Here is a 51959-nt window from a genome sequence, read left to right as displayed (position 1 = left end):
TTGTAGCCACGGTCTGTTGCCCAGCAAAGAATTTTCTGCATCTGCGCTACTTACTGGTTATGGCGACACAGTTCACATTCATTGGCATAAGTGTTGCCATCTGTACCACAGACTGGAAAATAAATCCTTGGGCAGATTATTAGTCCATTACCAGTCGCCCGGAGGGTTTTGCTGCAATCCAACTGTAAAAAGAAAACAAACAACATTATATGTCTACACAACAGTTAACCTTCATATAACATCTCAAGGCTTTCATCCTTTGAAGTTTATAACCGATAGACAGGAGAAAAGAGGGTACCTTATGAATCTACTTGTCCTATTTATATTTTCTATTATTCTCAAGGAAAAAGCATGCAGAAGACTGAACCAAGGAAAAATTGTTGAATAAACTTCTCAAGTGTGGACTTGCCTAGGGCATCATTGTACAAAAGGCACCATATAAAAACTGAAACTTGGAATATATAGAATAGCCAGACGATTCTGTGGTGGAATCTAGACAAATATTTTATAAAACGTTTTGAAAAATATATTGAATTTGCCAATGTTCACCATCACCATCTAGTGTCACATTTCCATAATGTACTTTAAAAGACACTTAAAATGTTTTGTTGGCAGCTGTATAGCTGAGTCCTGTGTGTAAATAAAAGCACAGGCTTCCCAATTACCTGATGCTATGCTTTGTAGATCTAATGCTATTTGCTAGGTGTGGGGTTGTCTGTAGTGGTCAGCCACAAGGCAGGGTCAGCTGTACAAAACTTTCATCAGCTTTTCTGCAATTGGGCGTGGCCACCTGGATGACCAGTTCCACTCTTGAATGTCTTTCCTGTTCCAAAAGCAGTGTGAATGGTGAGCCAGAGCTGCAGAATTGTCCTCCTGACACCACTATCCCTGTAGTCCCTGGATGTGTAGGGGGAGGGGAATGGGCTTGGGGCAAGGTGGAGGTCCTTGCCCTGGGGAGAGCAATGGACCTGGATTTTCCTCCTGCCCTTCCACAACCTCAGCAATCACAAAAACGAAGCAAAATTCAAAGAGAAGGTCTCACATCCCACTGAAATGAGTGGTCATATCGCTGCTAATACCTGTGCTCTTCCACAGCTCTCCTTCACTATTTCCCACTTACACTTGAGGAACACAATTCAAATTCTTCTCCACCTGCCAACTTGCATTTACAACTTTATCTATATTACACAACCAACTGCAGAAAGCTGTAATACAGCGCTACTCACCGTGTTCTCCCAAATGTATTCATTCCCGAAGGTGCCTGAAAGGAGACCAAAAACACATGGATGCCATATCTGATCTCTCAAAAATTCAGAAAAAAATCTCTAAAGAGATTAAAAGCTGCACAACGGCTTCTCCTTTTTTAAAACTATGAATGTGTTGTAGAAGAACAAATTAATTATAAGACCTACTAGAACTATTTCAGATTACTCAGTTACTCAGTTGTATTAAACCTTTGCTGTATGAGACATTTTTACCGCTACTATGAATATCCAATTAATGCTTTAATGGGCCTAATAACAACTTTTTCAAAAGATTGTAAAGGGAGTATGATCAGCAGTTGGTTTGCTGAGCACTAACCATTTCATATAATTATAGATATGTGCCTCTAATCAGGTCTATAATATTTTTCCTGTTCTAGGGATGGGTGGATTTGTCCATGTTGCTTTCTCAGTGTGCCATTTTCCCAATCTTATGTTCGGTTTGTCTTTCAGTTTGCATTTTAAAAGTCCACCACATTTGAGTGTTAAACTGTCCTAAAATACACACTTTTACAAGCAATTTCCCCCAGCACGTTGCATTTTTGTAAGTTATTTTCAGTAATATTTGTATTATCATGCACAATCCCTCCCAGTAGAAACATTCTTGTGCACATTTTTCATACACAATTTGAAGGATAGCCGTGTTTCAGTTCAACTATCAAGAAGTGTGAATTAAGTAGGTGCACATCAAAATGCAAACCAAACCAAACTCTCTTCCATCCTTACTTGTGGCCATACCTAGGGGATCACAGAACAGGGTCCCAGTACTTTTTATGGATTTGTAGAAAATCCATAGCCATAGTTCCCTCATAGCAGAGGACTTGTTTTGAATGCCAGAGGTCCCCAGTTCAATTCATGGCATCTCCAGGCAGGAAAAGACTCTAGATTTAAACACACAAGAGGCATTGCCACACAAAGAGCATAGTACTGAGCTAGATGGACCAGCAGTATGACTGGATAAGGGAGCTTCCTAGCAAACGCAAGTAAGTGCTGCTTTTGTGAGGGAAATACATTTTTCAAGCACTCAAAATGCATAGTAACACAGGAAGCTGCCTTACGCTCAGGGCTGGCCCACCCATGAGGCGAGCTGAGGTAGCTGCCTTGGGTGCAGGAAGCCTAAGCGGTGGTGCTGCTGGTGGTGAAATGGCGGCAATATCCCACAGATATCTCATGAGATCTCATGGAGAGCATTGTGAGATTTCAGCAGCAGTTTTGAAACCACAATAGGGGAGGCTTTGGTGGGGATGGCACTGCGGCAGCAGGGCAGGGTGAAACCTTCCCACTTTGCCTTAGGTGGCAAAACCAGTCCACAGAGGGTCCATAGCCTGTCAACATTCTCCTCCTTAGGCTCATTGTTGCCCTTTGAAAACTCAGCAGGAAGGATCAGTGGACCAGACTTAGTTGGCTTTGGCTGTCATTGGCTCTTCCTCTGCCTACTGTTGGTCTTCCACCACACACCTTTGCCCCTTCTCCTCTGCAAGGCTAGACCACTGCAGCAAAACTAACCCATGCTCTTTCACACATGGCTATCCTGAAAAAGCAAACATGCACTTCAGGCATGTGGTTTCACTCATTGTTCTCTGGGTTTACCTGCCATTTCATCAATAGGACTACTTCAGTGAGTAGAAGCACCTGCCAGAGGCTTGCTAAAAAAAAAATACACTGAATTTGATATTTATGCTGATTGATTCTGGAAGCTGTTATGTTTTCTTTCACCAGTACAATACAGTAACTCTAAGGATACAGAAGCAGCCCAACCTGAAATACAAGGGAATTACACAGCATATACAATGATGGAAAAATGGAGAGGAAACATATCTGAACTAACCTGTCAGAGTGCCAATTCTCCAGTGCCAAACAAAACGATTCATTTCTGAACTCAATAAATAAAATAAAATTATTTATTTGTCATATCATGGTTAAACCTTTGTTCTTCCAAGAATCACATTGGAATGAAGGTACATTGCACAAAGCTTTATTTACAAGTATAAGGAAGAGTATAGATCATTTTTTTCTTTTCTTTTTTGGTGAGGAGAAATGAATGAAAAAATCATTCCTACCTACTTATTACATAGGAAGAAATTTAATTTCTCATTGCCTGAATCAGAAGGTACAGGGCTCAGAAGATATGGAACTGGATGTGAATTATTGAATATACAATAAGTAAATAATCAAAATAAAAAAATCCTTTCCAGTAGCACCTTAAAGACCAACTAAGTTAGTTCTTGGTATGAGCTTTCGTGTGCATGCACACTTCTTCAGATACACTGAAACAGAAGTTGCCAGATCCTTCTATATAGTGAGAAGGTGGGGAGGGGTATTACTCAGAAGGGTGGTGGGAATGGGAGATTGGCAGATAGCTGAGATGAGCCTGTTGACGACTCTTAACGACTGCAATAGGTCTTACAGGAAAGGGCAAGGGGTGAGAAGGTGAAAAATGGCTTAGTCATGTATAATGAGATAAGAATCCAATGTCTCTGTTCAGACCAGGTCTCTCCATGGTTTTGAGTTTGGTAATGAGTTGCAATTCAGCAGCTTCTCTTTCCAGTCTATTTCTGAAATTCCTTTGTAGTAAAACAGTTACTTTGAGATCTTGTTTAGAATGTCCTGGGAGATTGAAGCGTTCTCCTACTGGTTTCTCTGTTTTGTGATTCTTGATGTCAGATTTACGTCCGTTTATTCTTTGGCGTAAGGTTTGGCCTGTTTGTCCAATATAGAGAGCTGAAGGACACTGTTGGCATTTGATGGCATACACAATGTTAGACGATGAGCAATTAAATAGTCCCGAGATGGTATGTGTGATGTTGTTGGGGCCAGTAATGGTGTTGTCCGGGTGTATGTGGCAGCAAAGTTGGCATCTGGGTTTATTGCAGGCTCTGGTGCCAGTGTCCATGTTAAGTCTGGTTGTAGTATTATTGTGGGTTAGGAGTTGTTTAAGATTAGGTGGCTGTCTGTAGGCAATGAAAGGTCTTCCTCCCAGAGCTTGAGAAAGAGAACTGTCATTGTCCAGGAGAGGTTGTAGATCTCTGATGATGTGTTGTACTGTTTTAACTTGGGAGCTGTATGTGATGACTAGAGGTGTTCTGTTGTTTTCTTTTTTGGGTCTGTCTTGCAGCAAGTTCTCTCTGGGTATCAGTCTGGCTCTGTTGATCTGTTGTCTAACTTCATCTGCTGGGTATTTTAGTTCTAAAAAGGTTTGCTGTAGATCTCTTAGGTGAGAGTCTCTGTCTGTAGAACTGGAACAGATGCAGCTGTAACGTAGTGCCTGGCTATATACAATGGACTGTTTGGTATGTTATATACCTTCTCACTATATAGAAGGATCTGGCAACTTCTGTTTCAGTGTATCTGAAGAAGTGTGCATGTACACGAAAGCTCATACCAAGAACTAACTTAGTTGGTCTTTAAGGTGCTACTGGAAAGGATTTTTTTATTTTGACTATGGCAGACCAACACGGCTACCTATCTGTAACTGAAATAAGTAAATAATGATGGACTATTGTTGTAACACATGACTGCAGTGGAGAGGCTCTTGTGTGAACAAAGGCGAAAGGATTTATTCAACCCTTTTCTTTTACAAAGTCTTAAAAATTGATTTTTATTCCTTAAATCGTGTCATTCTTTGGAACTGAATTTTTAGAAGATGCTGTTTTTCAGCATACAACTGTCATTTGCCAATGCATTGTAAAAGGCTGAAAAGTCACATGGATGGGTTGATAGGAAATGATATTTTCAAAATATCAAGCTACTGTGCATTCTGAGGAACTTGAAGTGAATATTAATCTGTATCTGGATTACACGTATACTGCATAGGTATTTGGGGGGGGGTGAGTGTGTATCTTCCTTAGGCTTGTCTCCTTTAATACTATAATGAAGCAGGAGAAGAGTTAGTCTGAATGTTCTTTCAAAGATTCCCACTTCTTAACCCTGTGAATGCATAGTTTGGTCAGATGTTCACCCAAACATGACCCAGTATGAAATTCTGGTTCTCAGCTCAGCTGCTACCCTTGTGAATGGGTCTGCAAGACAGACAGATTGTATCCCTTTGTCCTCCCCTTGGCCAGGTGGGAGCAGGACAAGCTACGCCTGAGCTTTTTTTGGAGTCAAGCTGACAGGAAGAGGAGGCTGAGGGCATCTTCTGGTGCTGGGGGTTCTCCTAAAAAATTCCCTACAAGTGGAGAGCAGTGAATTTAGGAAACCTTTAGAGTTAACCTGTATCTTCTTTACCTATGCTCACTTTGCCAACACAATCTGCCAGCCCTGCATGGAAGCCCACCAGTGGCTCATTAAGATCCCTAGTTTAGCTGCTTGGCTGGGACTTCAGAAACAAGCAGCTTGTGAAGCCCAAGCCCACACAGTTAACAGGTAGTGTTCAGCTTGGTCGGGATCCCATGTATAAGCCTGTGCCCGTTGCTCTGTCCCAGCTTCTGCCAACCTAGCAGTTTGAAAGCATGCCAGGCCAAATAGATAAATATGTACAGTTGCGGCGGGAAAGTAAACAGCATTTCTGTGTGCTCTGCCTTCCATCATGGTATTCCGTTGTGCCAGAAGCAGTTTAGTCATGCTGGCCACATGACCTGGAAAGCTGTCTGTGGACAAACGCCAGCTCCCTCAACCTGAAGCAAAATGAGCTCCGCACACCATAGTCACCTTTGACTGGACTTAACTGTCTAGGAGTCCTCTACCTTTTTACCTTTACCTTTTTATAAGTCTGTGCCACACTCACTAAGGCCTAAAATGTTCCGCATTGCCTGTATGTGTTGAAAAGGCTAGAATTGGGAGGTCTAGTATGTAACAGAAAAGATGAATCCTATGATGGGATCACTGTGATCACCATGGGGAAAATTGGATTATATGGTACGTTTGGGGGTGAGAAGAGTCTGAGCCTGTAGCCTATCCAATGATTCCCTCCCCTCATTTTCAGGGGCTTTCAGGTGTCCTAGTTGAATAAATTCCATGAGTCCTTTCCTTAATTCATGTTGTTGACTTGATGGGGTTGCAAATCACCTTTCTTCATGAAGCTCAATATAATCAATTGTTATTAATCATAAGAACGGGATCATCTTGGGTCATCACTTCTGAACTCAGTGGTGGACTTTGGTCTTTAAAATTTCAGGCCAAAAATTGGCACCCCCACCCCACCTCTCGCCTTTCATTCTGCTCAATTCAGTACAATATAGTTGTGAACCTCTGCAGCGCCCTCTAGTGTCAGCATCCAGTGCAGTGGAACCACCTACACTGTCCCAAATCTGCCTCTAAATTAGGATGAAAAATCACAGACAACGGGAAATGGGTTCAGAAGATATGGAACTGGATGTGAATTAATGAATATACAATACGTAAATAACTATGGAATATTGTTTTAACATATGACCACAGCGGAGAGGCTCTTGTGTGAACAAAGACGAAAGGATTTATTTTTCAACATGTCGGAATCGTCGTTGACATTTATTGAAATTAATAATTGGAGAACCCCTTTTGAACTTTTTATGTGGAAGGGAAAATGAATGAATTGGAGATGTCTGGGTCTGAAGATTGGGAAAATATAACTTGGCAGAAGGAGGAGCAGCTGGATGTCACACTGGAGTAAATACTTTGAATGTTCTTTTTAAATGTAACTAACAGAGAATCGGATGTCGTTTTTTTACTTCTCTTTCTTTTTTCCATTCTTTTTTCCTTCCTTCTTTCACTCTTTTATTTTTAACTTCCTTTCTTCTCTTTCTTCTCTCTCTCCCTCTCCCCCCTTTCCCCTTTATTCTTTTTGTTTGATGTTCTCTACTCTAAGTCACTATTGGAATTATACACACATGAAGGTGAAGGCTGGTTGGTGAAGGCAGGGAAGGGCAGATTTTTACTGTTCAGCCTACCAATGCTTGCAATCCCGTTGAAATAACCGATATATCAAATATTGTATTAACAGTGTGATTCCCATTGATTTCTCTCTCTCTTTTTCAGTTGATTAACAAGAGGGGTGTTTTTTTTTGCACCATTGAGCGGGTTAGAAATAAAACTTCTGATATACTGAAAGATGCTTATCTGAGAAGAAACAAAGAACCAGAGAGAACACCACAAATACACCTACGTGGCAGAGGTAGTTATTCAACTGTAAATACAGCTCCAGACAGGCAAGCAGTTCCAGTTGGGTATTTACAGTGGTACCTCGGGTTAAGTACTTAATTCGTTCTGGAGGTCCGTTCTTAACGTGAAACTGTTCTTAACCTGAGGTACCACTTTAGCTAATGGGGCCTCCCGCTGCTGCCGCACGATTTCTGTTCTCATCCTGAAGCAAAGTTCTTAACTCGAGGTACTATTTCGGTTTGGTTTTTTTTATAAATATTTTATTAGGTTTCACAATGAAAAAACATACAAAAACAAAGAAAATACAAAGTCACAAAAAATACAATACAAAAAAGTAAACATTAAACACATCAAAAGAAAACCAATAAAAAAAAAGATAGAAAACACATATATTAACACACACAAAAATCCCTCTTTCTTAATTTCTCATCTTCAATTAACTTATTTTCCGGACTTCCTCACATCTCCCATTCTTGTATCCCTTTTTTAAAAATTAGTTCAGCAAATTCATATCCCATTAGTTTTTCTATTGTTATTCCAATCTTACATTTTACTTTGTTGCTAAGGCCCCTGCAATTCATTTCAATGTCTTTAACATTCGTAAATTTTACAATATTTCTGAAAAATAGATTTTGAATTTCTTCCATTCCTCCTCCACCGTCTCCTCTCCCTGGTCTCGGATTCTGCCAGTCATTTCCGCCATCTCCATATAGTCCATTAGTTGCATCTGCCAATCTTCCAAGGTGGGTAGATCTTGTGTCTTCCAATGCTTTGCAATGAGGATTCTTGCTGCTGCCGTAGCATACATGAAAAAAGTTCTATCCTTCTTTAACACCGATTGGTCCACTATGCCCAGGAGGAAGGCCTCTGGTTTCTTCAGGAAAGTATATTTAAATACCTTTTTCAGTTCATTATATATCAATTCCTCGAGGTACTATTTCTGGGTTAGCGGAGTCTGTAACCTGAAGCGTCTCTAACCCAAGGTATCACTGTATATGTGGATGTGCAGATCCATATCACAGGTCCTAATCTAAACATTCCTGTTGTTGCAAAGTAACCCACAGGTTGAAATTCTCTGTCAGCAAGAATGAAAAGGCATGAAAAAAAGGAGAAAAACACTTGAGCTGCTCCAATGGTTTTGCTGACCAGCTTCTGGTGTCAGTCTTTCTTGTAGAAGGTCTTGGAAGCAACAACTCTGCAAGCAAAACCTCCAAGTGGGGATGAGAGAGACATTCCATTCAGTTGGCATGTAATGGCAAGCAGGCCTGTTTCACGCTTTCCAAAGCAAGATGTGAACCAAACAACAGCCATCTTTTGAAATTCACACTTCTCTGAATTTTTCAGCTCGGTTCTCCTGCCAAGTAATGTGTATAAAAAGATCCATATTTTAGAGTAATGTACACATATAAATTCATATATTCGTGAAAGTAACAGTAAAAATGCATTATAGCTGGAGCAACTGCATGCAAAAAAATGGGCCTTTGGGGAGAAATTGACACTAAAATGCTGGTGAGATTTTGTGCAGATTTGTTTATTTCTTTATTTGCAAACGTATGGGAAATGTGGGAAACTGATCTTAAGAGTGGGAAAACGAAGGTGAGGGCGCTGATGCCCCCTGCCAAATCCCTCTGCCTGCTGGATGAAGTGACCATCCCTGCACACCAGTCATCCTGCATGTATTGGTACATATGTGCACCCTCTGCAAAATAACCATGCCTAGTACTAAGGGGATATTGGGGAAAAAACCTGCTCTTGCTTTTTAAATGCATTTATTTTCCTAGTTAAAATAAGTAACTTCAATGGAGCTCCAGTGTGAATCAGAAATGGGCAGAGTGGAATTAGGTGCAGAATGCCCACTGTAGCAGCAGCATTGACATAATTTTGATGCCATTTATTCTGACACCATCAACCACGGTATACTCCTGGACCAGCTCCAGGCAGTGGAGGACCTTGGAGTCCCAAATTTTGAGGCCCCCGCCTACCTTTCACCTTCCATTCTATATCCTAGTTGCAGCGACCCCTGAGGCACCCCAGAGACTCCCTGCCCAGTGCGACCAAACTGGTCACGCTCCTCTAAGTCTGCCTCTGCTCCAGGCAATGGGAATTGGGGGCACTGTATTACAGTGGTCCTGATCCTATCTTCAGGAAAAAGTCCTGAGAATAGCTTTGGGACACTGTTTGGGGGGGGGGGCATCTTGTGGCCACATTATGGAGTGCTTATTTCCAATGCTATTTAATATCTACATGATTCCATTGGGAGAGGTCAATAGGAGTTTCGGAGTGAGGTGCCATCAGTATGCTGACGACACTCAGTTCTACTTTGCCATAACATCTGAATCCAGAGAGGCTGTACAGTACCTGGGCCATTGCCTGGAAGCAGTGGTGAAATGGATGAATAAAATCAAGCTGAGCTTGAAACCTAGCAAGATGGATGCACTGTGGGTAAGTAGTCCCCGTGTCCAAGAAATTGGTCCATTGCCTATCCTGGATGAGGAACCAGGCAGAGTTCAAGGTGTTCCTATTAGCATATAAAGACCTTAACAACTTGGGACCAGTTTACCTACAAGATCGCCTAACCCCCAGAGTCAGCCCACCCAGATTGAAACAGACATCACCCCCTACTGGCACCTCGCTTGCCCCACCACTGCCAGAGAAGCAAACCCAGGCAACTTCATGATTGTAATGGTGGATTTGTCAGCCTCTTAGTGCTCTTCTGAGCAGTTAGATCTAACCTTTTTCCCATGCATATAAGGAAGTCTTTGTGGCCTTGATGACAAACTCTCCCAGTTTCAAGAAATATTTACATATGGAAATGGAATATTACAGAGCACTGCAGTGTCCTGTACCAGTTGCAACAGTTTCCTTTTAGTGCACAATTCAAGAAACATTTGGCAACCAGCCAGTTAGCAAATAGTACGTGAACAGCTTACTCACTAAAGCATAAGTCATAGCAAAGATAACAAATATTTTCAAAGTAAACCAATAAAAATGAATTAAACAACAGTAACATTCTCAGTTAACTTTATTGCAATGTATCACGTGGGTTTCTAGAGAAGGGTGATATCATTTCATTGCTGCTGAAGTAAATACAGCTCCATATCTGCTGGACCCACTGCCAGCCAACATGTACTGTTTTCCACTTCTGCCCATGGGCTCAAATGCACACACCATAACATATACATGCTCTGGACATGCCAAAAACTGGAGAAGGTTTTGAGAAGAAAAGCCCTGTTGGATCTGGCTGAGGGCCCAAGTCAAAGTTGAGCATCCAGAAGTGGCACATTGGGTGGGCCAGAGCTGTGGGGCTGCCCTCCTGCCACTGCAGCCACTGGAGCTTACCTGAAGTAAGCGTTATTCTGTTCAGATGCAAAGATTGTACAAAATACCTGACACTTTTAAAAAGAAGGCAATGCAACCAGCACTCTCCAATGCAACCATTGAGTCCCATTTACAATTGTGAGACTTCTATCCTTAGAAGTATCAAGGATTTGCCTTGCCACTGTGATCTCAATAGAATGAATATGCCACTTCAAGGAGAATGTCCAAGGAAAAATGGGGAATATATTGTTAGGGCAATACTCTGAGCATCAGAAGTGTGGTTTAATTAGAACATAATAATAGCATTGGTGGATCATGCCCATGTCTCTTCTGTCCCAGGATGCTGTTCTCACAGCTGACAACCAGATGCCTATGGGATGCCTGCAAGCAGGACCTGAGGGCAAAAACACTGGACCCACCTGCTGTTTTCCCAGTAACTTGTATTCAGAAGAAAATGGCCTCAAACAATGGAAATCCAAGATGCTCACGCCATACATTCATGGCTTGTTTTCTCCTATCACCAAATCTTGTTTTCTCTGTGCTTGTTTTCCACTTTGTGGTTTCCAAACAATTAAAGATAATAAGTGTATTTGACGTATATAACGTGTTTGTATTACTTTCTGGGGCAACAACACCTCTTTTATTTTATGGCTTATATGCTGAACAAGTAAGGCTCCTTTGTTTTCTTTGTACTAAAGCAATTGTCTATGATCAAAAGAATCCCAACATTTCTAAAACTGTTTTGTTTGTACCTCATTTATTGTGACCTGCAACAGCAATGTCATCATCACACCAGAAGCCGTATTTCTTAAGGAGCTGGTTGCCAAATGTTTATTGCATACACGTGGAATGTGCATTGAAAGGGAAACCATTAAAATTGGTACAAGACATTGCAGTCCTCTGTTATCACATTTGCATGTGTAAATATTTCTCAAAAATTGGGAGATTTCATCATCAAGGCTGCAGAAACTTCCATAAATACATGGAATACCAGACCTCATCCGTAACCAGTGGAATCTGAAAAGCATCTACTGCTTGGAAAAGCACTAAGAGGCCAAACCCACCAGCAAAATCATGAAGCCAAGCAGCTTTCTCCTCCTCACTCTGACGGTCTTCTTTTTGTACTAAGATAAGTCATATTTCATATTGCAAAATTTCTCTTTCTCGGAGAGGTGTAGGGACCAAACAGTCCATAGACTATTCATGTCTTCAGATGAGTGTAGGAAGGCTCCACCTGTGGTGGCCAAATCCAGTTAAAATCTCCCTGCAAACCACTGTGTTCGCTGTCTGAAAGCTTGCGGAAGGAGGGGACATTGTGGTCAAACATAGGGACACTGGGGGCAGGGACACACATCCCCCCAAAACACACACACTCTTGAGCCTTCCCACATTGTTTTGGACACTGAAACATGTCTGTTCTCAAGGTTCCTCCTATATGAAATTATACATGGCAGGAAGAGCCAAAATGAATGTCTTCCTATGTGAGATTTACTCTATCAAATAAAGATACTCTCCATCAGGGCTCTACACTACAAAAGGCGCCCACCACTATTCACACCATTGGAGCCTTTTTGAAAGCTGAGGCTCGAAACACTAATACCCCCTGAAGGTACCATGTACTCTCCTTTCTTCATAGTCCCCACGTGGCTCCTGTGACAAAGAAAGTGGACCTAGCCATGATTCTTAACATGCAAAGCACCACAGCCGGGCATTCAAGGGATATCAACAGAACTGGGTCCCAGTTATTTATGGACTAAACCAGTATATACAGTTATTTGTATTTAGTATAGTTAAGTGAACCATTTCCCATTGATTTGATTGTCTTCCTATCCATGCTCAGTGGCATTTAAAGGAAATTGTATATTGCCAAGGCAAATTATAGATGCATTTTTAGGATAACATAGGATGTACAAGATACAATGCATCTCACTTTTCAGTTCCTAGAAATAAATGTTATCAAATAGGCTATTATTCAACATATGGAATTTCTAAACAATTTTCACATTTTCTGTGTTTTGCATCTAGATGTTGTGTAAGCAACATGGGAAGCGGTAAGTGGGAAATCATTTATTCTTATGAAAGAACATGGAAGTAGTGTGGAGTTAAGATAAATGAATTTATGTTTCTTGTGGATTTTAAAATATTCTCTGTGTGTGTGTGTGTGTGTGTGTGTGTGTGTGTCAATTTTTAAAATAGAATTTAAAATAAGGCAACAAAAATACATCGACACAAATATAACATACAAGAGCTGGGTTTTTCGCATGATTACACATATCTAGTCCCACCCCTTTTTTTAAAAAAAAAGTGGGTAGTATTATTGTTTGTTCCAGTTGCTACCCACAATTTGTAAGAAAGTCTCAGCTTGTGTTCCGTAGTAGCCTACTGGGGTTATTCTGTTATTACTAGACAGACCGCCCAACCTTGCAGGCATATTATTTAGCCACTGTCTTATGAATCCAGGCACTCACTGTGTGTTTTTTAAAAGTATTTATTTGCAAAACAACCGTTAAATGTGTCTACCATGAAACCCCTGGAGCTGCCCACTCGCAATCTGGCAGGATTAATCCTCTCTGTAGGGACTACCATGTCTGCAAATTTTGTTTCGCAGTTTGAAAAATTTGTACCTGTTCTAACCGTGGAATATTTTAAACTTTAAATGAATGAATGAATTTATTAATACGGTCACAGACCAGCATCAACGCACACAATATCACAGATTATTTAAAAAAAAATCAGAAATACAGAGGACAATATGAATAGAACAAAAAAATAATTAATTATTAGTGTGCCCCCTGTAATCAACATTTAGGGGTTTGGTCATTATGGGATACCACTTGCTTCCTGTGATTAATTGCAGACGCACAGAATTTGGCTACATTTAATGTAGTCTTGGGATTCTTGTCCTCTAGCAGTAGTTTTAAACTATGGTGTTCCGATTCTTTCCTGGACTTTTGCAAAATAGGTGTAATAAAAGTCAAACGTATATCCTCATAAAGATGACAACGTAATAGTACATGTGAAGCAGTTTCAACTTCCAACGAGCCACAAGGGCCGACCCATGCTGTGTATGGTTTACCCTCAAATCTGCCCTGAAGTAAGGCAGAAGGGAGAACGTTGAATCTAGCGAGGGTAAAAGACCGTCTGTATTTGGGTACCTGAAGACCTGACAGATAGTTAGTTGGAGAGAAACCTCTCCCATGGTCCCTTATTGCTGGATGTTTGATCATTTCGCTCATGTGGCATTGTAATTCTACATCCCAGATACGCTGGCGAATTGTAGTCCTAGCTTTTTCGAAGCCTATCGCTATCAGGGTCTGCTGTGGGATCCCCAAGCCTTTAAGCTTTTCCAGCAGTGTAGCTTTCCATTTGGATTGGCAGGTATCTAATATGGTTAAAGGTGCCAGCCCAACCGGGAAGAAAATAAGCTTTAGCCAATAATGGATCTTCAATATCCATATCCGAGTACCGATAGGAATTTGCCCAACCTCCAAACGGACCGCTATGTTGGATATGCAAGAGGGGATCCCCAGCAAGCAGCGGAAAAACTTAGTTTGGAATGCCTCTAAGAGAGTAAGGTTTTTAAAGCTGCAGATCTGGGATCCATATAACAATTGTGATAGTATTTTGGCAGCAAAGACCTGGGAGGCTGCCATTATGTGTTGGGCCCCTTTCCCATAGAAGAATCTTATTAATGCTTTGGTAGATCTTTCTGCATTTGCAATAGTATTATTAATCTGAAAGCACCAGGAGCCCCTTTCCTGGAAGGTTACACCCAGGTATTTAAAGGTTGCTACCTGTTCTATTAAGTGATTGTCTATTCTCCATTTGTGCCTCCTCCTTTTTTTAGAGAACACCATGACTTTGGATTTGTTGTAGTTAATTGTTAGTTGTTCGATGCTGCAGTATTTGGTAAGAGATCTCAAAAGTTTTCTTAATCCAACACAAGAAAAGGAAATTAAAACTGTGTCATCTGCATATAAAAGGACCGGGAGGGGCGTACCGATGGGCATTATCTTTCTCCATATTTCCTACTAGCAAGTTGATATAGAAGTTAAATAAAGTAGACACAAGGACACACCCTTGCCTGACCCCCTTATGGATTTGGATTTCCTTGGATAGGTGGCCCTGTTGGTCACACCTTACCCGGATCCGTGTATTTTCATAAAGACTGTAGATGAGATACAGTAGACGTTTGTTTATATTTGCGGCACTTAGTTTTCCCCAAAGCCTGTCCCTCGGTATTAAATCAAAAGCAGATTTGAAATCTATAAAGGCCACGTATAGGGAACCTCCTTTTCTTGATGTATATTTCTCCGCAAGATGTTGGAGAACAAGGCCTTGGTCTAAGGTTGACCGATTTGCCCTAAAACCAGCCTGTGCTTCTGAAAGAATGTGGTCTTGTTCCAACCAGTCCACTAATTTGTCGCATAGGTAGGCAGCGTACAATTTGCTAATGATACTTAGGAGGCTGATTGGCCTGTAATTAGCCGGGTCTGATCGGCTCCCTTTCTTGAATAAAGGGATGATGATTGCTAATCCCCAGTCCTCAGGGATAGTGGCCGATTGATCTATGCTAGTAAATAGGGCAGCTAGCACAGGGGCCCACCATTCAACATTAGCCTTAAGGAGTTCCGGTGTAATGTTGTCTACGCCGGGTGCTTTTCCAGGTTTAAGGGATTGGATGAGCCTATTGATCTCTTCAGTTGCTACTGGGGGCCATTCGGTGCCAATATCACTCGGAGCTGGGGGCAGGGCCTGCAGATGTTGATTTGATGTATATAAAGATAGAAAGTAAGCCTCCCAAATCCCAACTGGTATAGTATAATCAATTTCAATCGGGGAGTCTTGCCAGCTTTTCGTGACTATTTTCCAAAAAGTGGCTGAGCCTTTCCTTCGAGAGGCCTCTAATAAACGTTGCCACTCCCCCCTTTGGGCCTGAAGCTTTTTCTTTTTAATCAGATCTTTATATTTACGTTTGGCTTTGAACCATTCCGCGGGAAGCAAGGGTAAATTCGCTGATTTGTTTGATTCCTGATCAAACCAGGGTTTGGATTTGTTGGGGAATAAAGGTTGGTGCGATGTCTTTTTTTGAATCAGGTGGGGTTGCAAAAGTGAGATCAGATCCAGGAACAAGATTATTCTAGATTCAGAACATGGTGAGTTTAAGAGATTATCTCTTCTCATGAGGAATATGTCCGAATATAGCCTTTCAGATGTTTCGGCATTCAGCTTTTCGGACCATCTAATACGTGAGTATCTCAACTCCATGTTGGAGGACCTGGGGTCTTCAAGTTTATCGTTGCAAAATAAGTCTTTTCTTGCATCCAGGAGAAGGCAGAGCGGTAAGTGATCACTATCAACCCTCTCCTCCACTTTGCACTCAAGGGCTCTATTTAGGAGATTAAATGATACCATAACATAGTCAATAGTGGAAGCTCCTGCCTTAGATATAAAAGTAAATTCCCCACAAGTCTCCCCATTCTTGTGCCCATTTAGTATGACCAGGTCCAGATTGTTAGAAAGACGCAATAGGCACAGACCTGCTTAATTACATCCCTTGTCTTTTGAGAATCTAGTGGGTATAAGGTGGTTTTCTTCCACGATGGGTGGCGAGTCGTGGAATTGTGCATATAGTGCTTCGTCAGACTGGCCAATTCTGGCATTAAGATCACCAGCCACTAGCACTGAAGCTGCAGGGGTTTGAGTCATCAAACCATCAATGTATGTTTCCAGCCCATGCCAGGTGTTTTTAATCAGCTGCTTGCCTCTTTGGGGGGGAAGATATACATTAATCAGTAGCAGGGTGAAGAATCTACTTTTCACTAGTAAGGCCATAGCCAGGTGTTTCAGTGTCTCTAACTTTACTAAGGACGCCCTCAACCTTGTAGATATTAAAATGCCTAGGCCACCCTTGACTCTCCCCCCTTTAGTGCTTGGGGATCCTGTGAGGGACATTGAGGAAAAGCCGTTAACTTCTAGGTCCCCTGTGAGCCATGTCTCCTGTGAAAATACTATGTTGTAGCCTAAATTTAAATTTAGCAAAGGATGGGTCAGCTGCCTTTTTTGCCATCCATGATAAAAAGCTAAGGTTGGCTTTACCAAGAACCACTCCTTGTCAATTATCTTCCAAGGTACTGTTGGAGTTTACCATTCTACGTGGCAGCCGACGATCATCTTTACATGGAGAACTGCCCAGGTGTTCTATGGTGTCAGATGATAAATATAGAGTACTCACATTGGTAGACACTGGGCCTTTGCTATACAAGGCCTCCTCCTGGGGGTATTCTACCTGGTTGTAGCCTAATTCCGCTTCATCTAAGTATCTCATTTTGGACAGGAAGCCTGGTGAGGTTTCCTTAGGCATGTTTTTCCTTATAGGGAGCGATGCATTGTTCTCCTTTGTAAGTTGAACTTTCTTGATGCAAAACTTTAAATGTGTTTTGCATGAAATCCCAGGCACTGATGAGCTATAATTTGACAGGTTTAAGCCCCCGCAATGGGGCCTTACCATGTCACCAAATCACATGCCCCAAGTGGGAACTTGGGATGAATAGAGAACAACATTATCACACAATTCCCTGCTTGCCAGGACAATAAATCAGCATTTCCCTGTGCTTTAATGCACACCTTAATATGTTGTTGTTTAGTCGTTTAGTCGTGTCCGACTCTTCGTGACCCCATGGACCAGAGCACGCCAGGCACTTCTGTCCTCCACTGCCTCCCGCAGTTTGATCAAACTCATGCTAGTAGCTTCAAGAACACCATCCAACCATCTCATTCTCTGTCATCCCCTTCTCCTTCTGCCCTCCATCTTTCCCAACATCAGGGTCTTTTCCAGGGAGTCTTCTCTTCTCATGAGGTGGCCAAAGTATTGGAGCCTCAGCTTCACGATCTGTCCTTCCAGTGAGCACTCAGGGCTGATTTCCTTCAGAATGGAGAGGTTTGATCTTCTTGCAGTCCATGGGACTCTCAAGAGTCTCCTCCAGCACCATAATTCAAAAGCATCAATTCTTCGGCGATCAGCCTTCTTTATGGTCCAGCTCTCACTTCCATACATCACTACTGGGAAAACCATGGCTTTTACTATACTATACTATACTATACTATACTATACTATACTATACTATACTATACTATACACCTTAATATAGCACTTGTTGAATTGTCATTTGCATTCCTCATCTTTGCCTCTTTCTTAGGCATGTCATAATCAGAAAGGTCTTGCAGTCCAAAGGTTAAGTGGGGAGGACCTTTAAAACTGTTGTGTCCTTCGTCTTCAGGAATATTGCAAAGGGCATCCAAACCCTGCATGCATCTTCGAGAAACGTCCCCACTGTGGTTCTGATGGCAAGACCAATGGCAACAAGTGTGACTTCTGCAATGCATATATGTGAGTATATCAAAGAATCATGCAGTCTAAAGGGACCCCAAGAGTCATGTATTCCAACCTCCTGGAATGCAGGAATCCTTTCTGCCCTGATACATCTTTGTTGGAAGTTAAAAAGTACTTGATTATATTTGCACTAAGCATGGTGAGATGTAAATAAAAGAACGGAAAAGAAAAAGAGAATCAGCACCCATGTAGAAGGGAAAGTCAAGCGGGGGGGGGACACCCCTCCCCTGGACAGTGCAGGAATCATTTTGCACAATGTGGTATTCTAACCCTTGGCCCTAATTTATGTGTTGCTTATGAGGCCCAAAGGAACATGGTGAGCAGAGCTAATCTGTAGGTAGCCCTGAATTTGAAGATGGGGTGGGTTGGGAGGGCTATTCACATGCACCACCCTCCTGAAAGTCTTGCTGCTGCTGCTGCTAAGAGTGATCCAGGGGGACGGGGAGGGGAAATGGGCTCTATCGCCATCCCACCAGGCCAGACTCAACGCAAAAGGTAGTAGGGTTGGCCCAGAAGAAATATAACAAAAGCCATCAGGGAATCAGGGGATAATAAGAACATTATTCTGAAGGTATCAAAGGCCTACACTAGGTGTTTCCTTAATGTGGATCTTGGAATTGCTCTAGGTAAATGTCTGAATATTTACCGCTAGAGAAGTTTGATACAGATGTACAGTGAAGGCTGGAGAAGGGGGATCTTCCACAAAGTGGTAGACCTGAAAAGGGCATTGGTCCCTCTTGCTCAATATTGGCTAGGCTGTCAGAATGCAGTTTTTCAGGGTCTCAGACAGGATCTGTCCTCAGCCCTTTCCCATCCCCAAGACTGTCAGCAATGATGGCATAAGCTTTCCCACCTATAGAGTATTTGTCTTTAAAGAGTTATAATGAAAGCTGCATCTTACGAATTCTCATATTTATTTACTTCTTTTTTTCTCATCAGCGAAAGTGGAAGAAAGCTGAAACTGAAATACTATGGAGAATGCAAAAAAGCTTAAGATGCACAAGACTATGAAACATCAAAAAAAGAAGTCCCATTTCTTTTTAAGCTCCACTCATTGCATCACTACAAAACAAATCCATTCTTCTCTTTGCTTATCCTCTGTGAGCCAGTGAATATCTCGCAACATCTTAATTTGGTTTATCAATAAATAAGCTCAGGAACATTATCAAACTCTCCATACATTTATTGGTGTATTATCTTTTCTTAAAATTATTATATGATTTGGACGAGAGATTGGTGTCGAAGTTTCTTACTAATAACGCACAATCAGGGAACTGAGTCAAACAATCAGTGGAATCTTCTCCCTTTTGAGTATGACATTTCTGAGTTCTGGCAATTGAGTTCTGCAGATTAAAAAAAACCCATCCCCCTGCTATGATACATTTCTTTTCTTTTCTATTGATTTTTAATAGGGGGGGGGGACAGAGAAATAAGAGAAAAGTACACATTGAAAATTCAGTTGCCATCATATGAATTGATATATGCCATTCAAGTGGGTACCCAGCTACAACATTGCGCCAGCAGAAGAATTAATGTTAATGCAATGGGATTTCTCTCCTCCTTGCTTTCCCCACCTTGGTGTCCCACTGTGTCGCCTATGTGGCTCTGCTGGATTTTGGAAATCCCTAGGCCAGGTTAGGCTATGCAGAGGAGGAGGAAGAGGAGGAGGAGGAGGAGGAGAAGGAGGAGAAGGAGAGAAGGGGAGACGGTTCTGCTGCCCAAGGGGAACATAAGAAGCAGCTGCTGGATCAGGCCAATGGCCCACCAGATCCATCATCCTGTTCTGCATATGCCCAGTTGCCAAGTTCATTCATCTCTGAGATGCAGCAGCCATCTTGTTTTTGTGAGAGAGAAAAGCAGAAGAGCTCCTCACTTTCACAGGTATTGTTCCACAAGGAAATCTCAACAGAGCAGAGAAAATAGTGTCCATCCTTCAGCCTTTTCCACTGGAAGGCAACTCAGCTGCTCATCAGAATATACGCTTATGGCAGGGAAAGGCAGGAAGTACCCACATGTTGTGCAAACATCTGATAAAGTGTCAGGCTTCTATCCTATTCCCTCTTCCTTGAAAGAGAATCCTTACTTCATAAGGCTTAATGCTTAGGATCAGGAGAAGTGCCTCTGAGGGGAAAAGTGGGACATAGCTCTGCCAAGATTTGGAAACCTCCAAACTCTCTGAACCCAAGGTCCAGACTTTCTCCTGCCAGCTTCTTGTTTCCAAAATTGGCCAAGATCTATCATGTAAAACACATACAAACATATAAGGGAAATTGGGCAGAGAACTGCTGGTCTGGTGAATGGAGAGGGGATGTTGGTGTGGACTATACATGGGTGGCTAATAAGCAAAGGCATAAGGGTTGGAGAGAGATGCTGTGGTGGTTAGGAAGGAGATGAGACAGAATTAATGCCTCACAATTGTAGGTGCGACTCCTTAGTTCTATAGTTTTGCTGAATGAAGGTTGCATCATCCTTCTTTTTAGAAGTATCAAGATCTTTCCAAATCACATATAATGAATATTGTTACCAAAGTCGAGTGCCTGCCCCTTTCTCTGCCAAGTGGTAGCAACACTTCTGTGGTTTTCAAATAGTTAAAGATAATCGGTGCGTTTGCCTTCTATAACATATTTGTATTGCTTTCTTGGACAACCTTTACAATACCTCTTTTATTTTATAGCTTACATGTTGAACCAGTAAGGCTCTATCCATGGGTTTTCCTGATAGCTACCTCTAAACTCCCCACCCCCGTAATATTTATATCTGAAATCAGTGTTGGCTAGGAGTACATGTAATAAATTATTTTTTGGCAAATACTATATGACATGCAATTTATCACTGGAGTCTTTTTTTCAGCCTTGTTTTGGCTTATTGTCAAGACAAGCTACTTTGCATGCAACTTCCTAAGCTACTGGTTACCACATACTCTTGCATGTCCCTTGTTTCTGCAGAGGAAGGGAACTGTTATGCATTGTACATCACATTGCTGCCTTCTGTAATGTCCTATTTCCACATGTAAATATTTATTGAGACTGGGAGATTTCATCATTGGTGCTACAATGATGTCTATATATTTAGGGACGGAGTCCAGACCTCACTGCAGCCAGAGAAATCTGAGAAGCATCTACTGCTTGGAAAAACACTAAGCGGCAGACAGAACTAAACTCACCAGCAGCATCATGAAGCCAGGCAGCTTTTTCCTCCTCACTCTGATGGTCTTCTTTTTGTACTCAGGTGAGTCATATTTCATATTGCAAAATTTCTCTTTCTCAGAGAGGTGTAGGGACCATACAATCGATGGACTATTCATGCCTTCAAATGAGTGTAGGAAGGCTCCACCTGTGGTGGCTAAATCCAGTTAAAATCTCCTTGCAAACCATGGTGTTCGCTGTCTGAAAGCGAAAGGAAGGAGGAGACATTGTGGTCAAACATAGGGACATGAAGGACAGGGACACACATCCCCCCAAAACACACACTTGTACCTTTCTCTCATTCTTTTGAACACTGAAACATGTCTGTCCTCCAAGTTCCTCCTATATGAAATTATACATGGCAGGAAGAGCCAGAATGAATGTCTTCCTATGTGAGATTTACTCTATCAAATAAAGATACTCTACATCAAGGCTCTACATTTCTCAAGGCACCCACCACTATTCACACAATAGGAGCCTTTTTGAAAATGGAGGCTTGAGATATTAATGCCCCCTGAAGCTACCATGTACCCTCCTTTCTTCATGGTCTCCATGTGGCTTTTGTGACATAAAAAGTGGACCTAGCCATGATTCTATATTTTTTTTTAAGATATTTTATTAGAGTTTTCCAAGTTATAACAAGAAAAGTGGGGAAAAAAGAAAATACAAAAAATAAAAACATACAAAATAAAAACAGTTAAAAACACATTAATTTTCATAACATATCTTCCATACACTTATTTTCCCAGACCTCCTCAAACCTCCCTTTTTTGTATTCCAGTTCAATTTGTCAGTTCAGCACATCCTTACCATCAAGTTTTTACCCTATTCTAATCTTTCATTACATTACCTTACTCTATTCTCCTCATTGTCCTATAAAAACCTTAACCTAAATCTTTTTTTTAGTAACTTCTCTTAACCATTATATTCTTTCCTAATCCCTTAAACTTTTATACCAGAGCCAAGCAATTTCATTTCATCCATCCATCTAGTATTCATCAATTATGTAGAATAATCCTAATAACAAAAAATAGGAAGGAAAAAAAGAAAATCTTCATCCAACGTCCCATCCCCCAGGTCCCGGGTTCGTCAGTCCATTTGTCCATTGAACTGGCACATTAACCTGGTGACCTAATATCCGAGGCTCTTAAATCTCTTCCACATCCCTTCCACTGTTTTTCTTCATATTTTCTTTTCACTCGTGTAATCTCCAATTTAATAATGCTTTTGCCTCCTTCCAACCAAAAGGTCCCTTTTCCACAGTCCAAACTGAGCTCCATGTAGTACTTAAAAGCATGTTTCAAAGCCCCTCCAGACTTTGGAATCCCCATATCTCCAAACCTCTCACAGTCCACTACCAGACTCGGAAAGTCCATATGTCCCTGCTCAGGGGGGTCCATCCAACCCCAATTTCCAGTTCGATCCAAACTTCTTCTTTCCGAGTCTGATTTTTTCGAAAGCCAGTTGCCAATTCCAAATATTCATGTTCCTGCAGGGCCGCAACCTCCGTCTGTGGCTCCATTTCTGACTCCCCAGGTTCAGCAGAATCCTCTTCTTTCTTCTGTTCTAACAAGGCACAATCTTGGTATAAATCCTGGGTAAACTCCATACCTTTTTCTACTGCCTGTCCAAGATTTCCCACAGTCTGCTTAAGGTTCCCAACCAAGTCAGTCATCAAATTCATTCCCTCATGAAATTCTTCCAGTAGAGCATTTGTTTTGAGAAAAGCGCACAACAACATTTCTGAGTACATTGTCCTTCAAGGTCACCATTCAATTCCCACAGGTTATACTGTAACGGCTGGAAAATCCCTAGTTACAGTTTCACTATCTCCCCCTAGAGGGAAAACTTCTGTTACAAATCCAGCCCCAAAGTTTCTTTTACTTTTAAATACTTTGTCAATCGTTGTTAGTTTAAAGTTACAAAAAGAAACAGTGGAATCGCAGCTTTTTTTCTTCTTTTAGCTATCTGTCAAACAGCTTCTGTCGTGGTCAATGAGCTTCAAACGTCAGTCCTGACACCCCGCTCCCTGGGTCAGGACGGCAGAAAATTACTTTATTTTAAACTTACTTCTGCAGGATAAAACAGTCCAAAGAAAGCACCCCCTTCTTCTCCTGCTGCCGAAGGGGGGGTTCAGCTATTTTAGATGATGAAATCCACTCCTTTAAAATAGTTTTCAAAACTCTAGTTTACTTTGTCTTTGCTTTGTTCAGACTACAAAAAAAGGAAGGTTGACTTCCTGTTAGACCTTCCCGTTTCAGTACCGAATTGTAGTGCCTTTTTGAGTCCAATTCCTTTCTTTTCCCAGTTCCTTAAATTGTGGTTCGATTTTCCCGAGTTTAGGTACTCACAGTGGTTGTTTTTAAAGTCCAAATTGTCCAAGAAGAAGGCAGCGCTCTCCGGCAACGGCTGTGCAGCTTCGCTCCACGGAAATAGCGGTAGACTCTCAGCACCACACCACTTCCTCCTCTTCGCTTTGGGGCCCGTTATTGAGCTCCTTTGTGGGTTGGGGGGGCACTAAGGGTGCCCGCCGAGTCCCAGGGTCACAGGCTTCATCCGCCTGTGATTTCTAAAGGGTCCCCGCTTCGCCGTAGCGGGAAAGACCCGTTTCGTGCGGAGCTTGTCCCTCAGTTTCAGAGGGAGTCCGCCATTGCCGGAGGTGCCACCCCGGAAGTCGACCTAGCCATGATTCTAAACACACAAAGCACCACAGCCAGGCATTCAAGGGAAATCAACAGAACTGGGTCCCAGTTAGATATGGACTAAACCAGTATATACAGTTATTTGTAATTATTATAGTTAACAGACTGAACCATTTCCCATTGATTTGCTTGTCTTCCTATCCATGCTCAGTGACATTTAAAGGAAATTGCATATTGCCAAGGCACTTTTAGGATAACATAGGATGTACAAGATACAGTGCATCCCACTTTTCGGTTACTAGAAATAAATGTTATCAAATGGACTATTATTCAACATATGGATTTGCTAAATCATTTTCACATTATCTATGTTTTGCATCTAGATGTTGTTGTGAAAGCAACATGGGAAGCGGTAAGTGGGAAATCATTTATTCTTATGATAGAACATGGAAGTAGCATGGAGTTAAGATAAGTGAATTTATATTTCTTGTGGAATTTTAAATTATTTTCTGTGTGTGTGTGTCAATTTTTAAAATAGAATTTATAATACAGGCAACAAAAACACATCAACACATATAAAACATACAAATGCTGGATTTCCCCCATGATTTCACATCTCTAGTCCCATCCCTTTTTTTAAAAAAAGCGGTGGAATTATTATTAGTTCCAGTTGCTACCCACAATTTGTAAGAATGTCTCACCTTGTGTTCTGTAGTAGCCTACTGGGGTTATTCTGTTATTACTAGACAGACCTCCCAACCTTGCAGGCATATTATTTAGCCACTGTCGTATGAATCCAGGCACACACTGTGTGTGTTTTTTTAAGCATTTATTTGCAAAAACAACTGTTAAATGTGTCTAGCATGAAACCCCTGGAGCTGCCCACTCATAATCTGGCAGGATTACCGTATTTTTCACCCTATAGGATGCAATTTTTCCCCTCCAAAAATGAAGGGGAAATCTGTGTGCGTCCTATGGGGCGAATGCAGGCTTTCACTGAAGCTTGGAGTTCCCACAGGGCTCCCTAGGCTGTGGATAGCAGCCTGCTGCACGGAGCGTGGGGAGCTCTGAAGCAGAGCGCCCCGCACTTCGGGCAGACATCAGGCAGCCCCACAAGCTCAGGGGACAGCGGGGAGGCGCAGCGCCGCCATCCCGCTGGTTCCCCACCTGGTTTGGATTCTCCGACCTGGTTTTGGGGGGGGAAATAAAGGGAATTTCCCCCCCTTTATTTCCCCCCAAAAAAACTAGGTGCGTCCTATGGGCCAGTGTGTCCTATGGGATGAAAAATACGGTAATCTTCCCTGAAGGGACTACCGTGTCTGCAAATTTTGTTTGGCAGTGTGAAAAACACTGTTCTAACACTGCAATATTTTAAACTTTAAAGGTGTCTTGTATGAAATCCCTGGCACCGACAATCTATAATTTGACAAGTTTAAGCACCCACAATGGGGCCTTACCATGTCACCGAATCACATGCCCCAAGAGGGAACTTGGGATGAATAGAGAACAACATTATCACCCATTCCCTGCTTGCCAGGACGATGAATCAGCATTTCCTGTGCTTGAATGCATAACTGAATATAACACTTGGTGTATTCCTCATCTTTGCCTCATTATTAGGCATGTCATAATCAGAAAGGCCTTGCAGTCCAAAGGTTAAGTGGGGAGGACCTCTAAAAGTGTTGTATCCTTCGTCTTCAGGAATATTGCAAAGGGCATCCAAACCCAGCATGCATCTTTGAGAAACGTCCCCACTGCGGTTCTGATGGCGAGACCTATGACAACCGGTGTGACTTCTGCAATGCATATATGTGAGTATATCAAAGAATCATGCAGTCTAAAGGGACCCCAAGAGTCATGTATTCCAACCTCCTGGAATGCAGGAATCCTTTCCCCCCTGATACATCTTTGTTGGAAGTTAAAAAGTACTTGATTATATTTTCACTAAGCATGGTGAGATGTAAATAAATGAAATAAAAAGAAATTGAGAATCAGCACCCATGTAGAAGGGAAAGTCAAGCGGGGGGGGACACACACCCCCGGGCAGTGCTGGAATCATTTTGCACAATGTGGGGTTCTAGCCCATGGCCCTGAGTTTTGTCTTGTTTATGAGGCCCAAAGGAATATGGTGAGCAGAGCTAATCTGTAGGTAGCCCTGAATTTGAAGATGGAGTGGCTTGGGAGGGCTATTCACATGCACCACCCTCCTGACACTCTTGCTGCTGCTGCTAAGAGTGATCCAGGGGGGTGGGGAGGGGAAATAGGCCCAAATGGGCTCCATCTGTTAGAATATTCCATTCCATCTTAAGAGGAACAGGCATGACTGTTGTGTGTCACATGCCTGTTTACACTCCAGCACAGCTCGCTGCGAACTTCCGTTTGTGTGTAGCTATCGCTTAAGCTGCTTGCTTTTGGACACGAAGGGGAGAAGACATGTTTTTCCTCTTGTCCTGATGTATGCTGAATAAACTGCTTGTAAATATTCTTTACAAAGCCTCTCCCTCCCGCTTCTGTTGTGCGTTTACTCTGCTGAGTTGCATGCCCAGTTTCTGAACTTCTGAAGCTCTGGGTCACAGATTCATGCTGCACAAAGGACTGGAGTTCGGCCGGCATGTTGGCCCGTGGGCTAGGGCCAGCTGGGTGCTTGCCAATAGTCCCTGATTCCTTAGGAGCATCCCAACACTATTGCCATCCCACAAGGCCAGACACAACGCAAAAGGTAGTAGGGTTGGCCCAGAAGAAAAATAACAAAAATCCTTATCATTGGGTTATAAGAACATTATTCTGAAGGTAACAAAGGCCTACACTAGGTGTTTCCTTAATGTGGATCTTGAAATTGCACTAGGTAAAAGTCTGAACATTTGCTGCTAGAGAGGTTTGACACAGATGTACGATAAAGGCGGGAGAAGGGGAATCTTCCCCAAAGTGGTAGACCTGAAAAGAGCATTAGTCCCTCGTGATCAATATTGGCTAGGCTGATAGGAAGCTGTTTTCCAGGGTCTCAGACAGGATTCTTCCTCAGCCCTTTCCCGTCCCCAAGACACATAGCAATGATGGCCTAAGCTTTCCCATCTATATAGTATTTCTCTTTAAGGAGTTATAATGAAAGCTGCATCTTACGAATTCTCCTATTTATTTACTTCTTTTTTCCTCATCAGCAAAAGTGGAAGAAAGCTGAAACTGAAATACTATGGAAAATGCAAAAAAGCTTAAGATGCACAAGACTATGAAACATCTACAAAAGAAGTCCCATTTCTCTTTAAGCTTCACTCATCACCACACAAAAAAAAATCCATTCTTCTCTTTGCTTATCCTCTGTGAGCCAGTGAATATCTCACAACATCTTGATTCGGTTTATCAATAAATAAGCTCAGCAACATTATCAAACTCTCCATACATTTATTTGTGTATTATCTATTCTTAAAAATATTATATGATTTGGGCAAGAGATAGGTCTTGAAGTTTGTTACTAATGACGCACTATCAGGGAACTGAGTCAAACAATCAGCAGAATCTTCTCCCTTTCGAGTATGACATTTCTGACTTCTGGCAATTGAGTTCAGCAGATTAAAAAACCCAAAAAACACACCTGTACACAGACAGGTGATTAGTTAGACACTGAGACTAGGACCCACCCCCTGTCATAATACCTTTCTTTTCTTTTGATTTTTAGTAAAAGAAAATAAAAAAGAGACAGAGAAATAAGAGAAAAGTACACATTGAAAATTCAGTTGCCATCATATGAATTGATATATGCCATTCAAGTGGGTACCCAGCTACATCATTGTGCCAGCAGAAGAATTAATGTTAATGCAATGGGATTTCTCTCCTCCTTGCTTTCCCCACCTGGGTGTCCCACAGTGTCGCCTATGTTGCTCTGCTGGATTTGGAAAATCTCTAGGGCAGGTTAGGCTATGCAAAGGAGAAGAGAGAAAGGGAGAGCGTTCTGCTGCACAAGGGGAATGTAAGAAGCAGCTGCTGGATCAGGCCAATGGGCCACCAGGTCCATTATCCTGTTCTGCATATGCCCAGTTGTCAAGTTCATTAGGACTTCTCTTAGAGGCAGCAGCCATCTTGTTTTTGTGAGAGAGAAAGGCAGAAGAGCTCCGCAATTTCACAGGTATTGTTCCACAAGGAAATCTCAACAGAGCAGAGAAAATAGTGTTCATCCTTCAGCCTTTTCCACTGGAAGGCAACTCAACTGCTCATCAGAGTATCTGCTTATGGCAGGGAATGGCAGGAAGTACCCCCATGTTGTGATAACATCTGATAAAGTGTCAGGCTTCAATCCTATTCACTCTTCCTTGAAAGAGAATCCTTACTTCATAAGGCTTAATGCTGAGTAAAAATACATAGGAACAGAGGAAGCTCCTTTGAACGACAAAGTGGGGAATGGCTCTGCCAAGATTTGGAACCCTCCAAACTCTCCAGACCCAAGGTCCAGACTTTCTCTTGCCAGCTTCTTGTTTCCAAATTTGGCCAAGATATGGGATCGTGCCCATGTCTCTTCTGTCCCAGCATCCTGTTCTCACAGCTGACAACCAGATACCTATGGGATGCCTGCAAGCAGGACCTGAGGGCAAAAGCACTGGACCCACCTTCTGTTCTCCCAGTAACTTGTATTCAGAAGAAAATGGCCTCAAACAATGGAAATCCAAGATTCTCACGCCATACATTCATGGCTTGTTTTCTCCTATCATCAAATCTTGTTTTCTCTGTGCTTGTTTTCCACTTCTGTGGTTTTAATCAATTAAAGATAATAAGTGTTTGACGTATATAATGTGTTTGTATTACTTTCTGGGACAACAATACCTCTTTTATTTTATGGCTTACATGCTGATCGAGTAAGGCTCCTTTGTTTTTCTTTACACTAAAACAATTGCCTATGATCAAAAGAATCCCAACATTTCTAAAACTGATTTGTTTGTACCTCATTTCTTGTGACCTGCAATGTCATCATCCCACTAGAAGGCCGTATTTCTTAAGGAACCAGTTGCCAAATGTTTATTGCATACACGTGGAATGTACATTGAAAGGGAAACCATTAAAATTGGTACAAGACATTGCAGTCTTGTGTAATCACATTTGCATGTGTTAATATTTCTCAAAAGTTGGGAGATTTCATCATCAAGGCTGCAGAAACTTCCATAAATACATGGAAGAGATACCAGACCTCATCCATAACCAGTGGAATCTGAAAAGCATCTATTGCTTGGAAAAGCACTAAGAGACCAACAGATCCAAACCCACCAGCAAAACCATGAAGCCAAGCAGCTTTCTCCTCCTCACTCTGATGGTCTTCTTTTTGTACTCAGGTGAGTAATATTTCATATTGCAAAATTTCTCTCTCTTGGAGAGGTGTAGGGACCAAACAGTCCATAGACTATTTGTGTCTTCAGATGAGTGTAAGAAGGCTTCACCTGTGTTGACTAAATCCAGTTAAAATCTCCCTGCAAACCATTGTGTTCGCTTTCTGAAAGTTTACGGAAGGAGGGGACATTGCTGTTAAGCATAGGGACACTGGAGGCAGGGACACACATCCCCCCAAAACACACACACACTTGAACCTTCCTACATTCTTTTGAACACTGAAACATGTCTGTTCTCAAGCTTCCTCCTATATGAAATCATACATGCTAGAAAGAACCAGAATGAATGTCTTGCTATGTGAGATTTACTCTATCAAATAAAGATACTCTCCACCAGGGCTCTACACTACAAAAGGCGCCCACCACAATAGGAGCCTTTTTGAAAGCTGAGGCTCGAAACACTAATGCCCCCTGAAGCTACCATGTACCCTCCGTTCTTCATGATCTCCACGTAGCTCTTCTGACATAAAAAGTGAACCTAGCCATGATTCTAAATACGCAAAGCACCACAGCCGGGCTTTCAAGGGAAATCTGCAGAACTGGGTCCCAGTTAGTTTATGGATTAAACCAGTATATACAGTTATTTGTATTTAGTGTAGTTAACGGACTGAACCATTTCCCATTGATTTGATTGTCTTCCTATCCATGCTCAGTGACATTTCAAGGAAATTGTATATTGCCAAGGCAAATTATAGATGCATTTTTAGGATAACATAGGATGTAAAAGATACAATGCATCTCACTTTTCAGTTCCTAGAAATTGTTGTTGTTTAGTCATTTAGTTGTGTCCGACTCTTCGTGACCCCATGGACCAGAGCACGCCAGGCACTTCTCTCTTCCACTGCCTCCCGCAGTTTAGTCAAACTCATGCTGGTAGCTTCGAGAACACTATCCAACCATCTTGTCCTCTGTCGTCCCCTTCTCCTTGTGCCCTCCATCTTTCCCAGCATCAGGGTCTTTTCCAGGGAGTCTTCTCTTCTCATGAGGTAGCCAAAGTATTGGAGCCTCAGCTTCGCGATCTGTCCTTCCAGTGAGCACTCAGGACTAATTTCCTTAAGAATGGATGCGTTTGATCTTCTTGCAGTCCATGGGACTCTCAAGAGTCTCCTCCAGCACCATAATCCAAAAGCATCAATTCTTTGGCAATCAGCCTTCTTTATGGTCCAACTCTCACTTCCATACATCACTACTGGGAAAACCATGGCTTTAACTATACGGACCTTTGTTGGCAAGGTGATGTCTCTGCTTTTTAAGATGCTGTCTAGGTTTACCATTGCCTTTCTTCCAAAGAGCAGGCGTCTTTTAATTTCGTGACTGCTGTCACCATCTGCAGTGATCATGGAGCCCAAGAAAGTAAAATCTCTCACTGCCTCCATTTCTTCCCCTTCTATTTGTCAGGAGGTGATGGGCCCAGTGGCCATGATCTTCGTTTTTTTGATGTTGAGCTTCAGACCATATTTTGCGCTCTCCTCTTTCACCCTCATTAAAAGGTTCTTTAATTCCTCCTCACTTTCTGCCATCAAGGTTGTGTCATCTGCATATCTGAGGTTGTTGATATTTCTTCCGGTGATCTTAATTCCGGCTTGGGATTCATCCAGCCCAGCCTTTCGCATGATGAATTCTACATATAAGTTAAATAAGCAGGGGGACAATATACAGCCTTGCCGTACTCCTTTCCCAATTTTGAACCAATCAGTTGTTCCGTATCCAGTTCTAACTGTAGCTTCTTGTCCCACATAGAGATTTCTCAGGAGACAGATGAGGTGATCAGGCACTCCCATTTCTTTAAGAACATGCCATAGTTTGCTGTGGTCGACACAGTCAAAGGCTTTTGCATAGTCAATGAAGCAGAAGTAGATGTCTTTCTGGAACTCTCTAGCTTTCTCCATAATCCAGCGCATGTTTGCGATTTGGTCTCTGGTTCCTCTGCCTCTTCGAAATCCAGCTTGCACTTCTGGGAGTTCACGGTCCATATACTGCTTGAGCCTTCATTGTAGAATTTTAAGCATAACCTTGCTAGCGTGTGAAATGAGTGCAATTGTGCGGTAGTTGGAGCATTCTTTGGCACTGCCCTTCTTTGGGATTGGGATGTAGACTGATCTTCTCCAGTCCTCTGGCCACTGCTGAGTTTTCCAAACTTGCTGGCATATTGAGTGTAGCACCTTAATAGCATCATCTTTTAAAATTTTTAATAGTTCAGCTGGAATACCATCACTTCCACTGGCCTTGTTATTTGCAGCGCTTTCTAAGGCCCATTTGACTTCACTCTCCAGGATGTCTGGCTCAAGGTCAGCAACCACACTACCTGGGGTGTACGAGCCATCCTTATCTTTCTGGTATAATTCCTCTGTGTATTCTTGCCACCTCTTCTTGATGTCTTCTGCTTCTGTTAGGTCCTTTCCACTTTTGTCTTTTATTATGGTAATCTTTGTACGAAATGTTCCTTTCATCTCTCCAATTTTCTTGAACAGATCTCTGGTTCTTCCCATTCTGTTGTTTTCCTCTATTTCTTTGCATTGCTCTTTTAAGAAGGCCTTCTTGTCTCTCCTTGCTATTTTTTTGAACTCTGCATTCAATTTCCTGTATCTTTCACTATCTCCCTCGCATTTTGCTTGCCTTCTCTCCACCGCTATTTGTAAGGCCTCGTTGGACAGCCACTTTGCTTTCTTGCATTTCCATTTCATTGGGATGGTTTTCGTTGCTGCCTCCTGTATAATGTTGCGAGTCTCTATCCATAGTTCTTCCAGCACTCTGTCCACCAAATCTAAATCCTTAAACCTGTTCCTCACTTCCACTGTGTATTCATAAGGGATTTGACTTAGATTGTATCTTACTGGCCCAGTGGTTTTTCCTACTTTCTTCAGTTTAAGCTTGAATTTTGCTATAAGAAGCTGATGATCTGAGCCACAGTCAGCTCCAGGTCTTATTTTTGCTGACTGTATAGAGCTTCTCCATCTTTGGCTGCAGAGAATATAATCAATCTGATTTCGATGCTGCCCATCTGGTGATGTCCATGTGTAGAGTCGTCTCTTGTGTTGTTGGAATGAGTGTTTGTGATGACCAGCTTGTTCTCTTGGCAGAACTCTATTAGCCTTTGCCCTGCTTCGTTTTGAACTCCAAGGCCAAACTTGCCACTTGTTCCTTTTATCTCTTGACTCCCTACTTTAGCATTCCAATCCCCTATAATGAGAAGAACATCCTTCTTTGGTGTAAATTCTATAAGGTGTTGTAAGTCTTCGTAGAATTGGTCATTTTCAGTTTCTTCAGCACCAGTGGTTGGTGCATAAACTTGGATTATTGTGATGTTAAAAGGTCTGCCTTGGATTCGTATCGAGATCATTCTATCATTTTTGAGATTGCATCCCAATACTGCTTTTGCCACTCTTTTGTTGACTATGAGGGCCACTTTTTTTCTTTTACGGGATTCTTGCCCACAGTAGTAGATATGATGGTCATCCAAACTGAATTCTCCCATTCCCGTCCATTTTAGTTCACTGATGCCAAGGATGTCAATATTTATTCTTGCCATCTCATTTTTGAACACATCCAACTTACCAAGGTTCATGGTTCTTACATTCCAGGTTCCTATGCAATATTTTTCTTTACAGCATTGGACTTTCCTTTTGCTTCCAGGCATATCCGCAACTGAGCGTCCTTTCAGCTTTGGCCCAGCTGCTTCATCAGCTCTGAATCTACTTGTACTTGCCCTCCGCTCTTCCTCAGTAGCATGTTGGACGCCTTCTGACCTGAGGGGCTCATCTTCCAGCGTCATAACTTTTATATGCCTTTTGTCTTTGTCCATGGAGTTTTCTTGGCAGGGATACTGGAGAGGCTTGCCAGTTCCTGCTCCAGGTGGATCACGTTTGGTCAAAACTCTCCACTATGACCTGTTCATCTTGGGTGGCCCTGCATGGCATAGCTCATAGCTTCTCTGAGTTATTCAAGCCCCTTCACCACAGCAAGGCAGTGATCCATGAAGGGGTAAATGTTATCAAATAGACTATTATTCAACATATGGAATTTCTAAATAATTTTCACATTTTCTGTGTTTTGCATCTAGATGTTGTTGTGAAAGCAACATGGGAAGCGGTAAGTGGGAAATCATTTATTCTTATGATAGAACATGGAAGTAGCGTGGAGTTAAGATAAGTGAAATTATTTTTCTTGTGGATTTTAAAATATTCTCTCTCTCTCTCTCTCTCTCTCTCTCTCTCTGAATGTTTATTTATTTGCAAAAACAAGCATTAAATGTGTCTAGCATGAAACGCCTGGAGCTGCCCACTCACAATTTGGCAGGATTAATCTTCTCTGAAGGGACTACCATGTCTGCAAATTTTGTTTCGCAGTTTGAAAAAACTTTGTGCCTGTTCTAACCCTGCAATATTTTAAACTTTAAAGGTGTTTTGCATGAAATCCCAGGCACTGATGATCTACAATTTGACAGGTTTAAGCCCCCGCAATGGGGCCTTACCATGTCACCAAAACATATGTCCCAAGTGGGAACTTGGGATGAATAGAGAACAACTTTATCACACAATTCACTCCTTGCCAAGACGATAAATCAGCATTTCTCTGTGCTTTAATGCACACCTTAATATAACACTTGTTGAATTGTCATTTGCATTCCTCATCTTTGCCTCTTTCTTAGGCATGTGATAATCAGAAAGGCCTTCCAGTCCAAAGGTTAAGTGGGGAGGAGCTTTAAAACTGTTGTGTCCTTTGTCTTCAGGAATATTGCAAAGGGTATCTAAAACCAGGATGCACCTTGGAATACCGTCCCCACTGTGGTTCTGATGGCAAGACCTACGGCAACCAGTGTGAATTCTGCAATGCATATATGTGAGTATATCAAAGAATCATGCAGTCTAAAGGGACCCCAAGAGTCATGTATTCCAACCTCCTGGAGTGCAGGAATATTTTTTTCCCTCTCAGACATCTTTGTTGGAAGTTAAAAAGTACATGATTATATTTGCACTAAGCATGGTGAGATGTAAATAAACGAAATAAAATGATATTGAGAATCAGCACCCATGTAGAAGGGAAAGTCAAGTGGGGGGACACCCCTCTCCTGAGTTTTGTGTTAATTATGAGGCCCAAAGGAACATGGTGAGTGGAGCTAATCTGTAGGTAGCCCTGATTTGAAGATGGAGTGGCTTGGGAGGGCTATTCACATGCACCACACTCCTGACACTCTTGTTGCTGCTGCTAAGAGCGATCCAGGGGGATGGGGAGGGGAAGTATCCCCAAACGGGCTCTATCTGTTAGAATATTCCATTCCACCTTAAGAGGAACAGGCATGACTGTTGTGTGTCACATGCCTGTTTACACTCCAGCACAACTTGCTGGGAACTTCTGTTTGTCTGTAGCTATTGCTTAAGCTGCTTGCTTTTGGACATGAAGGGGAGAAAACATGTTTTTCCTCTTGTCCTGATGTATGCTGAATAAACTGCTTGTAAATATGCTTTACACAGCCTCTCCCTGCCACTTCTGTTGTGTGTTTACTCTGCTGAGTTGTGTGTCCAGCTTCTGAACTTCTGAAGCTCTGGGTCGCAGATTCATGCTGCACAAAGGACTGGAGTTCGACCGGCATGTTGGCCCGTGGGTTGGGGACAGCTGGGGGCTTACCAATTGCCCTCAATTCCTTACAAGCATCCCAACACTTATCCCATCCCACAACACCAGACACAACACAAAAGGTAGTAGGGTTGGCCCAGAAGAAAAATAACAAAAATCCTCATCAGGGAATCAGGGGGTAATAAGAACATTATTCTGAAGGTAACAAAGGCCTACACTAGGTGTTTCCTTAATGTGGATCTTGAAATTGCACTAGGTAAAAGTCTGAATATTTGCTGCTAGAGAAGTTTGACGCAGATGTACAGTGAAGGCTGGAGAAGGGGAATCTTCCCCAAAGTGGTAGACCTGAAAAGTGCTTTGGTCCCTCTTGCTCAATATCGGCTAGGCTGACGGGTAGTAATTTTCCAGGGTCTCTGACCGGATTCTTCCTCAGCCCTTTCCCGTTCCCAAGACACATAGCAATTATGGCATAAGCTTTCCCACCTATATAGTATTTCTCTTTAAGGAGTTATAATGAAAGTTGCATCTTACAAATTCTCATATTTATTTACTTCTTTTTCTCTCATCAGCAAAAGTGGAGGAAAGCTGAAACTGAAATACTATGGAGAATGCCAAAAAGCTTAAGATGCACAAGACTATGAAACATCTACAAAAGAAATCTCATTTCTCTTTAAGCTTCGCTCATCACATCACCACAAAAGAAAAAATATCCATTCTTCTCTTTGCTTATCCTCTGTGAGCCAGTGAATATCTTGCAACATCTTGATTCGGTTTATCAATAAATAAGCTCAGCAACATTATCAAACTCTCCATTCGTTTATTTATGTATTATCTATGCTTAAAATTATTATGTAATTTGGGCAAGAAATCGGTCTTGGAGTTTGTTACTAATAACGCACAATCAGGGAACTGAGTCAAACAATCAGCAGAATCTTCTCCCTTTCAACTATGACATTTCTGACTTCTGGCAATTGATTTCTGCAGATTAAAAAAGCCCATACCCCTGCCATGATACATTTCTTTTTTTTTTCCCTATTGATTTTTAATAGTAGAAAATAAAAAAAAACAGACAGAGAAATAAGAGAAAAGTACACATTGAAAATTCAGTTGCCATCATATGAATTGATATACGCCATTCAAGATCTCCTCACTTTCACAGGTATTGTTCCACAAGGAAATCTCAACAGAGCAGAAAAAATAGTGTCCATCCTTCAGCCTTTTCCACTGGAAGGCAACTCAACTGCTCATCAGAGTATCTGCTTATGGCAGGGAATGGCAGGAAGTAGCCCCATGTTGTGCAAACATCTGATAAAGTGTCAGGCTTCAATCCAATTCACTCTTCCTTGAAAGCAAATCCTTACTTCATAAGGCTTAATGCTTAGGATCAGGAGAAGAGCCTCTGGGGGAAAATGTGGGACATAGCTCTGCCAAGATTTGGAAACCTCCAAACTTTCTGAACCCAGGGTCCAGACTTTCTTCTGTCAGCTTCTTGTTTCCACAATTGGCCAAGATGTATCATGTAAAAGACACCCAAACTTATGAGGGAAATTGGGCAGAGAACTGCTAGTCTGATGAATGGAGAGGGGATGTTGGTGTGGACTATACATGGGTGGCTAATAAGCGAAGGGATAAGTTGGAGAGAGATGCTGCAGTGATTAGGAGGGAGATGAGACAGAATTCACACCTCACAATTGTAGGTGCGACTCCTTAGTTCTAACGTTTTGCTGAATGATGGTTGCATCATCCTTCTTTTTAGAAGTATCAAGATCTTTCCAAACCACTGTGATCTCAAGAGAATGACTATTGCTACAAAAGCCGAATGCCTGCCCCTTTCTCTGCAATGGGGTCCAGGCGCCCACACAGGGTCTCTGTTTCTTTGGAGAATTGAGGATGCGGAGGATACTGTCTTGGCTTTAAGAAATATGTTTTCTTAAGCTATGTACACCTTCAATCTGCATGGAGGGAGTCCAGATATTACAATTATGGGCATTTCAAGAGGGACTTGTACCCCACAGCAGCGAAGGCAGCCTTCAGCCAGTCTTCCCAAGATGGATCCCTGTTCTTTTTCCTGCTTCTTATTCCCCCCAGCATCCTTTACTTCCAGACTTCCTTTTCCTGTCACCTCAAACATACACTCCATCACCTTGTTAACATCCCCATCGTGGATTCCTCCTTGTTGGCCTTTTGTCATGTTAACAGGTTTGCTCTTCACTAAGCCAACCAGGCTGGTTTGGATATGAAAGTCCAGGAATTCTCTGTCTGGCAGATCAACTTGTATTTTAATCCATATCCCAATTAATCAAAATCCTAGCATATAGTCATTTCTAGGGTTTAAGGGAGCCCCCCCTTAAATCTATGACAATATACTGCTTCAAAGAGAATTGGAAAATGATGAAGATGACCTTGAGATAATAATCTGAGCATCGGAAGAACACAAGAATACCCCTGCTGGATCATGCCCATGTCTCTTCTGTCCCAGCCTCCTGTTCTCACAGCTGACAACCAGATACCTATGGGATGCCTGTAAGCAGGACCTGAGGGCAAAAACACTGGACCCACCTTCTGTTTTCCAGTAATTTGTATTCAGAAGAAAATTGCCTCAAACAATGAAAATCCAAGATGCTCACGCCAAACATTGATAGCTTGTTTTCTCTTATCAGCAAATCTTGTTTTCTCTGTGCTTGTTTTCCACTTCTGGGGTTTTCAAATAATTAAAGATAATAGGTGTGTTTGACGTATATAACGTGTTTGTACTGCTTCCTTGGACGACCTTTACAATACCTGTTTTATTTTATAGCTTACAAGTTGAACGAGTTAGACTTGTTCCATAGGATTTCATGATAGCCACATCTAAACTCCCCACCCCTGCAATATATATATCTAAAATCAGTGTTGGCTAGGAGTCCGTGTAATAAATTATTTTTTGACAAATACTATATGACATGCAATTTATCATTGGAGTCTTTTTTTCAGCCTTGCTTTGGCTTATGGTCAAGACAAGCTACTTTGCATGCAACTTCCTAAGTTACTGGTTACCACATACTCTTGCATGTCCCTTGTTTCTGCAGAGGAAGGGAACTGTTATGCATTGTACATCACATTGCTGCCCTCTGTAATGTCCTATTTCCACATGTAAATATTTCTTGAGACTGGGAGATTTCATCATTGGTGCCACAATGACGTCTATATAGCAGGAGTTGAGACCTCACTGCAGCCAGTGAAATCTGAGAAGCATCTACTGCTTGGAAAAACACTAAGAGGCAGACAGAACTAAACCCACCAGCAGCATCATGAGGCCAGGCAGCTTTCTCCTCCTGACTCTGGTGGTCTTCTTTTTGTACTCAGGTAAGTCATATTTCATATTGCAAAATTTCTCTTTCTTGGAGAGGTGTAGGGACCAAACAGTCCATAGACTATTTATGCCTTCAAATGAGTGTAGGAAGGCTCCACCTGTGGTGGCCAAATCCAGTTAAAATCTCCTTGCAAACCATGGTGTTCGCTGTCTGAAAGCTAAAGGAAGGAGGGGACATTGTGGTCAATCATAGGGACACTAAGGACGGGGACACACATCTCCCCAACACACACACACCTTTCCTTTCTCTCATTCTTTTGAACACTGAAACATGTCTGTTCTCAAAGTTCCTCCTATATGAAATTATACATGGCAGGAAGAGCCAGAATGAATGTCTTGCTATGTGAGATTTACTCTATCAAATAAAGGTACTCTCCATCAGGGCTCTACACTACACAAGGCGCCCACCACTATTCACACAATAGGAGCCTTTTTGAAAGCTGAGGCTCGAAACACTAATGCCCCCTGAAGCTACCATGTACCCTCCGTTCTTCATGGTCTCCACGTGGCTCTTGTGACATAAAAAGTGGACCTAGCCATGATTCTAAACACGCAAAGCACCACAGCCAGGCATTCAAGGGAAATCAACAGAACTGGGTCCCAGTTAGTTATGGACTAAACCAGTATACACAGTTATTTGTATTTAGTGTAGTTAACGGACTGAACCATTTCCCATTGATTTGATTGTCTTCCTATCCATGCTCAGTGGCATTTAAAGGAAATTGCATATTGCCAAGGCACTTTTAGGATAACATAGGTTGTACAAGATACAATGCATCCCACTTTTCGGTTACTAGAAATAAATGTTATCAAATGGACTATTATTCAGCATACGGATTTGCTAAATCATTTTCACATTTTCTGTGTTTTGCATCCAGATGTTGTTGTGAAAGCATCATTTGAAGAGGTAAGTGGGAAATCATTTATTCTTATGATAGAACATGGAAGTAGCATGGAGTTAAGATAAGTGAATTTATATTTCTTGTAGAATTTTAAAATATTCTCTGTGTGTTTATGTGTGTGTGTGCACGCGTGTGTGTGTGTGTGAATTTTTAAAACAGAATTTATAATACAGACAACAAAAACACATCGACACAAATATAACATACAAGAGCTGGGTTTTTCCTCAGGATTTCACATCTCTAGTCCCATTCCTTTTTTTAAAAAAGGCGGTGGAATTATTATTAGTTCCAGTTGCTACCCACAATTTGTAAGAAAGTCTCAGCTTGTGTTCTGTTGTAGCCTACTGGGGTTATTCTGTTATTACTAGACAGACCGCCCAACCTTGCAGACATATTATTTAGCCACTGTCATGAATTCAGGCACTCACTGTGTGTTTTTTATAAGTATTTATTTGCAAAATCAACCGTTAATTGTGTCTAGCATGAAACCCCTGGAGCTGCCCACTCGCAATCTGGCAGGATTAATCTTCTCTGAAGGGACTACCATGCCTGCAAATTTTGTTTGGCAGTGTGAAAAACTTTGTGCCTGTTCTAACCCTGCAATATTTTAAACTTTAAGGTGTCTTGCATGAAATCCCTAGCACCGACGATCTACAATTTGACAGGTTTCAACCCCCGTGAGTCGGAACTTAGGATGAATAGAGAACAACATTATCACACAATTCCCTGCTTGCCAGGACAATAAACCAGCATTTCCTGTGCTTGAATGCACACCTTAATACAACACTTGTTGAATTGTCATTTGCATTCCTCATCTTTGCCTCATTATGAATCATGTCATAATCAGAAAGGCAGTCCAAAGGTTAAGTGGGGAGGACCTTTAAAAGTGTTGTGTCCTTCATCTTCAGGAATATTGCAAAGGGCATCCAAACCCAGCATGCATCTTCGAGAAACGTCCCCACTGCGGTTCTGATGGTGAGACCTATGGCAACCAGTGTGACTTCTGCAATGCATATTTGTGAGTATATCATAGAATAATGCAGTTGGAAGGGACCCCGAGAGTCATGTAGTCCAACCTCCTGGAGTGCAGGAATCTTTTTTTCCCTCTCAGACATCTTTGTTGGAAGTTAAAAAGTAAATGATTATATTTTCACTAAGCATGGTGAGATGTAAATAAACGAAATAAAATGATATTGAGAATCAGCACCCATATAGAAGGGAAAGTCAAGTGGGGGGGGACACACACCCCCTGGGCAGTGCTGGAATCATTTTGCACAATGTGGGGTTCTAGCCCATGGCCCTGAGTTTTGTGTTGCTTATGAGGCCCAAAGGAACATGGTGAGCGGAGCTAATCTGTAGGTAGCCCTGATTTGAAGATGGAGTGGCTTGGGCGGGCTATTCACATGCACCACCCTCCTGACACTCTTGTTGCTGCTGCTAAGAGCGATCCAGGGGGTTGGGGAGGGGAAATATCCCCAAACGGCTCTATCTGTTAGAATATTCCATTCCACCTTAAGAGGAACAGGCATGACTGTTGTGTGTCACATGCCTGTTTACACTCCAGCACAACTTGCTGGGAACTTCCGTTTGTGTGTAGCTATTGCTTAAGCTGCTTGTTTTTGGACATGAAGGGGAGAAGACATGTTTTTCCTTTTGTCCTGGTGTATGCTGAATAAACTGCTTGTAAATATGCTTTACACAGCCTCTCCCTGCCACTTCTGCTGTGTGTTTAGTCTGCTGAGTTGTGTGTCCAGCTTCTGAACTTCTGAAGCTCTGGGTCGCAGATTCATGCTGCACAAAGGACTGGAGTTCGACCGGCATGTTGGCCCGTGGGTTGGGGGCAGCTGGGGGCTTACCAATTGCCCTCAATTCCTTAGGAGCATCCCAACACTTATCCCATCCCACAACACCAGACACAACACCAAAGGTAGTAGGGTTGGCCCAGAAGAAAAATAACAAAAATCCTCACCAGGGAATCAGGGGTAATAAGAACATTATTCTGAAGGTAACAAAGGCCTACACTAGGTGTTTCCTTAATGTGGATCTTGAAATTGCACTAGGTAAAAGTCTGAATATTTGCTGCTAGAGAAGTTTGACACAGATGTACAGTGAAGGCTGGAGAAGGGGAATCTTCCCCAATGTGGTAAACCTGAAAAGTGCTTTGGTCCATCTTGCTCAATATCGGCTAGCCTGACGGGAAATAATTTTCCAGGGTCTCTGACCGGATTCTTCCTCAGCCCTTTCCCGTTCCCAAGACACATAGCAATTATGGCATAAGCTTTCCCACCTATGTAGTATTTCTCTTTAAGGAGTTATAATGAAAGTTGCATCTTACAAATTCTCATATTTATTTACTTCTTTTTCTCTCATCAGCAAAAGTGGAAGAAAGCTGAAACTGAAATACTTCGGAAAATGCAAAAAAGCTTAAGATGCACAAGACTATGAAACATCTGCAAACGAAGTCCCATTTCTATTCAAGCTTCACTCATTGCATCACTACAAAAAAAAATCGATTCTTCGCTTTGCTTATGCTCTGTGAGCCATTGAATATCTCGCAACATCTTAATTCAGTTTATCAATAAATAAGCTCCACAACATTATCAAGCTCTCCATACATTTATTTGTGTATTATCTATTCTATAAAATATTATATGATTTGGACGAGAGATTGGTGTTGAAGTTTCTTACTAATAACGCACAATCAAGGAAGTGAGTCAAACAATCAGCAGAATCTTCTCCCGTTCGACTATGACATTTCTGAGTTCTGGCAATTGAGTTCTGCAGATTAAAAACTCCCCCAAAAACACCTGTACAAAGCCAGGTAATTAGAGACTGAGACTAGGACCCACCCCCCTGACATGATACATTTCTTTTCTATTGATTTTTAATAGAAGAAAATAAAAAAAACAGAGAGAGAAATAAGAGAAACGTACACATTGAAAATTCAGTTGCCATCATATGAATTAATGTTAATGAAATGGGATTTCTCTCCTCCTTGCTTTCCCCACCTGGGTGCATATGCCCAGTTGCCCAGTTCATTCAGGACATCTTTGAGAGGCAGCAGCCATCTTGTTTTTGTGAGAGAGAAAGGCAGAAGAGCTCCTCAATTTCACAGGTATTGTTCCACAAGGAAATCTCAACAGAGCAGAAAAAATAGTGTCCATCCTTCAGCCTTTTCCACTGGAAGGCAACTCAACTGCTCATCAGAATATCCGCTTATGGCAGGGAATGGCAGGAAGTACCCCCATGTTGTGATAACATCTGATAAAGTGTCAGGCTTCAATCCTATTCACTCTTCCTTGAAAGAGAATCCTTACTTCATAAGGCTTAATGCTGAGTAAAAATGCATAGGATCAGGGGAAGCTCCTTTGAGCGACAAAGTGGGACATAGCTCTGCCAAGATTTGGAACCCTCCAAACTCTCCAGACCCAAGGTCCAGACCTTCTCCTGCCAGCTTCTTGTTTCCAAAATTGGCCAAGATGTGGGATCATGCCCGTGTCTCTTCTGTCCCAGCATCCTGTTCTCACAGCTGACAACCAGATACCTATGAGATGCCTGCAAGCAGGACCTGAGGGTAAAAACACTGGACCCACCTGCTGTTTTCCCAGTAACTTGTATTCAGAAGAAAATGGCCTCAAACAATGGAAATCCAAGATGCTCACGCCATATGTACATTCATGGCTTGTTTTCTCCTATCAAGCAAATCTTGTTTTCTCTCTGCTTGTTTTCCACTTCTGTGGTTTTAAATAATTGAAGATAATAAAAGTGTTTGACGTATATAATGTGTTTGTATTGCTTTCTGGGACAACAATACCTCATTTTATGACTTACATGCTGAACGAGTAAGGCTCCTTTGTTTTTCTTTATGCTAAAATGATTGCCTTTGGTCAAAAGAATCCCAGAATTTCTAAAACTGTTTTGTTTGTACCTCATTTTTGGTGACCTGTAACAGCAATGTCATCATTGCATCAGAAGCCGTATTTCCTAAGGATCTGGTTGCCAAATATTTCTTGCACATACGGGGAATGTGCACTTAAGGGAAACCATTAAAACTGGCAGAAAACATTGCAGTCCTGTATAATCACATTTGCATGTGTAAATATTTCTCAGAAATTGGGAGATTTCATCATCAAGGCTGCAGAAACCTCCATAAATACATGGAAGAGATGCCATACCTCATCGTAACCAGTGGAATCTGAAAAGCATCTACTGCTTGGAAAAGCACTAAGAGGCCAACAGATCCAAACCCACCAGCAAAATCATGAAGCCAAGCAGCTTTCTCCTCCTCACTCTGATGGTCTTCTTTTTGTACTCAGGTGAGTCGTATTTCATATTGCAAAAGTTCTCTTTCTCGGAGAGGTGTAGGGACCAAACAGTCCATAGACTATTCATGTCTTCAGATGAATGTAGGAAGGCTCCACCTGTATTAATTAAATCCAGTTAAAATCTCCCTGCATACCTTGGTATTCGATGTCTGAAAGCTAAATGAAGGAGAGGACATTGGTCAAACATAGGGACACACATCCCCCAAACACACACACACACTTGAGCCTTTCCCACATTCATTTGAATACTGAAACATGTGTATTCTCAAGGTTCCTCCTACATGAAATGATACATGTCAGGAAGAACCAGCATGAATGTCTTGCCATGTGAGATTCACAATCCATCAGGGCTCTTCATTCCAGATAGTACCCAGCACTTTCCTCCCAATAGGAACCTCTTTGTGAGGTGAGACTTCAAACATTAATTCCCCCTGAACTACTACCAGCACACACCATGCTTCCTTCACAATCTCCACATGGCTCTTGTAAGATAAATAGTGGACTTGGGAACAATTCTAAACACACACGGCACCACAGCTGGGTAGTCCACTTAAATAAAAAAAACTGGTACCCAGTTAGCTAGTAAATGAATCAGTATATTCCGTTATTCCTATTTAACTGATTACACCATTTTCCATTGATTTGATTATCTTCCAATCCATGCCCTGTGACATTTAAAGTAAATTGCATATTTCCAAGCCACATTATGGGTGTACTTTCAGGATAACAAAGGATGTAGAAGATACAATGCTCATTTTCTGTTCCTAGAAATAACTGTTCTAATATGAACTGTTATTCAATATATGGGTTTTCTTTATAACATTACATTTTCTGTGTTTTGCTTCTAGATGTTGCTGTTAAAGCATCATGGGAAGAGGTAAGTGCAAAATATTATGATTGTGTTAGGAAAATATTCTTTAAGAAACAGATAAAAGTTCCTTGAAGCTTTAAAGAGGGTTCCAGAATTTTGTTTAGTGTGTGCGAGTGGCACTCTAGGCTTGATTGTTGTCAGCTGGAGGTACAAATAAAGGGAGGAAGTTGAAGGTTGCAATTTCCACATGAGAAAAGTACACACACTGTCTGGTCCTGGGGGCTAACCAAGAGGCGAGGTCCGAGTCCAGTCCGACGTTAATGGTGCAAAATGACGGCAGTCCGTAGAAGTCGAAGCTGGGTGCAGGGCAGGGCATTGGGTGAGGTCAGAAGCTCCAGCAGGGAAGTTAGGCTGGTACTGACAACCAATGATGTTGCTCCCACAACTTGGGCCTGCGCTGGCTGGCTTTTATCTCCCCCAAGGCATAGGGCAGCCCCGATCCACAGGAGACTCGCCTCTCCTGGCCTGGAGGTGAGCATTCTTCCTGCGGGAACTTAGTTCCCTCTGCCTCTCTGCCCTGAGCCTCTGCAGCTCAGGAGAGGCTGGAGGGTTACCAGACCCAGAGGCAACCTCAGCTTCCTCTGACAGGGCTGAGGGTGGAGCACCTGCAGGCCATGGGTCCTCCATCCCCTCAGGAGCCAGAGCAGACTCAGCTGGTGCCTGCACCTGAGGATCCAGCATAGGTGAGGACCCTTCAGGCTCATGCCCCAGCCCCAGCTCAGCTGGTTCTGGAAGCGGGGAATCCTGTGCAGGCTGGGATTCCTCAGGTTCAGGATCCAAATCCGAATCCCAGGTCATCACACTGTCAGTACACATGCTGACAACAAGGTTGGAAGTAAGACCATGTGTGCTGCTGATACTGTGAGTTTTGCTGTGTCAGGATTGTTAATTACTGGACTGAGATTATACCGTGCTGGAGAGATAAAGAAGGAATGTAAATAGCTTGTATATAATAGTATCAGAAATGCTTGTGCAACCAGCCAAGCAATAAAGAAGCTCTTGACTGTGGATTTGAGTATGACTCCTGTTCTTGTCCTCTGCCTCCGGGGAAAACTCAGCTACAAACAGTAAGAAGTGGTTTACCGAGATGCCGCCACACAAGCAGAAAAGCGCAGCGGAAGTGTGTGGGCGGTAACCCCTAATAGAACATGAAAGTGGCATGGAGTTAAGAAAAGTGAATTTATATTTACTGTAGATTTTTATTATATTTTCAAATGGAATTAAAAACACAGGCAACAGAAACATATATGCATATATATATATAACAGAAAAGAGCTCTCCCCCCTCCCCCACTTTCATATTAGTTCCAGTTGCTATTACTCCCAGCTTGTGTTCTGTAGTTGCCTAGTGGGGTTATTTTATTATTATTAGATGCTGGGAAGTTATTCCAACCCAACAATTAGACAGACCACCCAACCTTGCAGGCATATTATTTAGCCACAGTCTTATGAAATCAGGAATAATAATATTCTTGAGAACTGGCAGGATTGGACTCTCACAGTGGATTTTTAAAGATGTATTTTAAAGCAACTGTTAAATGTGTTGAGTATGAAACCCCTGGATCTACCCACCTCTAATCTTCAAATTCCGTGTCACAACGTAAAATAACTTTGTACCTGTTTTAACCCTGCAGCATTTTAAACTTTTAAAATGTCTTGCATGAAACCCCGGCATTGACCGTCTGTAATTCAACAGGTTTGATCCCCCATTTGGGGTTACAATGTAACCAAATCTCATGCCTTGACGATGAAAGTTTTGGCATTTTTATTTGGCAAGGCAAGTCTGTGATATTCTGGAGATTCATAAAAATCAGCTCTGGATCAGGTGGTTTGGGGTCCAAATCAGTCTGGAACAAAGCAGGCCTGATTTAGATAAATCAGAGCCACAAATTGGATGGGGTGGGGTCCATGCACTACCCCAGTAGAAAGCTGTGGGTGGCCACAGGGTGCCAGAGTTTCTGGTTCTTCTGGATACAAGGTCCTGTAAATCCCCAAGGCTCCTAAACACTGGACTTCTCTGCTGTGTGGAGCTGGCACAGTCCAAATGGCAAAAAGTAATCCACGTTCCCAACTTTCCTCCTGACTGCCAAGAGCTGGGAGAGCCTCAGACGGGAGCAGCATTCTGCCCCTTTCCAGCCTGTTAATAGCTGGGAGGAGCAATGCTAACTAAACCAAAACAGAGCTGAAATTCTCTTCCTATGAACTGAATACAGGAATCACACACACACACATGTCATGTCTGGAAGCATCAACCCGTCTTTGAAAGAAGTGGTAACTCGGGTTGAATATGGAACAACATTATCACGCAGTTCACTGCTTGGCAGGATGATAAAGCAGCTTTTCCTGTGCTTGAATGCATATCTTAAATTAACACTTGGTGTATTTGTTATCTGTGCCTCATTATTAGGCAAGTCACAGTCAGAAAGGCCTTGCAGTCCAGAGGTCAAGGGGAGAGGAGCCCTTATTAAGTGTTGTGTCCTTTTTCTTCAGAAATATTGCCAAGGGTACCCAAAAGTCATATGCACTGAGGAGTACCTTGCCCACTGCGGTTCTGATGGCAAGACCTATAGCAACCGGTGTCACTTCTGCAATGAATATATGTGAGTATATCATTTTGTTGTCGTTTAGTCGTGTCCGACTCTTTGTGACCCCATAGACCAAGCATGCCAGGCACTCCATCTTTCCCAACATCAGGGTCTTTTCCAGGGAGTCTTCTCTTCTCATGAAGTGGCCAAAGTATTGGAGCTTCAGCTTCAGGATCTGTCCTTCCAGTGAGCACTCAGGGCTGATTTCCTTCAGAATGGAGGGAACCATAGAATTGTAGAGTCGGAAGTGACTACAAAGATCATCTAGTTCAAAACCCTGCAATGCAGGAATTTTTAATATTTTTTTTTGCACAATGTGTGTTATGTGTTGCATATGAGGCCCAAATGAACATGTGAGCAGAACTAATCTGTAGACCGCCTTGAATTTTAAACTCAAATGGGTTCACATGCACCACCCTCCTGACAGTACTGTTGTTGCTGCTGCTAAGTGGGATCCTGTGGGAGGAGAGGGCAGGGGAAAGATGCCCAAATCGGTTCTATGTTCTGTGACACAGATCAACAATGAAGGGTGGAGAAGACGGATCTTCCACCCAGTGGTGGAGCTGAAAAGATCACTGGTCCATCTTGTTCGATATTGTCTAGGCAAATGGCAGAAGCTCTCCAGGGACTCAGACATTATTCTTCCATAGCCCTTTCCCTCCCCAGGACTTAGGGCAATGATGAACTTAGTTTTCCCACCTATATAGTATTTATCTTTAATGAGTTATAAGGAAACTTACATGTTATGAATTCTCGTATTTATTTACTTCTTTTTTCTCATCAGAATAAAGAAAAGAAGGCTGATACTAATGCACATTGGAGAATGCAGAAGAGTTTAAGATGCACAAGACTATGGAACATCTGCAGAAGAAGTCCCATTTCTCTTCAAGCTTCACTCATTGCATCACCCCCCCAAAAAATCCATTATTTTCTTTGGTTATGCTCTGTGAGCCAGTGAATACTTCGCAACATCTTAATTGGCAGGGGGTTGGACTCGATGGCCCTTGTGGTCTCTTCCAACTCTATGATTCTATGATTCTATGATTCTATGATTCTAATTCAGTTCATCAATAAATAAGCTCAGCAACATGATCAAACTCCCCATACATTTACTTGTGTGTTATCTATTCTTAAATAAATTAAGAATAGAATTTATATATGTCATCCAAGTTAGTATTCAGCTACATCCTTGCACTAGTGCAAGAATTAGTACATAACACACAATCAAGGAACTGAGTTTTAAACAATCAGCCTAATCTATTCCCTCTGGACTGTAACACTTCTGACTGCAGACCATGGATTTCTGCAGATTAAGAAAACCCCAAACCACCTGTTGACAGCCAGGTGGTTAGTTAGACATTGAGGCTAGAACCCATTACCCTGCCATGATACTTTTCTTTTCTATTGATTTTTAATGGAAGAAAATGAGAAAGAAAAGCAGAGAGAAATAAAAGTACACATAGGAAATCCAATTACCACCATATGAATTGATATATGCCACCCAAGTTGGTATTCAGCTACATCCTTGCACTAGCTCAAGGATTAATGTCATTGCAATAGGATTTCTCTCCTCCTTGTTTTCCCCACTTGGAGGTCCCACTGTGTATCCTTGATTTCTCTGGTGGATTTGGGAAATCCCCGAGGGAGGCAGGTTAGGCTGTGCAGAAGAGGACTGGACAATTTTTTTCCAAGAAGAGTCCGTTTTTATTCATCCCATTGCTCCCATAAATGTAATATTAATAGCCTCAGTAGCCCCTCCCTAATCTGATTCAAAACCAGAGACTTGCATTGTATCACAAATTGGCCTGTATATAAATTGGCCTGGGATGCTCGCCCCGCCCCCTGGGTGCTGGCCCCGCCCCTGGGTGCACAGCATGTGCGCCGCTACGGATGCCAGAGCAGCTAGCTCCGCCTCTGCCTAGGACAACCAAACTAGGTGTCTCCAGGAAGTCATCCGCCACGACCTGAAGCAGCTTGGCCAGGGAATCCTTGGTGCAGTGGGGAAGTCGGTACACCAAAAGGAATCCTGTACTGCCCCTATTGCCCAACTTCCAGAACATGCACTCAGAAAACTGGGTCTTCCCAATAGGATGCCCCTCCCTCATCCAATTCGAGATCAGTGACTTGCATGGTATCAAAAATTGGCCTGTATATGATTCTCGTTTTCAGAATGTAGGAATTGGGAGTCTGAAATCAGGAGACACTGTGGCCCCTTCAGAAGAAATTGCATTACCAAAATGCAGACATCTGCTTCCATAGGTTTTCATGCTAGCCACATCTAAACTCCCCACCCCCGAAATGTGTGTGTGTGTGTGTGTGTGTGTGTGTGTGTTAAATCTCTATTGGCTAGAAGTCCATATAATAAATATTTACATGTGGAAATAGGACATTACAGAAGGCAGCAATGTGATGTAGCATGCATAACAGTTCACTTCCTGTGCAGAAACTAGGGACATGCAAGAGATATGTCGTAACCAGTAGCTTAGGAAGTTGCATGCAAAGTAGCTTGTCTTGACCATAAGCCAAAGCAAGGCTGAAAAGGACTCCAGTGACAAATTGCATGTCATATAGTATTTGTCAAAAAATAATTTATTACACGGACTCCTAGCCAACACTGATTTTAGATATATATATTGCAGGGGTGGGGAGCTTAGATGTGGCTATCATGAAATCCTATGGAACAAGTCTAACTCGTTCAACTTGTAAGCTATAAAATAAAACAGGTATTGTAAAGGTTGTCCAAGGAAGCAGTACAAACACGTTATATACGTCAAACACACCTATTATCTTTAATTATTTGAAAACCCCAGAAGTGGAAAACAAGCACAGAGAAAATAAGATTTGGTGATAGGAGAAAACAAGCCATGAATGTATGGCGTGAGCATCTTGGATTTCCATTGTTGGAGGCCATTTTCTTCTGAATACAAAGTTACTGGGAAAACAGCAGGCGGGTCCAGTGTTTTTGCCCTCAGGTCCTGCTTGCAGGCATCCCATAGGTATCTGGTTGTCAGCTGTGAGAACAGGAGGCTGGGACAGAAGAGACATGAGCATGATCCAGCAGGGGTATTCTTGTGTTCTTCTGATGCACAGAGTATTACCTGAAGGCCATCTTCATCATTTTCCGATTCTCTTTGAAGCAGTATATTGCCAAACATTTAAGGGGGGACCCCCCTAAATCCTAGAAATGAATATATGCTAGGATTTTGATTAATTGGGATATGGATTAAAATGCAAGCTGCAGGGCTGTGCCAGACAGAGAATTCCTGGACTGTCTTATCCAAACCAGTCTGATTGTCTTAGTAGAGACCAAACCTGTTAACATGACAAAAGGCGTTGATGGGCCATCACGGAGGAATCCACAATGTGTTAACAAGGTGATGGAGTGTATGTTTGAAGTGACAGGAAAAGGAAGTCTGGAAGCAAAGTGTGCTAGGAAGAAGTAGCAGGAAGAAGAACTAGGATCCATCTTGGGGAGACTGACTGAAGGCTGCCTTTGCTGCTGTGGGGTACAAGCCCCTTTTGGAAGGACCATAACTATAAGATCTGGACTCCCTCCATACAGACTGAAGGTGCATATAGTTTAATAAAGTTTATTAAAGCCATGACAGTCTCCGCCGCATCCTCAATTCTCCAAAGAAACACAGACCCTGGGACCCCATGGGCTTTTGCCACCACTTGGCAGAGAGAGGGACAGGCACTCAACTTTGGTAACAATATTCATTCTATTGAGATCACAGTGGTTTGGAAAGATCTTGATCTTTTTAAAAAGAAGGACAATGCAACCATCATAGTGCAAAACATCAGAACTCAGGGATCACACCTACAATCGTGAAGCGTGAATTCTGCCTCATCTCCTTCCTAACCACCCCAGCAACTCTCGCCAGCCCTTACGCCATTGCTTATTAGCCGCCCATGTATAGTCCACACCAACATTGCCTCTCCACTAGCAGTTCTCTGGCCAATGGTATCTGGAGGATACCATGGTTGATGGTATCAAGATAAATGGTATCAAAATTATATCAATGATGTTGCTGCTTTGGGCAATCTGCACCTGATAACAGTGCGCATTTCTGATTTGTACTGGAGCTGCACCAACGTTGCTTGTGCCTTGGAGCATTTCAGAAGGAAACACGTTCAGTCTGGTCTAAGTAAAAAGTCTGTGGTAGCTGACCACTGCCAAGTTCTTTAGATATTCAGCTGTGTGAAATGTCCCAACATACTGTAAACTCACATCCCTTGGTGAGCAGTATGGGTAGGAGTGGGCCCGCAGATCACCGTAGTGATTTTAGTGATTTAAAGGCTATGTTGAAGCCCAAGTGTTGAAGATGAGATGGGGACAGCCTGTTGAGGAAGCTTTTTGGGTGTTGTGCTTGGACCAGCAACTGACATAATGGTTCTGAGCTAGAGGTTGGAGTAGTCCTGTGCCCAGTTTGAAAACATAGATCTTAAGCCAGTACAGATCAAGGGAAGTAATAGTACTACTCTTTTCTGCCTTGGACAGACCACACCTGGTATATGTGGGAATGTTCTGGGGTGCAGGAGAGGATATATTGACTAATTATATCCTTATCCAACTTGTGCTAACAAGTTCCCAAAATATCAGCAGAGTTTATATACATTCCCCTTTAAGTACGCAACGGTAACGTGTGCACAGGTTCGCTAGAACCTCTATAATAATTACTCTGGTAATTTCCCCTTTGTTCCCTCTTAAAATACAAGACACAACACAGTCTTTATAAAAGTATAAAAGAGTTTACTCACGATCTGTTCACAATATGATCCCAGACGGCAGACAGGCTTAAAAAGGTTACATACACTTAGAATCTATCTTATAGCAAGATAGACCTTATCTCCTCTCTTGGCTGAGAGCCAAGAGGGCATCTTTAGATGTTTCCTCATCGAAGGAAAATGGCAGAGAGAGAGAGATGGCTGCCTGCCCTGTGCTTTTGTCATTACCTGCACAGGTGAGGCCACACCCACCTCTGGTCACATGTGGAGGAAGTCCGTCCCCAGGAAGTTTACCTGCTTGCTGGACAGACATCCCTCCCATGTTCTAATATGTACACTCTAGGAATGTTGTCATTGACTGCTCCTGTGTTTACAT

At 42.2% G+C, this 51959-nt stretch overlaps 3 protein-coding genes across 5 annotated transcripts; all 3 read left to right on the top strand.

Moving 5' to 3' along the window:
* Window positions 1-21157: 21157 nt before the first annotated feature.
* LOC310699904 (ovomucoid-like) lies at window positions 21158-35621 on the top strand. Of its 3 annotated transcripts, none has more exons than XM_083488583.1 (4): window positions 21158-21279; window positions 24262-24290; window positions 25580-25689; window positions 35391-35501. In XM_083488583.1, exons 1-4 carry the CDS (start codon window positions 21225-21227, stop codon window positions 35443-35445), a joined length of 249 nt encoding a protein of 82 aa, XP_083344709.1. In that variant the 5' UTR covers window positions 21158-21224; the 3' UTR covers window positions 35446-35501. The 3 variants fall into 3 exon arrangements, with proteins under 3 accessions (XP_083344709.1, XP_083344708.1, XP_083344707.1); XM_083488582.1 differs by lacking the exon at window positions 35391-35501 and adding an exon at window positions 27037-27252; XM_083488581.1 differs by lacking the exons at window positions 21158-21279; window positions 24262-24290; window positions 25580-25689 and adding exons at window positions 29060-29193; window positions 33308-33336; window positions 33977-34086 and having other exon boundaries at window positions 35391-35621.
* A 2425-nt stretch (window positions 35622-38046) lies between these two features.
* LOC310699905 (ovomucoid-like) lies at window positions 38047-41641 on the top strand. Its single transcript, XM_083488584.1, has 4 exons — window positions 38047-38166; window positions 39052-39080; window positions 39984-40093; window positions 41449-41641. The coding sequence occupies exons 1-4, from the start codon at window positions 38112-38114 to the stop codon at window positions 41501-41503; spliced, it is 249 nt and encodes an 82-aa protein (XP_083344710.1). The 5' UTR covers window positions 38047-38111; the 3' UTR covers window positions 41504-41641.
* Window positions 41642-43269: 1628 nt separating this feature from the next.
* On the top strand, window positions 43270-47770 carry LOC310699906 (ovomucoid-like). Its single transcript, XM_083488585.1, has 4 exons — window positions 43270-43391; window positions 44249-44277; window positions 46761-46870; window positions 47640-47770. The coding sequence occupies exons 1-4, from the start codon at window positions 43337-43339 to the stop codon at window positions 47692-47694; spliced, it is 249 nt and encodes an 82-aa protein (XP_083344711.1). The 5' UTR covers window positions 43270-43336; the 3' UTR covers window positions 47695-47770.
* Window positions 47771-51959: the final 4189 nt, after the last annotated feature.

The sequence above is a fragment of the Podarcis liolepis genome (assembly GCF_965112155.1).
Source record: "Podarcis liolepis genome assembly, chromosome: 2".
Classification (NCBI taxonomy): domain Eukaryota; kingdom Metazoa; phylum Chordata; class Lepidosauria; order Squamata; family Lacertidae; genus Podarcis; species Podarcis liolepis.
Note: the sequence above shows the minus strand (reverse complement) of the source record. Positions and strands in the feature narration are given on the sequence as shown.

Bases quoted from the DNA above. Each gene is read 5' to 3' on its own strand.
- LOC310699904 (XM_083488581.1), top strand. From the start codon at position 29,139: ATGAAGCCAAGCAGCTTTCTCCTCCTCACTCTGATGGTCTTCTTTTTG. The intron at 29,194-33,307 runs GTGAGTAATATT...TTTTGCATCTAG, and splicing joins GGTCTTCTTTTTGTACTCAG to ATGTTGTTGTGAAAGCAACA. The intron at 33,337-33,976 runs GTAAGTGGGAAA...CTTTGTCTTCAG, and splicing joins TGAAAGCAACATGGGAAGCG to GAATATTGCAAAGGGTATCT.
- LOC310699906 (XM_083488585.1), top strand. From the start codon at position 43,337: ATGAAGCCAAGCAGCTTTCTCCTCCTCACTCTGATGGTCTTCTTTTTG. The intron at 43,392-44,248 runs GTGAGTCGTATT...TTTTGCTTCTAG, and splicing joins GGTCTTCTTTTTGTACTCAG to ATGTTGCTGTTAAAGCATCA. The intron at 46,871-47,639 runs GTGAGTATATCA...TTTTCTCATCAG, and splicing joins CACTTCTGCAATGAATATAT to AATAAAGAAAAGAAGGCTGA.
- LOC310699905 (XM_083488584.1), top strand. From the start codon at position 38,112: ATGAGGCCAGGCAGCTTTCTCCTCCTGACTCTGGTGGTCTTCTTTTTG. The intron at 38,167-39,051 runs GTAAGTCATATT...TTTTGCATCCAG, and splicing joins GGTCTTCTTTTTGTACTCAG to ATGTTGTTGTGAAAGCATCA. The intron at 39,081-39,983 runs GTAAGTGGGAAA...CTTCATCTTCAG, and splicing joins TGAAAGCATCATTTGAAGAG to GAATATTGCAAAGGGCATCC.